The 72089-nt window shown below is 41.0% G+C and overlaps 1 protein-coding gene, 1 long non-coding RNA gene and 1 pseudogene across 2 annotated transcripts; 1 reads left to right on the top strand and 2 right to left on the bottom strand.

The window, feature by feature from the left end:
* Positions 1-3377: 3377 nt before the first annotated feature.
* On the top strand, positions 3378-11514 carry LOC125417648 (uncharacterized). The gene is made up of 3 exons (XR_007237198.3): positions 3378-3574; positions 4044-4166; positions 10740-11514. It is a non-coding gene; the product is annotated as an uncharacterized LOC125417648 (long non-coding RNA).
* Positions 11515-47367: 35853 nt separating this feature from the next.
* Hacd1 (3-hydroxyacyl-CoA dehydratase 1) lies at positions 47368-70561 on the bottom strand. Its single transcript, XM_085699059.2, has 7 exons — positions 70223-70561; positions 59343-59460; positions 59164-59182; positions 58999-59087; positions 55006-55127; positions 50200-50378; positions 47368-47541 (listed from the first exon to the last, which is right to left on the bottom strand). Exons 1-7 carry the CDS (start codon positions 70357-70359, stop codon positions 47459-47461), a joined length of 747 nt encoding a protein of 248 aa, XP_085555185.1. The 5' UTR covers positions 70360-70561; the 3' UTR covers positions 47368-47458.
* On the bottom strand, positions 53768-53842 carry LOC146891919 (small nucleolar RNA U3; annotated as a pseudogene).
* Positions 70562-72089: the final 1528 nt, after the last annotated feature.

The following is a 72089-nucleotide window of genomic DNA, read 5'->3' as shown; positions in this document are numbered from 1 at the left end:
TCAAGTCTTTGCTACTTTAATAGGTGTAAGTTTCCCCAGTAAATGCCTCTTCATAACTGCTCGAGAAGTCTCATACTTGCTGTAAAATAAGACTCTTCACTCTGTCATCTCATTGTATTTGGCTATGCACTCACCCAGTGAACCCACTGTGCTCAGTTACATCGTCCATTAATAAGAAACACTTTAATCATCATGTACATAATGGTGGACAAGTTCCTTGGCTCTCAGGGAGGTTTATTTCTTATGAGAAAGATAAAATGAAAGACAAAATAATATTTATTGAACATTCATTAACTGTCAGTTAATAAGATTCAGGGTTTGTATGTATTACTTCAAATTCATCCTTAATTATTAGCATATTTACATGTAACTATTATTTTATATATACTCTTTATATATTATTTCATTCTTAAATAATTGAGTACTATTACTAATTCAGTGTGAACTGAAGTTGCCAGAAAAATAGCTGCACCTCTGTCAAACTTCCCCAAGGCTGGTTGACTGATCAGAATGCCTGCAATTGCTGAAATGTTGCAGGTCCAGAGCCAAATTTTCTTGGGCTATCTTTAGTTCCCATAAGCCATTCACGGCCCACAGTGACCTAACATCCATCCTTGAGACTATTAGATAAATCCTCTGGAATGCAAAAACAAATCCCTTAGCTTGCAGCAACCCCAAGGTTTAGATGTCACCATATAACATCTGAGGATTATAACAGAGACTTTCCCACTTTGCTGCAACTTGGCTATCTGATGTTTCCACAAACGTAATTTTAAAACACCACGATTTATGACTTGCTTTCTTCTATCACTGTGAAAAATTCATTAGCAGTTCATTACCCAAATACATTGGCCCATCTCTTTGGATAGCTTCATTCTGTGCTCTGGGCTGTGGTCTCTTATACAGCTCCAGTATAAATAATCTCTTATTCCTTTTGGAGTGAGAGCTGTGTGTCTGTGTTAGCACTTTCAGGTGCCTGAATGTGGAGCTGCAAGGACGATCCACGTCTTCCGGAGGACTCACCTGGGTTGGCACCAACGCCCATTGTACCCAAGCCTCCAGCGTTGCCTCCTGGGGTTGAAGTTGGTGAGTTTTTTTCTGGGGCTCAGACCCCCGTGATTTGGTTGAGTGTTCCTTGGTTCAGCCTGAGGACACTTGATTTTAAAGTTTTAAGAAATCATGTCACTTCCTTTTCCTAACTTCAGAACATGTGGTCTCAAAGCATTTGGTTTCTTTTCGGTTTTGTTTGCTTTCAGAACCTTCAGTTTGTTAATTTTCTATCATTCAACCATTTTCTCCTGCTGCTCCTCCAATATATCAAGGAATGATATAAATGTAAAAGAGAAAAATTGTCATTTGCTAATCCATCCATCTGGTTTTGTTTTTGATAATTATGCTAATTCCACTTGTAAGTATTTGGGGGTGGGGATGAGAAAAATCTAACTACAGATTAAGTTGACTTTATGCCTGTCTTGACTGAAAACATTTGGTACTAAATCGGTTCCTTTTTTCCAGGCACACACTACACTAGGGCTCCTAGGCAATAAAATTAAAGATCATTGTGCCAGTTGACTTTTTTCCAGCTTGATACAAACTTAGGTCATCTGGGAAGAGGAAACCTCAATTGCAAAAACGTCCCAGTCAGATTGGCCTGTGGGCAAGTCTATGGAGTATCTTCTTGACTGATGGCTGATGTAGGGGAGCCAAGGGCACTGTGGGTGGTGCCATCCTGGGTAGACAGTCCTACATTTTATAAACTGTTAGCCGAGTGAGCCACGGAGAGCAAGCCAGTAAGTGCCCTCCACGACCTTTGCTTCAGATCCTGCCTCCAGGTTCCTGCTTTGCTTGTGCCCTGGCTTCCCTTCATGATGGACGGTGATTAGGGTGTGGCATAATGTGAGAGGCAAAGTCACGTTTTAAATGTTAATTACTGTGACCAGGAGTTCCATGAAGCAAAAATGCCTCTGATCTGCAAGCCCCTGCCCAAGGAAAGATAGTTCCTGAAATGCTGAAGGTTGCCATTTATGGGAGGTAACACACCACATGTTTTCACTCCCCTAAACAAGTTTTTTTGACCCAGCTACACCAGATGTGCTTGATCACATGTGAGCAGGAGGTTCACAGGCAGGAAACAGGTCAGAGTGAAGGCTTGTCCCTAATTGGATGTAGGCCAGAGGTATATAGGCAGGAAACACTTCAAGATGTATGTTTGACCCTGGTTGAACCTGATGGGAAATACTTAAGCCCCTGCAAGGTCTGACTCAGGGCTATTTCCTGGGAACCTGGGTATGGACCTGGCCAAAGTCCAGGATTTAATTAAAACTTGCTTCAAATTTGACTTTAAACTGTAGTAATGATCTTATTCTCAATTAGTGGGATTAACATTTTCTGGAGTCCCCCGGGGAGATTTAGACCACCCACCCAACTTCTAAAGCTGAACTTTCACTCTGGAACTCCAGCACTGAGGGGTGGCAACAGGAGGCACGTCCCTTGAGACTTTCCAAGACTCTGAGACTTCCTTCAGTTATTGGATAACAGGTGAACAGCCATGCTGAGAAATGCAGCAATCATCTACAGAGACTTCCTGGGGAGTCATAGTCTGGATCTGTCTTGTGGGATCCCTCTCTGGGTCATGAAGGGGGCTCAACAGCACCCCAATATTCTCCCATCCAGGGCATATAACAAGGCATCACCTGCCCACCTGGTTCTGATTGGTTGGAAAGTTTTGTCTGTTTCCCGTTGGAAAGTTTTGTTTGTCTGTGTTTTCTGGTGTGTCTGAAAGTTTTGTTGGAAGCATGAAGCTGAGACAGAAATGGGTCAGATATTTTTACTGTCTCTGCTGCCATCAGCAACCAGTGATCACCGTTGTCATGGCTGCTGAGGCTGGAGCTCAGAATTTATCTCTGAGTTCTCTGGTCACTAAAAAATCTCCTCTGTGTTCTGTGTCGGTTGATCCACCTGGCACTGTATAGGGAAAAGAAAGCAAAACAGTTGTAGAACCTACTCACTCGTAGGTGGTTATTAGGAGTAAAGTATAGAATAACCAACCACAAGCCAAAGCCCCAGAGAGGTTAGATAACAAGGAGGGCCCAAAGAGGAAGGCATGGATTTCCCTGGGAAGGTGAAGTAGAAAAACTCTCCTGGGTAGACTGGGGGCCAGCGATTGGGGAGATGGAGGACTGGGAATTGGAAGGAACAAGAGGTAGGTTTGAGGGGGATAGAAACAAAAGAGATGTCTTGATGGAGGGAGCATTTTGGGGTTAGAGAGAAACCTGATGCCAGGGAAACACCCAGGAACCCACAAGTGTGACCCCCAACTAAGACTCCTACAATGATAGAGAGGGTGCTGTAGGCAGACTGGGACTACTCTAATTGTCACAGAGGTACTCTATCCAGTAACTAACTAATGGAAGCAGCGGCAGAGATCCACAGACAAGCACTGAGCTGAGCTTCATAGCGATTGTGCCAGCCAGGAGGTTAAGATGGGGGAAACCACAGAGACAGCTGACCTGAGCTCATGGACACTGGATCAACAATCAGGAAGCCTGCATGGGACTGTCCTGACCCTCTGCATGTATGTGACAACATGGGGAACTGGGTGGAAGGGTTGAAGCTTTGGGAAGGTTGAGAATCATTGCCTTCCTGGGCCCTGACAACAAAATCCTAGTTTCAGCTGAAAGTAGTTACATAACAAAGTACTTTGTCCCTTGGCCCCCCAACAGGCTGGAATGTTAGATCCAAAGGAAACTCCCTAGCATATGGGACAAAAAATAGCTACCTATAGTGCCTATTACCATACCAGGAAAGGTACCTGTTAAAACCAAATAGACCCAGATTCATCAACAGGTAGATCCATCAACCAAAATAGTTCTACCTACTCTATGTAAAACAGAAGTGGTTGTATAACTTTAAGAGAAAATTGTTGTTTCTATACAAATCACTCAGAAATCATTAGAAATAATCTGACTGTACTAAAAAGAAAATCATTGAAAAAAGGGGGTCCTGAGATGAAATAAATGACTAGTCTCCATTCCCATTTCCAGGTTCCTTCTAGATTGTAACTCTAATATCAGCCATCATGGGGCATTTGGCCCTTCTGCTTCTTCTAATTGCTGCTGATTCTTGAATCCATTAAGCTGATGGCTACTAGATTCCAATATAAAAAGGTAAGGATTTAACTCAGAATACAACTCGAGGGTCAAAGTTATATTTTGTTTTAATTACTATGCCTAAGAGATCCATAAAACAAAAATGCCTCCGATCCTAGGACCCTTGCCCAAGGAAAGATAGATCCTGAAGTGTTGGAGGCTATTGTTTATAGGAGATAACAAGCCACGTGTTTTACTACCCTAAACATATTTATTTGACCCAATTAAACCAAATGTGCTTAATGACAAGTGGAAGGGAGGTTCATAAGCAGGAAATGCCTCAGGATATATGCTTGCTCCAGTTTGAACCTTATGGACAATATTTAAGCCCTTGTAAGACATGACTGGGGTCATTTTCTGGGAACCTGGGTATGGAACTGGTCAATATTAATGTTTGCTTCAATTTTGACTTAAACTGTAGTAGAAGTCTTATTCTTGACCCATGGGACAAACAATTGCTCTGTTTATTGTATGAAGCCAGGTAGGGAATGGTTCCCAGGTTTTCTCTGCCAACTGGTTTCTTTCATATGTTAATCTTGATGTGATTTCTCCAGTCCCCAATCTCCTGCCACATTTTTGAGTTAACAATGAATTCAAATCCTGTTTCCTGCAGAAGTATGTTAATTAAGTAGGCCATCAGTTAGAGAATCACAAGCTAACTATGGGCCAAAAAGTTAAATACATGCTTCATTATTGTGTGTGTTTTCTTGTGCAAAGTATGGGATTCCAGTAGGGTGAAATTCTGGATTGATAAAATACTGACTAAAACAACTGGGGGGAGAAAGAGTTTATTAGTATTATTAATCCCACCAGTTAAAAATATGACCACTACTATAGTTTAAAGTCAAATTTAAAGCAAGCTTTAATTAAATACTGACCAGGTAGGTGAATTCTGGCCAGGTCCATATCTGGGTTCCCAGGAAATGACCCCAAGTCTCGTTTTGCAGGTGTTTAAGTATTTCCCATAAGATCTATTCAGGATATTTCCTGCCTATGTACATCCAATTAGGGACAAGCATACATCCTGATGTATTTCCGGGCTGTGAACCTCCCACCCACATGTTATGAAGCACATCTAGTGCAGTTGGGTCAAACAAACATGTTTGTGGGGGTGAAAACATGTGACTTGTTATCTCCCATAAACAATAACCTCCAATGATGTAGGAACTCAATGTCCTTGGGCAAGGAACTTACATATCAGGAGCATTTTTGTTTCATGGATCTCTTTGGCATAGCAATTAAAATTTAAAATGTAACTTTGGCTTCCCATTATTTTCCTCCCCAAATCCTGGGATTTACAAACATGGGAGAGTCAGGAGCTGTGTGAATGACTAGTAACAGATGATGAATCTTGTAGTCCACCACTTTTGGGTGATGCTTTTCTCTGAGCTCACTTGCCCATTCTCATTCTCAGAAGTACTTTCTCTCTCTTAATAAACTATCTCTAGTTCTCTTTCCAAACATGTGACCCAGGTCCAATTCTTTGTCTTTGAAGACAACAACCTGTAAAGTCCCAGCAGGTGCCCCCAAGATCCAATTCTATGCCTCTAGCAATAAGAATATGCAGTATACTATTCATAAAAAACAGGAAATGGCTATTCTCATATCCTACTAATAAAATACCCCAGCCATTTCACTAGAAAATATCATTATTAAATGTTCCCTGGTAGACATTTAGTGAGAGGCTGTTCTTTAAATAGATGGCTGGCTTATACTTGTATGTGTTATTGGCCTTTCCTAACAAGAGCATAAGATGGTGGATTAGAGAGGAAAAGAGCATTATTTTTGTAGGATGCACTTCTTTTGTAGAAGACAAAGGATAACTCTTAAAAGTGTAATTTTCAGCAAAGGAGCTGGATACAAAACTAATTCACAAAAATCAGTAGCCCTCCTAAACAAAAAAGACAAATGGCCTAAGAAAGAAATCAGGGAAACAACACCTTTCACAATAACCTCAAATAATATAAAATATCTTGATGCATCTCTAGCCAAGCAAGTAAAATACTTGTATGATTTAAAAAAAAAAACTTCAAGCAGTTGAAGACAGAAATAGAAGAAGATATCAAAAACTGGAAAGATGTGCCATGCTCATGGATCAGTAGGATTAACAAAGGAAAAAATGACCATCCTACCAAAGGCAATCTACAGATCCAAAGCAATCCCCATTAAAATTCCAAGACAATTCTTCACAGATCTTGATAAGACAATTTTCAGCTTTGTATGGAAACAAAAAGAAAATCTAGACTAGCTAAAACAAGCTGAATAATAAAAGACCGGAAGGGGTATTACCATCCTGAACTTCAAGCTGTACTACAAAGCTATAGCAACACCATGGTATTGACCCAAAAATAGACATATTGATCAATGGAATCGAATTGAAGACCCAGACACAAGTTCACACCCTATGGAGATGTGATTTTTTTAAAAAAAAAATAAAGATTACAGTAATACACACTGGAAAAAAAAAAGACAGAATCCTCAACCAACGGTGCTGGTCAAACTGGATGGCTACATGGAGAAGAATGCAAATAGATCCATATTCATCACCCTGCAAAAAAAATGATTCCAAATGGATGAAAGACCTCAACATAAAAATCAGACACACTAAAACTGATAAAAGAGAAAGTGAGGAATAGCCTTGAATGAATTGGTACAGGAAAAGACTTTCTGAACAGAACACAGTTAGCACAGGTATTAAAATCAACGATTAATAAATGGGATCTCATGAAACTTGTTGTAGACTATTATTTCAAGGTGTATTACTTTTATTTATGTTGCATTTGTGTAACTCTGTGAATCTGTGCTACTGTGCCTATCTAAAACACCTGATGATCTAATAAAGAGCTGAATGGCCAATAGCAAGGCAGGAGAAAGAAATGAACAAGGCTGGCAGACATAAAGGAGAAATATAAAGAGGAATCTGGCAGTGAAGGGATCTGGGGACAAGGGAGGAAAGAGGAGGACTTTAGAAGCCAGCCACCCAAGCACCCAGCTACACGGCCAGATATAGAGTAATAAGGAAAGAAAAGGTATACAATAATGGAGAAAGATAAAAGTACCAAGGCCAAAGATAAATGGGATAATTTAAGAAAAGCTGACAAGAAACAAGACAAGCTGAGGCCAGGCACTCATAACTAAGAATAAGTCTCCATGTGTGATTAATTTGGGAGCTAGATTAGTGGACCCCCTCAAAAAGCCGAAAGATCCCAAAAAAACAAAAGAGTAAGAGCAAAAATAACCAACAACATTATGGCACCCAACGTGGGGCTAGAGTGAAAAAACACTGACAACAACATTTTGATGCCCAACGTGGGACGCGTATTTTCATGTAGAGCCTGAGAAAGCTGAATAAAAGTATATGGCTTCTTCAAGAGTTTCTGCTTGCTGGTGAGCCCTGGAGCAGCTAGTACTTTAAGTCGGAACAAAAAGGTAAACAACCAATGTAAAAATGCCTGCCACATTGCTAGTGTCAGCATTCTAGAGCTTTAGGAAGGTTGAATGCAGTTTCTGGTGAGGCGAACCTCTGACCAGGATGCAATCTTTAGGTTTGGCTCTCACGAATCTCATGAATTGAGAAGCAGGCAGAGCTAGCCAAAAGAGCTACATGGAGGATCCAGGTGTAGCTTAACAGTCTAACATTTATTTGTGCAGTCAAAAAAAGATTAAAAGTTATACAATGAAAGCGGTGTGGATGGAAAAATCCTCTAAATAGTTTCCAGTGTGTTTCTCAGTGTGCATGGACTTAAGAAAGGAAGAAAATGAGTATAGGAAGTTATAGAAAGAAAGAAATAGTTTTAAAAAGTAATCTTTAAAGAGACAGTAAAAGTAATATAAAATAAAAAAAAAGTCACATAAAGATGGGAAATACATAGGAAGTCTGGATCCTGCATGCTATTGTGTTAATTTTGAATTTTTTAATTGCTGAAAAGTAAAGGACAGCTGCTAAGAAACCTGGAATTGAAAGAGGAACTGTTGAAATAAACTGGCCTAGATATTTTAATAAGCCTTAACTTAAGAAGTCAAAAATGTATTTGCCAAATAGATATCAAAAATGCTTTGGAGAAGTGGTTTTATTTTTGTTTCCATAGGAAACAAGAGACTGTGGATTTGTTCCAGGTAGTTATGAATCTGACTTGATCCAAGACCTCCTGAATTTTGACAGGTAATATCAATCATCAAAGATTATAACTGGTCTTCCCAGGACTTGGTCATTATCTCAAATTTTTCCTCAGGGACCCCTGGGGATATCTTTGTCCACAGCCAGCAGGAAGCAATATGGAGAGTACTACAGCCACATTCCCAAGTTTTGGGTGATATGGGTAGTCTTTGGTTATTTTGTGGGCTATGGATCTTTGTTATCATTTGGGGGAATATAGGAATGCTAAGATAAAAAGTTAGATTATTGAATCTACTTTAATCTAATAAACAACTATTAATCTCAGAAATTTTGTATTGTTATGGACTTTTGTATAGTGATATAAATGTGAGAAATCTGGAAGAGAAGGAATCTGGGTGCAAGAGAGGAAGGAAGAGGACTTCAGGGGTCAGTCACCCAGTACACAGCCAGACACTGAGTAAGAAGGAAAAAAAAAGGTATACAGGAATAGAAAAAGACAAAAACATAGAGGCCAAAAATAGATGGGATAATTCAGGAAAAGCTGGAAAGAAACAAGCCAAGCTAAAGCTAGACATCCATAACTAAAAATACGCCCCTCAAAAAGCTATAAGAGACCCAAAGAGTAAAAAAGTAAGAGCAAAAACAGCCAACAACAGAAATGGAGAAGCTTCTGCATGACAAAGACTCATCATTCAGACAAAGCAACAACCTACAGAGTTCGAAAAGATTTTTACCAACCCCATATATGATATAGGACTAATACCCAATATATATGAACTCAAGAAAATGGATATCATTAAAACAAATATATCATTTAAAAATTGGGATCTAGATCTAAACAGAACATTTTTCAATAGAGGAACCTCAAATGGTAGAGAAACACTTAAAGAAACGTTCAACATCCTTAGTGTAAAGCAAAACTACTGGGGGATTTCATCTTATAGCAGTCAGAATGGCTAAGATCAATAACACAAATGACAGCTCATGCTGGCTAGGATGTGGAACAAGAGGAACACACCTCCGTTGCTAGTAAGAGTGTAAGCTCATACAACCACTATAGAAAGCAATGTGATGTTCCTTAGAAAGAAGGAAGTTGATCCACCTCAAGATCCAACTATACCACTCTTGGACATGGTCTTAGTTAGTATTTCTCTTGCTATAGAAGAAAACACTATGACTACAGCAACTCTTATCTAGAAAACATTTCATTGGAATGCCTCACTTAAAGCTTCATGGGTTCAGTCCATTATTATCATGGCAGGAAGTAAGGCAGCAAACAGGCAGATATGATGGTTGAGGGGTAACTTAGTGTCCCACATCTATCTATCGTAAAAATAGATGATAGATAGATAGATAGATAGATAGATAGATAGATAGATAGATAGATAGATAGATAGATAGATGATAAAATGACTTCTAATGATAATCTGTTATATTCACAGATCAGTGATTTGCTCAGCTATCATCAGAGAAGTTCCTTTTGCAGCAGACAGGAACATATATAGAGACTCACAGTCAGACATTACACTGAGAGTGAGCGACCTTAGAACATCCCACCCTAAATAAAATGTCTCCATCAAATTCCTCCCCTCAGAGCTCAGGAAATCCTTGGAAGAAGAAGCAGAAAAGAGTGTAGGAACCAAAGGGGAAGGAAGACACCAGGAAAACAAGGTCCTCTAAATCAACATGAGCAAATCTCTAATGAATTCACAGAGACTGAAACAGCATGCATAGGACCCACACAGGTCTGTGTCAGGTCCTCTGCAACTATATTATGACTTACAGTTTAGTGTTTTTATGGGACTCCTGTGTGTGCCATTGAGTGTGTCTCTGATTTTTGTGACTTCTCTTTGACTCTTTTCCTTCTGTCAGTTTGCCTTGTCCAACTCTGAAGTGATAGTTTTTGCTTTATCTAATTATTTTTTTATTTTGCTATATTTAAAAAATAAGTGAATGAATGAAAACCTAGCCATTAGGTTAAAGGTTAACAACTGAACTGTCACTTGTACCTGTTGGGAGAGGGAAAATCAACTTTCTCCAAAGGAGTGATAATGGATATATCAACCACTAACATATAATGGATTCCACAGTTTCTTCGTTTGTTTGTTTTGGGGTTTTGTTTTTTTTGTGTGTGTGTGTGTGTGTGTGTGTGTGTGTGTGTGTGTGTGTGTGAGAGAGAGAGAGAGAGAGAGAGAGAGAGAGAGAGAGAGAGAGAGAGAGAGAGAGAGCTTTTATTTGGTTATACTTTGGTGGATTTGGGGGTCGTATTTGTTTTCTTGGTTGGGGAGTTGTATTGAGTTTCTGTTTGTTTTTTTAGAAAGAACTTAAATTTATGTGGGTTGGGAGGGAAGAGGATATGTAAAGACTTGGGGAAAAAGAATAAAATCAAAATATGTTTAAATTTAAAAATGTTTTGAATAACAAAAATGTAATTTAGAAAAAAGTTACATCAAGGGAACTTCTCTTTGCAACAGGTAGAAATCAGTACAGAAAACAACAATCAAGCAAAATGAAGAGTTGAGGAATCCAGTTCCAGTGACTCAGGGAACATTGTGGAAGAAGGGGCAGTAAGGTTGTAAAATCTGGGGGAGTTAGCTGTGAGAGTGTGTCTCCTAGTGATGTCATAAACTATACCCATGCAGTCTCACCAACATGACTGCCAAAATGAGTGTTGAAGAAGGACTACACCACATGACAAAATAGAAAGAGAAAAGTTCATGAGGCCTTAACCCTACACAAGCAATGATAGGCAACTGCGGAGAACTGAGAGTGAGAAGGGCAGGCTTGCCAGGGAAGAGCAGACGAGTCAGTCATCCAGTGCCCATCAGTCAGACCTGAAAACATCCATAAAGGTAACATGATATGGACCAAGCTGATTAGATTCTGGAATGTATATGTATGTACATATACAGATGCATATACCTAGCCATGGATATCATATACATATGTTCATGTAACAACAATGAATGGAAGAGGCCATGAATTTGAAGGAGAGTGAGGATGGCTATATGGGAAGGTTTAGATAGAGAAAAAGGAAATGTTGTAATTATGTTGTAATCTCAAAAAAATCTTATTTTGTGATCTAACCAGACTCTCCGAATTTGGCCGGACTCTCTGACTGTGGCTGACTCGAAGTCTTTCTGAAAAGCCATTGACTATGACACTGGGACCTGTTTCCTCTACATATAATGGATTTTGGGGATCCAGTCTGTTTGGACACTCACCTTCCTGGACCTGGAGGGAGGGGGAAGGAACTGGAACTTCCCACAGGGCAGGAAACCCTGACTGCCCTGGGGGACGAAGAGGGAGGAGGAGGGGGAGTAGGGGGAGTGGGAGGGTGTTGGGAGGGGGGGTGGAAATGGAAACTTTTATAATTTAATAAAATTTACTAAAAAAAAAAAATAAATAAATAAATAAATAAAAAAATAAATAAAGATAACTGCAAATATTTTCAAAAGAACATTAGGTTTATAGTTATATGAACAAAGAGGCTAACTCAAATCTCAGCACCTGTTCTACATGAAGAGAAAATATTAGCATGAAAAGGCTGAGCAGAGAGTGCACAGACCATCAGCAACCATCACCACGCCTATCTTCGTCACCACCGCTACTTCTTTTCACTCGAGTTGGCTTCCTGTAAGTTACGGTTTGGGGACTAAGAGCAGAAGATAATATGGGAGCTGCATACTTGCTTCAGTGACTTTTATTACAGGAAAATGAAGAGTGTGCATCAGAGAAATTGAAGCTAATGCCACCAGCTTCAGGCTGGCCACAAATGCACATAAAAGTCTCCACACGAGTGTCCAGTAATTTGGAAACTTGTCAAAGATTGTACAGTGTGGGTGCTATGCTGAACCGACAGGCAGTTAAGCAAATCAGTGACTATGACCAACCCAGAGAGTGAAATTTTAACCACCATAAAAGTGGGGATTCTCATAAAGAGAAGACAAGAAGGGGACAGGCAGCGGCTCTCTTGGGACAGTTGGCTCTCTCTTGGCAATTATAGACGGAATCACCTTTGTCCTCCCACTTACTCATCTCCACAACAATACCACAAAGACATTCTCTTCTTCTCCCTAACAGACAGACTCCCAGTGTTTCAATAACAGGGGTTTAGAGATAGCACTAGGAAAATACAGTCTCATCCTAGTAATTACTAATGATGACCACACAGAATATAGATTTCAGCCCTGAGAACAGAATTTGAGGTGTTTCTTTTTTAATGGAACAGTGTCAAGGCAAGTAAAAGTGAGGCACAAAGTGTCCATAAATCATACACAAAAGAATATTCAAAAGATATTGAACCTGGAAGAATAGATTCACTGTCTTCCACCATTTGTTGAAGAATTAGATGTCAAAAAGCAATTTCTCGGAATACACAAGGATGACCCCAGCTAAGACCCTAAACAATAGTGAGGAGGGTGCCCAAACTATTCTTGCCCTGTAGTAAGAATGATGACTACCTTAAATGTCACCATGGAATCTTCATCCAGCAACTGATGGAAGCAGAGGCAGAGATCCACAGCGGAACACTGAGCTGATCTCCCAAGGTCCAGTTGAAAAGTGGGAGGAGTAAGAATGTGAGCAGAGGTCAAGACCATGATGGGGACACCCATTAAAAAAGCTGAGCTAATGGGAGCTTACCAACTCTGGCTTGACAGGGAAGGAACCAGCATAGGAGTAAAGTAGGCCCTCAGAATGTGAGTGACAGTTGTATTGTTGGGGCAGACTGAGGGGCCACTGGCAGTGAGACCAGGATTTATCCCACTGCTTGTACTGGCTTTTTGGATCCCATTCTCTTTGGAGGGATACCTGGCTCAGTCTAGATAAAGTGGGGAAGGCATTGGTCCTTCCTCAAAGCAATGTATTAGACGTTGTTGACTCCCCATGGGAAACCTTACCCTCTCTGAGGAGTAGATAGTGGGGGAGTGGGGAGGAAGGTGGAGGGAACAGGGGGATGGAGAGGGAGGGAGAACTGGGATTGGTTTGTAAAATGAGAAAAGATAGATTTTTTTTTAAAAAAAATAAAGAGCAGTACAAGGTCTTCAGCACCTGTGTATCCCACTTTGGAGCATTTGCTATTTTCTACATCCCTATGGTTTTTTGTTTTATTTGTTTGGTTGGTTTTTTGAGACAGGGTTTCTATGTAGCTTTGGAGCCTGTCCCAGAACTAGCTCTTGTATGTCAGGCTGGCCCTCAAACTCACAGATCCTCTTGCCTCCCAAGTCCTGGGATTAAAGGCGTGCACAACCACCACCCAGCTGACATCCCTATGTGTCCCTGGTGCATCGCTATGGTCAGTCAGCCCCCAAAGTAGTCCATTCGATGACGGCCAATGTTTACCTTCTTTGACCACCCATGCTTAACCCCATCATCTATAGTGTAAAAAGAAAACTAATCTGAAAGGTTATCCTTAGTTTGCTCCTTGCAAAATAAGCAGAGATTACTCTTAACTCCCACAAAACCTGGTGTGGTTTTCTTGCTGCAAAAGCAACTGTGGTTGGAGAATCCCCATTAGATGTGGCAGTTTTCAAGGTTTTAACTGATTTAGCAATGTTTGATGAATGTTTAGATGCTTTATGTTTAGAATACAAGTATACTATGCTTTCCCAGGAGTTTTACAATCTAACCAGGGAAATGTAAATAAAAATAGTGAAGAAATAAAACTCTTATTCAAAGTAACTGAAAAAGAAAGAAAACAAAGAGTCAATGTGTGAAAGACAGAAAGACACAAAGTTTATTTTAATAATAAGGATGAAGAAATTTCAGGGTTCAAAAGCACCCAAAAGGTGCCTGCGAAGCTTAGATGAACGTATTTTATGCTGATGCTGTAGAGGGCATATTTGCTATAGATGGCGCGGGGATGGGTCCTTCAAAATGAACACATGTGCAGACCCTGAATATTAAGCCACCAGGCTGCCACGTAGGGAGACCCAGCACTGGAACGAATTGTCCCAACTATTTTCACACCTTAGGTCTCTTCCCACATCTAGGATTTATAGTTCATGGTTTCTTATATCATCCAAATTCTATCTTGGTTTCTGTTTGCTAATTTTCATGAACGTCAGTGTTGTTCCTCCATTTAGTAGAAGGTATCCGTGAAGAATATCTTCTGTGTATTTAGTGAGGAATGATAATACACACACATGAAAATTACATAACTCGTTCACAAGTTTGTTACTGTTCCTTTGATATCATGAGCAATATTTAAGACTCTCTGGTCCTATTCTTCTCGTGTTTAAACATTACTTCTTCCAGATGATCATCCTGAACTTTTGAATATGTTCATTGATTCATTGATAGGGAGTTCATTGCCACAACATTTGAGGTGCAACTTTACCAGAAATTTCTGTTAGTTATCTGTGGCTGAGTAACAAATCACATCCCAAATGAAAGTCTAGTTACAATGAATTTTATTTCTAGGGATTGGCTAAGCAATTCTTCTGCCTGGAAACGATGATGCAATTGTATGAACTAGGAGATTGTCTGGGCAAGAAGGCGGAAGCTGGCCTGATGCACCTGATGCAGGTGATGTTGGTTGTTGGCTAGAGCACTCTGGCGCCCTGCACTGGTCTGACTGTGTCACTTGTTTTAGGACAATGTCCCAGAATGGTAATGACACGGCTGCTGGTTCTCCTGACACATAAGCTCCAGGACTCGCACAACATTAATCATTCTTGTTTATGCTTTTGGTAAAAAAATTACAGTGGTGGCTCAGATACCAGTGGATAAAGAAAATTTCTCCACTTTTTAAAAGGAAGAATGGCCAACCATACTAGAATGGGTAGATTTTATGTGATCTACAGTATTTAAAGAAATTGTCTGGGTTCCAACATTGTGTCCTTAACCTTTGATGAAGAGCCATACAAAGCTGGATGTAGTGGAGTGTTGTGGAATATTATTTTAATTAAGCAAAGATGCACTTCATTTCTTTATTCTGCATTTGTTTAACTATGCAAATATGTATTACATTTGTTTATGCTGCATGTGTTTAACAATGTGTTGCTTTGACTGCCTAAGGCATCTAAAGTCTGGTAAAAAGCTGAATGGTCAATAGCTAAGCAGTAGAGGGATAGGTAGGGCTGACAGACAGAAGGAATAAGCAGGAGGAAGAACCTAGACTTGCAACAACAAAGAGAAAGAGAGAGGATGAGAGAGAAAGAGAGGAAGAGGTCCAGAACCAGTAAGCCGGCCAACCAACTGGCAGACAGATAGACACAGAGTAGGACATACAGAATAAAAGAAAGGTAAAAAAAGTCCCAAGGCAAAACATACAGGTTAAATTAAGTTACAAGAGCTAGCGGGGCAAGCATAAGATCAGGGTGAGCATTCATAATTAGTAATAACTCCCTGTGTCATGATTTGGGAGCTGGTTGGTGACCTGAAAGAAAGCCGGTTACAGTGGGGCATGTCCATAATGCCAATACTTCAGATACTGAGGCAGGAGGGTTGCTACAAGTTCCATGTCAGTGTGATCTCTTCGCAAGTTGCAGGCCAATTTGGCCACAGAGTAATTCCCGGTCTCAGTGGGGAGTGGGTGGAGAGGGGTGTGTATAAGACACTTTCTGTCAATCCTGATGAGCTGAGTTTGATCTCGGGAACCTACATGGTGTAAGGAGAGAACCAGCTCCAGAAAGTTGTCCTCTGACCTTCACATATGTGGCATTCTTGATCTCACACATGTGAACACACAGTAAGTAAGTAAAGAAATAAATGCAAGTTTTAGAAAAAAGGGCTGACAATATGGCTCAGTCAGTAAAGTGCTTGCCATGCAAGCCTAAGGACCCGAGTTCAGATCTCCAGCACCCAACTTTTTGAAAAGCCAACATGGCAGCACATGCCTGTAATCCTAACCCTGGGAAGTCAGAGACGCAGGATCACGGGTTTAATGGTCAGTTAGTCTACCTAATTGATATACTCCAGGTTCAGTGAGAGACCTCGTCTCGGAAAGTAAGGTAGAGAGTAATTTTTAAAAAGGCACCCAGTGTCATCCTTTGGTTTTTGCATGCATTTACACACATGTGCATACACACATGCATGTACATATATGCAAAAAAAGAAGAAAAGGAGGAATAAAATATTCAAAGTGGAAATCCACCCCATCTAGTGAAGCTTTGGGGATTCTAGGAAATGTTTTTCCCCCTGTGCCTAGTTTTTGTTTTTCAATTTTATTTATTATTGTTTTGGTTTATTGATTGATTGATTGATTGATTGATTTTAGGTATGAGCTGTCTGTCTGCATGCATACCTGAATGCCAGAAAAGGGCATCAGATCCCATTATAGATGGCTATGAGCCACCATGTGGTTGCTGGGAATTGAACTCAGGACCTCTAGAAGAGCAGTCAGTGCTTTTAACCACTGTGCCCTCTCTCTAGCCCTTCTTTTTTTAGAAAAAAAATATTTTATTTTATGTGCATTGGTATTTTTCAGCATGTATGTCTGTATGAGGGTGTCAGTCAGGTCTTGGAGTTACAAGCAGTTCTTAGCTGCCATGTAGGCGCTGGGAATTGAACCCAGGTTCTCTGGAAAAGCAGTTGGTTCTCTTAACTGCTGAGCCATCCCGCCAGCCCCTGTGCCTAGTTTTGAAACACTAAAGAATCAAGGTCGGAAGCTTGACTTACTTAGACTAACTGAGGAGTCTGACACAGTGTGCGCCCACAATGTAAGGCTTGTGAATGCAACGACCCTCGCACAGCCCTGAAGGTGGAAGACTGGATCAGGTGCTTGAGGCGAGCCACTCCTGAACCCTATCCTGCCTTCAGAATTTCCACCAGCAAATTGGGCAACTGACCTTCATGATTAGCCCAAGACTATAAAATTTCCCAGGAGGAAAGATTGAGAATCACGACATCCTTACATTTTATCATTAAGAATTGCATGTGAGAGGCTGGGTGCATGGCTTAGTGATTAAGAACATTTGCTGCTCATCCAGGGGACTGGGATTCGGGTCTCAACACTCATGTGGAAGCTTACAACTCCAGTTCTGTAGCATCTTTCAGCCTCTCCCAGCCTTCACGGTAACCAATCACACACGCATGCAAAATTCATATCCATAAAAAGGAAATAAATAAATCTTAATAAAAAGATCACATGCAAACTGTCACTTCAGGACAGCCTGCTGCCCTTAGATGTTCATTTTCTTTTGTTTCATCCCAGCCTTTACGAATATGATGCATTATAAACAAGCAATCGATTTTCTATTTTCTATTGCAAACGTGTTACATGGCTTTGAGACAGACTAACCTATATATTCATCTAAACCCATCTATCAAAATGATGAGTGGGTAGGAATATATTTAAATCATACCATCAACAAATAGTCTCCTGGGAAAATTGTACATATGTGTTCTCTAGGGAGTAATAAACTAAGAATGAACAAAATTAATACTCATTGCTTTGATTTGCATAATGTCTCATAAAAAGTCCTTTCATAATGCATGAAGTAATGTTTATGAGTTAGGTGGAGACAGGGAATGCTGCATACATTTATTAAATTAAGGGTTAAGAGCTATCACTCCAATATTTTTGTTATTTATATGACTTTATCTATGTCGCCTACACATCTACATCTTTAGATGTTAAACAGAAATACTATTTATGACATATTGAATTTGTTCATCATAAAGAGAAAACTAAGACAGTGTACTATAAATCATGAGATAGCTACAAACTGCTAGCTGGCATTAGCCTGTGCCTTCAGTGGCTTGTCAGCTGAGGTTTATGACACTACCCTCTAGAAGGCTTTTGGTACTTGAGGGAGAAAGCAACGTAAGTCAAAAGTGTAATGTTGCAAGCAGTGTGGCTTCCAGAGCATGATCTTAACACAGAAGCCGTCATCTGCCCCTTCCAGTGGCACAGCCGACGCCTGTGATCAGACTGCGGCTGCTCATTTGGCCTATGGCTCCTTAATTTCCAACAGAGCCAAAGAAACCATAGTTCATTAAAATCCATTTCTTCATTCAAACGACTGCCAGCCACACAAGCTGTCCCTGTCATTAAGGAAATCGTAATGTAATCCTCTATCAAGAGGAATGAAGTCAAGTCAGAAGCAAGGCCAGCAAATCATTTTCTCTATACAGCTTCCCAGAAAAGCTTTGGCAGGAGGCAAGACCTGACCATGCACTGCAATAAATAGATGAAGATTTGTTTGTGCCTGGCGTCTATATATTCACTACATGGAAGACCTTCCTTCCCTGGGTTGTACTAGACTCTGGACACTGTCCAGCTTCTGTACACTGTCAATAACTTTTATATGATCAAGGAATTTGATGAGGCTTAGGAATGACCACACTGGGCACATCAAAGCTACCCACTTAACTTCTGAATTACCTTCATTAGGAATTCAAACAAGCCTCGGGCAGCTGTACTACCTTTTAGTGCATTCTCATAGCTGAACTGTGTTCCTTGCTCTTGAAGTGTTTTTTTGTCTTTTGGTGTGAGAAAATATGAATTCTTTCTGTAATTACTTTAGCATTACTTGAAAAATAATTTTCTTATGTCTTTCTGAAAAACAAAGCCAACTTATTAAAGACAATACCACCACCCACTTGGTGGTGTTTTACACCTTCTTAGCTTTGAGTCCTTTCTTGGCAGCTTGCTTGATTCTTTCTAGGGACAATAAAATCCAAGAATCTGAATTTAGTTCCTTGTCAATAATGACTCATTTTGCAATCTTGCTTGAAGCAATGTTAATAAGCAAAGACAGAGTTATCTATCAAGACTATCAGTTTAGAACTTTCGAATTCATGAATTCAACGGATGTGTGGAATCATTTGGTCAATCTAGGGGAGGCCAGTGCTTTGCCTTGAGCTCGTATCCTAGATTTCTCAAAGACCAGACTAAAACCAGAACTGACCAAAACAATCAAAGTAAACTTGAACATGAACCAGTTCTCCAAATCATGGGAGATTCACAGGGACTTATTATGGTCTCATTCAACCTTGTGATGAGGAAGTCTGCTCTGCTGAAGCTATATTTATTTATTTATTTATGTATTATTGCTCTAGGCTTCTATTTCCTCAACCATTCTCTCTAAAGTCAATGAACTCTGCCCAGCCATAGATGAAATTGTGCCCTACTCATTATTTACTCTGATTTACCAGCTCATCAGTTCTATCCCAATCCCCCACAATTTCTCACTATTTTCTTCTCTTCATCTTTATCTATTTTGATTCCATACAGACACACAGGCACATGCTTGCCTTTTCTTAGAGAGACTCCAATTATCGGAGTAAGAAAACTGGGTTCAGAAGATTGACTGGCTGCCTTCTCCTTTCATCTTCCTCTCGTGTCTGGAATGTGTTCCTACCTATCTGCCATGGAAACGGATGCAAATGCCAGGAGGGGGAAGTGCAAAGCCACACATGGATCCTATGACTGATGGATTTCTATGTTTTCAAATTACAGGGGAAATAGTACAACAAAAAATGTAGACAGTGTGTGTCCGCCAAAACTCCTGTGTCTGAGAGGGAGGGGGTCTGAAAGGCCCTGTGCTTAGGAAATAAGAGCAAGGAAGATAAATTACAGCCAACACAATAGACAAATGATCAATTCCTTTATCAGGTAAACAATTCTTTCAAGAGATATAAGAAAAACACCAGGGACACAAATAATGAAAACAGATGTTCATTTTAGTAATCAGGTTAAGGCAACTCTAAGAATCATTTTGCACTTAACAAAATAACTGAAGGAAATATAATGATGCTGAGACTTGGGTGAAAGAGTAAATTTAATACCAGCAGAAATTCCTATAAGCTTCCAGATAAAAAAGTATATGAGAGATTGTTAAAATATTCATACTATTGAATACAGTAATATAATTGGTCAATATCAAGTCTAAGGAGATAATTTAATAGGAAAAAACTATCTACTAAAATGCACTTGCTTAGGAATTATTTATACAAAAATTCCAAAGTGTAACCATAAGAAACCAACTTAATAGAGTAAAAACTATCTCAGAAGTTTCTCCCTGAAGTACCTCACAGATATAGGACAAAAATATCTGAAGTTAAATTAGTACAAAAGTCAAACTCTATATATAGTGGTATTGTTACTATGGACCGTGGTACATCTATTTCAAATAATTTTAACTACTATGTAGATATTTGAAAATGTTGTCAGTTTTCACATATGTATGTGTGTGGTGTGCATGTTTGCATGTGTAGTGACACACATTTGTTCAGATGTGTGTGCTGAGGCCCAGGGGTCTTCCCTTGACCCATCTCTAATTTATCTATTGAGGAAAGGTCTCTTGCTATATCTTGAGCACACTGATTCCGGGTCGGCTAACTATGCCAGCTTGCCAAAGGCATCCTTTGTCTCCAACTCCTAAGGAATAGGATGACAGGTGGCCACTACATCCACACAGATCTGGTGTGGGTTCTGAGAATCTGAACTCAGGTCCTTTTGCTTGCTCAGCAAGTACTTTATCCAATTAGTACTAAGTCATCTACCCAGCCTCATGCCACATTGGTTTTGTTTGTTTGTTTTGTATTATATTTCTTAAGTAAAAGATTATTTTTCACAAACATAAAATTATAGAATGCAATTATGCTTTTTTATTCAAGTTCTAATTTTTTTAGCATTTCACTTAAAATAAAAAATAATGGACACTTTTATAAGGTGCTAACAGAGCACAGGCTCGAAACAGACATGGCCCAGCCAAAGTAAATCAGTATTATGTCTAGTGTTCCTAGGAAGGTTCCCTCTGGACATCTGCATCCTTTCTATCTGTTTTGCCTCTGTTACTAAGTTGTTTTTTTTTTTTTTTTCGTGGAACACCTTTAAATGCTATTTCCACCCTGGGCCCATAAAAACTTTCCACATGCAGATTTGTATGTCTCTTCTGATGTTGTAGTTTGATATAAACAGGCACACGAGCTATTCTTATTTTATTTGCTGTCACAAACATTCCTGAATCAACTTTAGGCAGACAAGGTTGATTTGGGCCCAGAGTTTCAAAGGTTTAACAGATTTTAATCCGTTCTGGTAGAGAGGCTGTGGTGTGGTTTCTGGAGCAACTCACATCATAGCAAGCAGGAAACAAAAACAGCAAATCTCTTCCCTGGCTGACTCTCTCCTTTTTCTACTTATAATCGAGTGCTTCTCAGAGCATGACATGATGCTGTACACATTCGGCGTACATTAATTAGTTAATGTTCTCCGTAAATGTCATAGGTGGGCTTTACCATTTGAGGTGCTTCTCAGTCCAATCCGGTTGTCAATGAAGATCAAACATCATAGCTATAGCATTCCACCTCAGTCCCCAAAAGGTTCACAAGCATCTCACAATGCAAATTCATCCAGTCCCTTTCCGAGACGCTCTGTAATATTAATAATTCCAACATTGTTCCAATATGCAAGTTCAAAGCCTGCTCTGGTACCCAGGACAAACTCTTATTTCAACAAAGGAAAGATGGGGCCATAGAACTGAGAAACGGGACCAAAACAAAACCAAAACTTAGTAAGGCATGTATGTTAAATCCCAGAGATCCATGACTAGAGTCATGGGCAAGATGTGACAAGATGTGAGATCCTAAGGGCTTAAGTAGCCCCACTCGGTTCACATGCCTCTTCTGGGCTGCTACCATTTGTTGCCTGAAACTTTCCAAAGCAGATACTCCATGTTACTGACCTTCCTGCTCTTATGGGGTCTCCATTGCATCTTTAGCTTCTGCCTCGCAACTTTATGTCTCGCCCTCTGAAGAACTTCCTTCAGAAGTTCCGACCCTGACACATATTTTCTGGCCTCATAGGCCCTCCTTTGAAATCTGTATGGAAGTCTCCACAACACTGTGATTCTTGCATTCTGTATACCTGTAAGGTCAGCATTTTGGTGTTTGAATGGGAAGATGCCCAATGTTCCAGTGTTTGTTTTATTGTTAGTTTGAGATAAAGTCTCACTGTATATCCATAGCAGGTATGAAACTTGTTATGTAGACCAGGCTGACCTCATAGCTCTGCCTCCCACTGTCTTCAGAGTACTGGGATTAAAAGTGTACGCAGCCCTCTCCAGATTTATTGGCTTCTTTTTAATGAGCCAAATCTCTTCAATCAGATACACTTTGTGGATGGAAACTTTATATGCACTTCTTTTTTAGGCAAACTACATTTTTAAAAATCTTTTTCAATTCTGATTTCTTGTCATAATTCTCACTGTGAACTTGGCTAATAACAACGAGCAATAACCGAAACACAGTCTGAATGTTGGGCTGCCTTTTAACCTTTCACTGCTACTTAGTTTGTTGACTTTAAACTCCATCCTCCATGATTTTAGAGCATGGACAAAAAGTACACAAGTTATTTGCAACAGTTCAACACAAATGACCTCTAATCCAATTTCTGATCAATCTTTATTCCCATCTGACACCGAGAGAGATAATCAATACTGTCTACATTGCTACAGACATCTTGCTCTTAAGATCACAGAACTAGATTAAATTCTCTTTGAAGCATTATAGTTTTCTCTAATCTACATTTCCAGATGGTTTCAATTTCCTCCCACCATTCAGTTCAAAGGCTTCCGAACCACACGGTTGGGTCCTCACAATCACAACTCCACCTCACTGCTACTAATTTTCTGGTAGTTTTTCATCACTATGACAAAGTACAAGAGCAAAACAGCATGAGTGTGGCAAGACTCATCTTTGCTCACAATTCAGAAGTTTCTGTCCATAGTGATGGGGAAGATAGGAGACTTGGCAGAACAAAACAGAACAACTCACACCATGGGTCCAATAAGCAAAGAGAGAATGCCTGTTCAATATCCTTTCTCTTTTTTTTTCCTTTTGTTTTTGCTCCATCCAGGGCCCCAACCTATGAGATGCTATGACTTGCTTTTATAGTGGACTTCTCTCCTTAGTTCATGTTCTCTGGTAGTGCTATCACAGTTATACTAAGTGTGTCTGCTAATCCCCTGTGTCCTTGTCAATAAAGTCAAAGTAGCCATCAATTGCCACGCTGTCCTTGGAAGTCAAATGTTAAAGATGGCACATTCGTAAGGCAGAAGGAAACTTAGATTCCTGAATCTGTTTGGAGTTGAATAACACACCCAATCATTTTAACTTTATGTTCACTGATAAGCTTCTGGGTGTATTGCTTAGATAAACCCTCATTGTCTACCATCGCATGATAAATTATTGAGGCTTTCTAATCATCTTTAACAAGGAATTAGAAGGCAACAAGGTAGAAAGTTATTGGAATTTTTCCAAATTTTCATGTTTCTATGCAGATAACCCAGACTATGGTATTTCTTTCAAAGTTTAAAGTCTTATGACTGCTTATCTGTCCTCTCCTTATTTATACTTGGATTTTACATAGATAGATAGACAGACAGACAGACAGATATGTTTTTAAGACAGGGTTTCTCTGTGTAACAACTTTGGCTGTCCTGGAACTTGCTTTGTAGAGCAGGCTGGCCTTGAATAAATTTTATATTTTATCTAAAAAAAATCATAATTTTTTTTTATTTTGTAATACCAATATAAGCACTTAGAAATGTCCTACCTCTTACTACAGAAAAGGAGAATTATTGATCGACTACAGCCAATCATGTCAAGTGGATGTCTGGAAGGCGTATGTGAGTTTCTCTATGGCTCAAAGACCAAGCCAAGAAAGGGGAAGTTAGAGACCTGAGGGCTCAGAGAAGCACTCATATGCCACGATTTATTTTGTTTTGTGCAGAACAGCCAGGAACTCAAAAAAAAAAAAAAGGTGGAGAACAAAAATTCACCCAGAAGATCCTTGAAGTTCACACATTTCAGAGAAACAAACAAGAAGAGTTGTCAGATTTCTTGCCACGGCTGCAAGAGTGAGTTGTCAGAACATATGGTCAGCAGGGGTGTTTTAGAGAGAGGATACATATCAAGACTGCTTTTCTGATGGCCACACAGGAAATCACTGACAATCAAGGCTATGTTTCAGGCTGATCCTGAGTACTCCACACAGCTTTTTAGCAGTCAAGGCCCATGATTAGATGAGATGATGTTCTCTAGATGTTCTGTGGCTGTAAATGCAAGGCTTCTTGCTCGTCCGTATGGAGAGCTCTCTGGAACTGACACAGTGATTTAATTAAATCCGAGATAAGTGGTCTATAAGCTAAATTCTTTTGTGTATGTATGTGTGTGGCAGTGGATGCACATATGTAGGAAGTGTGAGTGCATGGATGTGTGCATATATGTGAAGGCCAGAGGATGATCCTGGGTACCATTCCTCAGGCACTGTGTATCAGTTTTTGTATATTTGTTTGTTTTGGTTTGGTTTGGTTTTGTGAGATAGAGTCTTTCATTGGTCTGAAACTCAACTAGTCAAGGCTGGCTGGCCGGGGCTCTGCCTGTTTTCCAGTCCCCAGCACTGGCCTTACAAATCTTTTCCCACTAAGCCAAAACTCATGCTTGCATGCAGGCACTGTACCAAACGAGTTATCTTCCTAGCCCTGCGGAAATATGAATCTTTGAACAAAAAAAAATTTTTTTTAGATAGAATCTCACTTATATCCCAGACTGACCTGGATTTTATGAGCCTTCTTCACTGTGATTACAGGTGTGTAGCATCATTCCTGGCTCAGAAAAATAATTTTTAAACTCTTCAAAGATCACAAATCACGAATTTGCCACAAATAAAACAGAAACACTGATTTCAGCCTATAATTAACTCACGAATCTAATGAACTTAATGAAAATTGATGTGTGATCATAGGAAAAGTTTGTTTTTAAATTGAACTCACAAGTCTTTAGAGCCTTTTTAAAAAAACCGTTGAACTTCTCCTGAAGTGAATTTAACTTTAAATGGCAGCATATGCACATTGTTCGTCTCTCTGATCAGAACGGGTTGCGTTTGGCCACGGCGCCTCTTCTCAAAGTGGCTGCTCACTGTCTCCGGTCTCTAACTGTTCTTTCTCATATTTCCACTCTCATCGCTTGAGAGAAAACTCCATGGGTCTCACCTTACGGTCTCAGTCATTCCTGCTGTTATCGCAAAATGCCTTCGACTGATAATTTATGGACAACAGTATTTATTTGCTACAGTCATGTAGATCGGGAAGTCCGGTCGAAGATGCTGGCAGACCGAGTTCATGGTGAAGGCTTGTGCTTTGTTTCCAAGAGAGATCCATCCTGGAGCATCTCCATACACAGAAGAGCTGAAGAAGGCCACGAGGACAGCTTTGTGCCTCATGCTCTTCCTTTTCCTATTTTTCTATTAATTAAATTTTTCATTTATTTTATAGCCTGACTGCAGTGTCCCCTCATTCCTTTCCTCCTGTTCCCTTTCCCCACTTCCCCTCTGCCCTCCCCCACTCCTCCTCTGTTTATATTCAGAAAGAGGCAGTCCTCCCATGGGTGTCCACAAAGCATGGCATATCAAGTTGAGATAGGACTAAGCTCCTCTCTTTGTATTAAGGCTGGGCACAGCAAACCAGTATGGAGACTAGGTTCCCAAAAGACAACTCAAGCATTAGGGACAGGCCCTGATCCCGCTGCTAGGAGTCCCATAAATAGATCAAGTCACACAACTGTCACACATGCAGTGGGCCTAGGTCGGTCCCATGCAGGCTCCCTAGCTGTTGGTCCAGACTCTGTGAGCTGCTATGAGCCCAGGTTAGTCTTTTCTTTGGGTCTTTATACAGACATTACTCCCATACCTGCGGGCAGAGTTCTTCCAGTTTTAACACCTACCAAAGGTTCCAAAAGTCTAAAGAGGGCTCTCTAGTTTCTAGAATAAAAATTTTGAAGGGACTCATATATTAAAACCACTGTATTTTTCTACATCACACACCTGCAGAACTGTCAGATTTGTTCAGACTACAGTTTGCCAGAACACCCAACAGCTAGGTAAGAGCCCCATAATCCTTCAAGACTCAGTTCCAACCTGGTCTTCTCTACAGGCTCCTTCCTGGGTTAGAGTCCCCTTCTTATGTTCCAACAGGAGACAGAATCAATTTTGATCCCCCCCGTCTCTTGTGTGTGTACAGATCTCCATGTGTATATATTCATGTACATAAGTATGTGCGCACATACATGTATAGGTCAGAGGTCCATGTCATGTTTTTTCTTCTACTGCTTTCCACCTTATTTTTTTTAGACAGGATCTTTCACTGAACCTGAATTATAGATTTCACCCGACCAGCTGTACAGCAAGTCCCAGGATCTTCTTATCTCTGCTTTTCTGGTTCTAGGATTATAGCTATATACTGACACTTACAATTTTTTTCTTTGATGCAGGGGATACAAGGACTTCAAGTCTATGTGACAAACAATTTACTGATTTAATGGTTTCCAAAGTTTTCTTCCTTGCTGCTTGCTTCCTTCCTTTTTTCTTCTACCATAGACTAGAAGCTTTGTGTGTATAGAAACAGTCTTGCATGTTGGCACACTCCTGCACAGAGTGGCATCTGTGGTTAATACAGTGATTATGCAGTTATTTAAGTGAATTCTGCAGTTTAAGCTCATGTTTTAAAAATATAATATCCTGATCATTTTCTTACCTAACACCTCAAAGTTTGAGAACAAGGCCAAGGGCGATGTCACTAGAGTACCGCAGCAGCTGGGCTTTGGGGTTCTTTATTTTAGTTGCTTGGTTTTGTTTGTTTGTTTTTGCCAGTTAAGATTTATAAATGATTTTCTGGAAATTCATAGTAATCAGTCCATTCTATATATCAAAGGCTGTCAACAAGCATGAACAAGGGGAGCTTCTGGCACACACTTTCAGAATGCAATCTTCTGCTGAGCGAACCTATGCACTCCAAGCTGGGGACATGGGACAGTGATAAGAGCATTTGCTTAGGATGTGAATGGCTCTGGGTTCAATCCCCAGAAACCACATCAAAATCAAAGTGTGAGGACTCATTTATTTGTGTACTGTGCATGTCTCAATATTTACTATATTCCTAGATATTCTTGATAGTTAAGTAATGCATGAAACAATCCCACACCAGTTTGGAATTATAAAGGGGTTATTTATTTACAGAACACCGTCTACACGACCAGGAAAGGAACCTATTCTCTGGAACCGGAGTCCAAAGCAAGAGAACGAGAGGAGGGCTGCTGCTGCTTTTTAAAGCTAAAGAGACCACACCCCAGTGGGCTGGTATCTCAAGGGCTATTGGCTAAAGGAGTGGAAAAAGCTCTCACAGCAGTTATGATGGGACAATCAACGAAAAATGCAAAGATCAATAGGTTTGCCCTCCTTTGGTGTGTACTCCATATTAGGGTCCAAGAGAAGCCTCCCAAAGAAAGATCAACAGCCACATATGCAATAACAAGAATGCTTTATTAATTCCAATGTAGGGTGGCACTTGTCAACTCCCAAAGAAAGTCACCAGCTCCTTTTAAGCAAAGTTAGGAAAATTCCAGAGAGGAGGGATTAATCTGGAGCTGATTGGTGGATGAAAGATCAGTCTGGGGGCTGATTGGTGGGAGGTTCACTGCCCTGTGAGAAGTTCAAGGTCCTCCCCACTCCATCCAGGTCTAGGAAGGTGAGCATCCAGACTAGGCTCCCACAAAGCCTGTCCATGCAGTAGAATCAAAACCCAGTGCCATTGTCCTTGGCTTCTCAGTCAGTCTTCATTGCCAGTCACATTCAGAGAGTCGGGTTGGATCACATGCTCCATCAGTCCCAGTCTGCAACCTCTCCAGCATAGGCTATCATTGGTGTTTTTGATTTTAACCATTCTGACAGGTGTAAGATGGTATCTCAAAGTTGTTTTGATTCGCATTTCCCTGATCACTAAGGAGGTTGAGCATGACCTTAAGTGTCTTTTGGCCATTTAAACTTTTTCTGTTGAGAATTCTCTGTTCAGTTCAGTACCCCATGGCAACTCTTATAGAGGAAAAACATTTCATTGGAGTGGCTTCTGTTTTCACAAGTTTAGTCCATAGTCACCATGGTATGGCATGGTGGCATGCAGGCAGACAATGTGCTGGAAAAGTAGCCCAGTGTCCTACAATTTGACTTGCAGGCAAGGGGAAATAGTCTGAAACACTGGGAGGTATCTTGAGCGTATATGACAAGACATCAAAGACCACCTCCACAGAGACATACTTCCTCCAGCAAGATCACATCTGCTCCAGTAAGGCCACACTTTCCTAATAGTGTCACTCTCTTTGAGCACTAGTTTCTTTCAAATCACCACAGAAGAGTCACAAACAAGCACAAGGGTCCCAATCAGAATCATGATTGACATTTCCCGGGAATAATGAGATACAGAAACATGATTGACATTTCCTGGGAACAGTGAGTAGGTGCCAACATAGCCGGGGCACAGTGGTAAATAGAAATGAGGTGGAAGGAGTTTGTGAATGTGATTGAAGAAGAGGCAGCTTATTGGGGAGGTCCCAGCAGGCCACCTCTTTGGAACTCTGTGCCATGGAGAATTACTGCAAGGTTTTGAGAGGAAAGAAGAGACTACATGGTAACTCTGTTGTGGAAGAACAGACCCTAAAGATGGAGACATTGACAGTGATATAAGAAAAAAGAAAATGATGGCCTATGAACTGGCTGTTGGAAGCCCGTTCCCTGTGGAGAGATATGTTGTTCAGCCTAAATACAGGGAGGAGGCCTTGGCCCTGTCTCAATGGGCCTGCCTCAATGTGATGTGACAGACTTTGTTGACTTCCCATGGAAGGCCTCATCCTCTCTGAGGAGTGGATAGAGAGTGGGATAGGGGTAGTGGGAGGAGCAGAGGGAGAGGGAACTGGGATTAATATGTAAATACAACAATATTGTTTTTAAAAAAGAAAAGAATGCCCTAGTGATGACTCAGTCCAGAATGTTTTCTGCTGAGGAGACATGTTTCGGCTAGTATGCTAGTCATCTAGTTCTATGGATTCTGTCTCCGCCCCCGAGCATGCTAGGATTGAAGGCATACCACTGCACTCAGAGTTTATATGGGTTTAGGAGAAGTGAACCTTGGCCCTTACATTTGCAAGGCAAGCACTTTACCCACCAAGCCATGTCCCCATCACTCATTCCCATTTTCTATCAGATGATAGAGTGTTATTGAAAATCTATAAACTAGAAGATTATTTCAAGGTATCCTATTTCCTCTGCCTTTTTCCCAATTACCAAACCCAGAAGCTTTCCTCAGTGCTGACTTCCATATCTCATCCATCTTTATATTCTTCACTCATGTTGTCCCCAATTGGGCCCTAAATCAGCAAAGCATACTCCTAACTCGCCTCCTAATTGGTCATCCTTTGGTCTTTGATGTCTGTGGTCTCTGTCACAATAAGGCACAGATGGAATTCTCACATGTTCAAAGATCTGGTATGGTTTTGGTCTGTTTACCATGTCTCTCTGAGAGACAAGAATCCATATATTCTTTTTTAGGTGCTGTGTGCTATTTCCTCTGACTTCTTCATGACCATTTGCAATATAAGACATACTGATTGGCAAATCATTATGTGCTGTTTGTGCTTGATAATTCTGAGAACAAGAGAGACACCCTTGTCTCAGATTTGAGCACGTTTATTTGAACCTCCTTGCCCCAAGACAGGCTGGTCCGCCAACCCTGTAACAGGGAAGGAGAACAGAAAGCAGTAACGTGCATTAAAAATACTGCACCCTTGAGAACAGCGAGGAGATAAACCAGCTCCAACTGAGGCTATTGTTCTTTATTTCATGATTTAAATGTGCCTATAATGGAAACAGAAGTTGGAAGCTTGTCTGTGCAGAAACCTCTCCGCCGCTCAGAAATCTCTCTATTTGGAACTCGGGCAGATTGCTTCAACAGGCCTCCCCTAACTGTTACTGCAGGATGTTCTAAGTGCCTGATTTGATGATGTTTCGCTATCATCTGCTCCTAGTTCTCTGTCCTTTTACTTTTGCTAGCTACATACTGAATAAATTCACTCATTCAAAATCAAAAGCACAGCTATCGTAGATCATTCTCCAGAAAGATCACCATCGTCATCCTGAAATCAGGGGAGGTGTGCTCGCCGACAAGTGACCCTCATGAGGTCGGTGCTATTAACATCCCCTTGTGGAGGCTCGTGAGTCTTCTGAAGATGCTCACAAGGCCCCCTCTCCTGCTAAGGTGATGTAGGAGGAAGGTTGACAGGGGGATGGGACTCACAGGAAGCCTAGCTGCCAATGTTGCCCAGGTGGCCTCTTCAGTGGAATAGCTTTTGATGAGTCATTCATGCTGCAGACTGTCATAATTTCCCCAGAGACTCCCAAATGGCAGAGCTGCATTTGACTCAGTTGTGCTCTGATGAGTAACCCCAGTGAATTCATCTATTCACCAAGCTGCACACAGAATCCTTCGTTTCGTCTGTTGACGCTCTCACTCTCTGAGGCGAGTAAACGCTTACATTTTCCCCGTAAAAGTCGTAGGACACTAGCTTTGTTCTTGCTATGGATGGATCTTAAACGTGCCCTGCAAAGGCCATGTGGCATTACTGAGAGGGCGGGAGTTTCAGGAGATGGTCTCTACGCATTGGAACTCTAGCTCTGTCATCTTCAGGCACCAGGAGGCGGGCAGCTTTGCTCTACCATGCCCTCTGCCACAACATTCTGCCTAGCCACAGGTTCCAAACCAACAAATCAACCAAACATGTGTCAAAACCCCTGAAGCCACGACTGAAAATAAATCTTCCTTTTTACTGGATAATCTTGGGCACTCAGCCACAGTGACAGGAACCTAACACAACTCTCAGTCCATGGCCCACTACGTGCCCTTTGTGTCCTACATGCTCTGATTCTTTGTTTCGATTGGTTGCATAATCGGCTCCTCCCAAAAGCTCCTCCTCTCCCCAGCCTCAAGCTCACTTCTCACTGTGCATGTCAAAAATTACCCAACCCTTTAATATCCAAATTCCCTCTCCTTGATGAAGCCCTTCTGCATCGCCCAGGAAAAAATTAATCTTTCCCTCCTTTGCAAGCCCACAACCCTTTGGGCCTCTACTTAACACATTTTTAGTGTTATTTATTAACAGTTCTCCATATTGAGTCTTTATGCATATGAATCCACATACTCTTTGAGGCAATGACTTACTATATAAGAACAGAGGATTTGTCTTACAAGCCTGCTCTTCCACAGTGTTCTGCAGAGTGCTTCTTGTAAGAGGTCCTCAATAAATATTCACACTGGGTCTTAACAGCAAATTGCTGCTGCAATGAGAACAGCCTTAATATTGAAGAAAGAGCTGCAAGATATGTGGCTAGTCCACACACTTAAGCATTTGAACCCCTTACATTATTTTTTCCAAATGCATTTTCTTTTATGGTGTATTATTATTATCACGGACTGCTTAGAACAAAACTACCCATGTATTTTAAAGGTCATATTCAGATACTATCCATAAACATAAGCTTCTCTGGAGAAATATTTAGAAAACATTGCAAAATAAATTAGATGCTTTGTTCCTCTGAGGCCAAGTATGTTTTCATTTTCTTGCACAAATAAAAATATATTGATTTTTCTTTTTCATTTCTGGGCTAAGAAAAAAACACAGCTCCTTAAAGCATACTAGCAAACAGCTTATGCATTGCAAAGGCCAGTTGTCTAAGGACAATGAAATAGAAAAATTAGCTCTATATCTCATAACTTAAGGACATCTTAAGGGAAACATGATGAATGTTGATTTGAAGCTGGAGGCTAGCTAGTTCGATACTGTTTAATATCAGTAACGCCTCCGGTCCCCACTTCACTGCTGTATATTACTGTTATTGGTATAAATGTATTTTACTCACTAGATTATTGCCTCCAAAGCCTCACCTCACTTCTGCGTACTAACTTATGGATAGAAGGCTGGGGCTGTAGCACTATGGCAGAGCAAGAATTTAGTATGCACAGGGACCTGAGTTCAGCCTCAGTACAAAAGATAATAATGTATAATTAACAATTACATAAGTGCATTTTCACTAGAGTCTAAATTCCTTAACTGCTATTGTCCCTAAGTCCTCATGCATTATTACAAATGCATTTTTTTCTGTTGGTGTAAGTTCCTTGAGGTGGGGGAGGGTCAAGAACTGTCTGCTCTTTATAGTTCCCATACTTCTTATCATAAAACATTGCACACAGCGTCCACTCACAAAATCTTAGCCTCATATCACCTTTTGCTGATCACTCCTGTCAATAACAGTTGCCTCTGGTTGAGGCCCTCGTGTTACTCATCACAGAGATTCAAATTACCTCCCTGTGGACGTTTCCCAAGACTTGTTCCTGCAATATGTCCTATGTGCCCAGGTAGCTCATGGGTGCTGCATGTGGTTGTGCAGGCTGTGGCATTGCGGTTCCATGCACACTGGTCTGTGGGAATGGTGTCTGCTGTTCTAATATAGTATCCACCTGCACTGCTTCCTGAAGGCACAGGCTATACTTGATGATCCCATTGCTCCGCTCTTTCCAGGACATTCCAAGTTCTATCCTATCCCAGTGGGATTGCCATCACCACTCTATCACAAATCTGGTCACGTGGGGCTACAGAGATGGCTCAGTAGTTGAAGCACTGGCTCTTGTTGAGGACCCAAATCCAATTCCCAGCACTCATATGGTGGTGTGCAACCATCTGTAATTTCCTTTCCAGAAAATCTGATACACTTTTTTGGCTTCCATAGGCTGCAGGCACCCATGTAGTTCACAGACATGCATGCAGGTCAAGCATCCATACACATAACACAAAAATAAACCTTAGAGAAAAAAAACTGGTCCTAAGGAATTGCTTCACTTACATCCCACCAGCGAGGGTATCATGATGCAGCCATGTATAGCTATCAAGAACACTTTGGCTTTATTCTCAATGACAAGCTAAAACTGAAGGGTTCCATAGATTAGTGCCTCATTCTACCCTCATCAGAGAAGCTTCTTATAGCAAATAGGAATTAACATGGAAAATCGCAACTGGACAATGTGCAGAGAGTGAGAGAATCTGGAGCGCTCAGTTCTAAATGGGAGGCCTTCAGACCCTTCCTCTCAAGGCTCAGGGAGCTATGCAGAAGAGGAAACTGAAAGGCTGTCACAGGCAGAAGTGACAGATGACTCCAAGGAAGCAGAGTCATCCAGACGTGACACACTAGTGCACATAGGAAGTCAGAGAGTCTGCGGCGGCACACATGAGACCTGCACAGGTTCAAGTCAGGTGGGGTCCCAGCACTGGGAGGGAGAAGTGAACGAAGGGAGCCAGCCCTCACCCAGAAGCTATCCGCCGATGGCATCTGCTGGCAAGGGGAAAAATCAGTTCTCTCCAATGCAGTCTCACTGAGTATATTAACCATACTCCAGGGCAGGCCTGAACTCCAGTGCCTCAGCTCCAGCCCATGGCTGATTCTGTGAGGCTGGTCCTAAGATGTCTTTCTTCCTACTGCCTCTTCCATGTCCTTCCCTTTGGATTTCCTTTGATTTCCTTGATGTTGCTTGCACACATTCTGTATCTCCTGCCTCAGCATTTTTCAGATCACTCACCTTGTCATGATTGCCTTCCTGCTTCTAGCTGTCTGTCACCATTATAACTGGGTTTAAGTGCAACTTCAAGAGTAAACCCCCTGTAGCGACTTAATCCCTCGTCAGTTTTATTTCTCTTACATACCCACATAGTAATTTTCACTTAACTTTATGTATATATGCATGCGTGTGGCATGTTCTGGTGGGTGCAGGTGGATGTACCAAAAGATAATCAAGTGTTCATTGCTTTCTACCTTATTTTTTGAGACACAGTGAACCCAATGCTCATTGATTTCGTTAGACTGGCTGACCTAAGGGATTCTCCTGTCTCTGCTGTCACTAGAATTATGAGTAAACACACCCACATCTGGCTCCTGAGTGCTAGGAGATCCAAACTCAGATCCTCATGCTTGTGTGGCAAGCATTTTACCACCTGCTCCATATCTCCAGCCCCGACTTAACTCTTTATTGAAATACAGTACACAAATGGTGAGCTGTGCTTACTTAAGGATCAAGTAGAATAAATTTTTACACTTGTATATGCCTGCAAGCCTGATACAAGTGTCCTTCCAAAAATTAAAGGACTTAGTCCCCAAGTTGTGGGTCCAATCATTGAGAGGTAATAAGACGAGGAAGACCGTGATGAAATGAGTATAATTCACTGCTGGTTGAGTCTGAGCATTGTCAGGGTGACGATGGAAACCTTCAGTGATGGGGGCTAGGTGGAGGAGCAGGTCCACTTAGAGCATGTCTTTGGAGATGCATGTTGTCCCAGGCCCTTCTCTGTGTCTCTGTTAACTGGCAGCTGTGAAGTAAGCAGCTCTGCCTCACTAGACCCTGCCGTGCACCGCCTCACAGCAGGCCCAGAAACAATGTAATCAAACTACTACCAACTGACCCTTCTGATACAGTGAGCTAAAGTGAATCTTTGTTCCCAAAAGAAGCTAACACAAATAAACAAATATACAAATATAGGCCCACATGATGTTTACCTCCTGCTGTCTTGTGGGTATGAGAAGAATTTGATGTACCACAGCTGTTTTGAAGATAGGCGGGGCCATGTGAGGAATATCCATTGAGGGACTGAGACCAGACCGGAATGATAGTTAGGAAGAAACGGGGGACCTCAGTCCCAAAATCCTCCGTAACCTTCTCCTCAACAAAAGTCACCGTTAGAATTTCAACATAGTAGCTGAGTTTGCATATTTCAAGCTCTAAGTGGATTCACATTGAACCGTACGCATTTTTTATTGACTTCCTTCATGCAACATTATGTCTATATGATTCATCCTTATTAGTGCACACAGCAGTGGGTAATTTTTAGTTAATGATGGATAACACCTCATTAATGGTTTTATTCATCATTCTTGAAGGACAATTGTGTCTAATTCGCTTTGGGGTTATAATGAAGAATGCTGTCATTAAGTATTCTTGCATGCATCTTTTAATAGATATATGCACATTTTCTCCTAAGTATATTACCTTTAAAAAAAGTCCTGGCTTTGAGCATATATGTATACATAACATAAAGTCACACATATGTGTTTTATGTATACTGTATACATATTACACACATACACACATGCGCATGCATGCACATACATTGCCCGATTTTCAAATTCACCCTTCCATCATAGTATTTGTGACTTCCTGGTGCTCCCAACTTTACAATGAATTTTCATTTTAGCCATTTTTATGTGCCACACCTCACAGCTTTATATTCTTCTGTGATAACTGACCATGGGCGATGAATATTTGGATATGTTTTGAAGTCTTCAGTCTTTTTCTCATTTTTGGAAAGTTTTTCATTTTTAAAGGCTTATGTGACTAGTATAGTACCCACAGATCCCACTATAATTTTTATGTATGATTTTTGGTTGTACTTAGTATATAGACCATATGACCCACTTTGGGTATTGACCTTGTATTTGGCAAACTTGATAGATTTCCTAGTAAATGTTATCTTAAGAGTTACTTATTTGTACTTTCTCAATATCACCTTGAGTGATGAGCTTTGTTATTTTTGTCCTCATTTTATGCACCCTTCTTGACTAATCAAACTTTCCACAAGGTTGAACTGGCAGCAGGGGAATGTCTGTGGCTACGAGGAAAACATTCATCATGTACTCATCAGTGTGATGCCCACTGCAGGCTTCCTGCAGAATATCCTCTCATTGTTAATCTGCAAAGCAGCGAATCTGCAAGTCTGTGACCTTCAGGATGACCCTTCTACCCACTCAAGATACTTGGGAGATCTGACAACCCTTGGCTCTGTTCTGCGTCCTACAAACTCATGCATTCAGTCCTCAGAGTGTAGGTTTAATTATCTCCATCAGTGACTACTATTCATGAATCGGTTTTGTTTATAAGAGGCTTTAGATTTACAAGGACAATAGACTAAGCTTTAAAATATATATACATATAAATGTATGTATGTATATATATTTCTATGAATTAACAGTGTGCAAAATATAGCTACTGTATAAAAATACTACCAAGGCAGGGAATGTGTGAGTTCATGCAGCTCATAATCCACATCATCATTAAATTCACATAAAAATTTTTAAATCTAATATGTTGTAGGTTTAGTATTGACTGCAAGAAATAATAGTATCAATTATTCACAGACCATAGGAATTTCCTAGCACTAGGATTTGAAAACAACAGAGAAGCTTCTTTAGTGCACTCCTGACTATCACATAGGTCATGGAAAGGGCCTTCCCAGGATGCTGAAGCACAGCGGGAAGTTGCTGGTGACTGCTTTCTTTGTTTCCCTTTGGTAAGCAGAGAGCATAATTTCAAAGTAGAACTGTCCAAGCTCCCAAATATTTTTGCTAGGTATTCTGTACTAATGATGGTCTTCTTCAATGCATCAGGAATATGGGAAGGGACATTTGTTTCCAGGAATGATCTTAACTTCTTCAAATACATTTTTAAGTCTCTAGCTAGAGTTGTTTTTTTTTTCTAGTGAGTTGTTCAGTAGACACTACTTATATTTAATTTCCAGTAGATTTCCTCAATTCTTGTGATGGACTGAAGACAGTCACAAATTGCTACACACTCTCCGTATGCAGAAGTAGCTTAATTTTCTTCAAATCTGGTTGGCCCTGGGTCTGCCTAACTCACAGAATGTGGCTCAAGTAACTTACAGCCAGTTCTAGGGGTAGCATTCATGAGGACAATACCCCCTTCTTTCTTTGGTATCCAGCTCCTCAGAACACAAACACTTTGGAGAAGCCTAAGCCAGAGAGAAACATCATATACAAATATTCCAACTGAGATGCCAGCCAGCATCAGATGTCAGCCACATGTGGAGTCATTATGGATGATCCAGGTCCACTGAGTCCTAAAAACTAGAGCCTCCCTTGAAATCACAGAGAGAAAACGCAAGTCTATCCGCTAGCCAGTTCTATTAGGCAAGATGGTAGGAGATGGTGATCGTTTAACTGGTGTTTTAAACCACCAAGTTTGGAGTTTAGGCTTGTTTGTTAACTTGGAGATATATATATACATATGTATGTATGTGTGTATGCATGTATATATATGTTTGTGTATATGTGTATGTATGCATATATATGTTTATATACATGCATACACACATACATACATATATATGTACATAAACACAATTCACAGTAGCTTTCCCTTTTGGTAGAAGACCTATACAATGAATGCTAGAATACTATGACAAAAGTACAAAATGAAGTCAAATTTCTATAAATATCCAAAAATCTCAAGAGACAGTTACACACACTATAAAGAATACAATAAAATATACATACAAAGTTGAGATGATTAGACTTCCTTAAGTAAAACTCAAAGGAAGGGCTAAAGGATTGTATACCCCTAAATTTAAATATCACATAAAACAAAAGTCATTATGAACAAAGCTGACCATAGGCACCGGACACAAACATGAAAAAATGCACCAAATACACTCACATACATTATATATGAACTTATAAAAGATTTTTTTAAATAAAAGAGCATACCTGCAAGAGACTAGAAGGCCAGCAATATGGAAAGGCAATCCCAGGAAAATACAAATAGCTAACACACATGGAAATCTGTGCAGTTTTATTAATTAGGTAATACGGTTGGGGGCAGTGTGAAGATTTAGACCTGTCAGGACATGGACATGAAGCTGACCCTGTGCCTTAATGTTGGGAATAAGGCTGTACAGATGTTTCTAGAGTGCAATTAGCAGCATCTACCAGAGTTTAAATGTGCTCCCCTCCACCAAATAATATTCCATTTTGGAATCTGTCTTGGGTGTCCATGACCATGCATGGACCCGATCTCTAACCGTCGACTGATTGTCATTGCTAACATGATTTTTAAAACAGGGTCTATTTGCTGAGTGAAGTGGCACACTCCTTTAGTCCTGGCACTTGGGAGGCAGAGAGAACTCTGAGTTTAAGGCCAGCTTGGTCTTCAAAGCAAATTCCAGGACAGCCAGGGCTACACATAGAAACCCTGTTTTGAAAAACAACAACCACAATAGGGTCTACTAGAAATGGAGAGGTGGCTCTGTTGTTAAGAGCTACACAAACATACATGCAGGAAAACACACAGACAAAATATTTTTAATTAAATTGGGGTATACCTTCTTTTTAGTGAGATAAACAATATCTGGCCTAGTTTCAATGAATGGATGAATAACACATACTATTAATGCCCCTATTTCACTATATGTGGTTATTTTGTGCATCTATATATAATAAATCATAAATAGAATTGTCCAGCACTGACAGATATATGTACAGGAAACAGCATCTATTTATCACCCTATATATGCACACTTTTCTACAACATTGAGTGAACAAAAATAGTGAAATCATAAAGTATGCATTTATCATATTAGAGAAAGTCAAAGAATAAACACTGTCTCCTCAAGTTGTTGGTCCAGGATGCAATGGAGACCCCCCCCAAAACAATACAGGCTATTGCCATTGTTCTTGGTCACCCACCCAGATTTGATAATAAGACTGTATTGCTGAAGGCACCATGCACAATGATCACAGAACATGCAGAAACCAAGCTGGTACTAAGCAGGAAAGTTCTGTCATGCTAGCTAGCTTTATAGTCCTGGAAAGTGCTACATCGGCTGCTGGGGGGAAATGGTACCAACAGTCTTACCCAGCTAAGACTGTAAACTACAATAATGGCTTGTATGCCAACATCTGTCAATGGGTACAAAAATGGCATAAATGCTTTGGGGGTAACCAACCACTTTATGATTTGATTTAAGGCCTGCTACATAGAAACACATTGGTTACTATTTATCTGACCAAGGACTATGTCTGTGAAGCTCACAGGCCCCAAAATTGAATCTATTACTATCATTCTGCCACTGGGACTTAGTATCAAACTGCCTTCTAAATATGTGTCCCCTCTACTCATAAATTGGTGCAGCTCTGAGACCGTAGTAGAAAACTCTCTGTCCAGTGGATGACAGTTTATGCAGAAATTCACAACTGGTCAAAGTGCAGGGAATAAGTGTCAGTGGAATTGACACAGCCACAAATGGAGCATCTATAGCACACCCTCCCTGAGAAGGCTCAGGGACCAGTGCAGAACAGGGGACAGAAAGACTGAAAACACCCGAGGTCAGGAAGAACCAGAGCAAAGCAGCGTTTTCTGGACAATGACTGCGGCACTTATAAGCTCACAGCTGCTGTGGTTGCCTGCACACAATCACATGGTCACATCATCAGCATTCTAGCACAGAAGGAGAAGGGGTTCACAAGTCCCCAAATCTTGGTGAGAAGCTATGGGCCGCTGATGGCTTCTCGAGGAGGGAAAGTGAGGTCCCCAAAAGGTCAAGCACACTGCAATGCACTTCTGTGGGTGGCCCCACAGGAAGAAGGGTGTAGGAAGCACAACTTGGGTTATTAAAGATTATTAGACTCGATGGGCTATTTAAAAAAAGGACACAGAGTAAGAAGTGAGGGTGGGAGGAGAGGTGAATACAATAAAAATATAGTACATGAAATTCTCAAGGAATTCATATGATATTTAAAAATAAAAATATCATTGTTTCATAAGAGACTAAGAAGACATGGAACTGCCATCAACACGTCGAGTGTTGACATGAAGGGAAGAGCTGAAGAGGAACTCAGACTTGCTTTCCTGTGTCCTTCATTGTTTAATTCTATCCTTTCTAAACAGCCAATAAAGCTCCATGATCTCATTACAGCCAGCAAACTCTATGCATCCAACCACAACCACTGGACCATTTGGCTTTAGTCATTTTGAACCAATCTACTTAACCAGCTTTTCGGGTTGGAAATAATGGGAGATGTTTTATGAACTACATTTTGCATAGCACTTAGAATTAAAGCGATTTGCATTTATTCTTTAATGGGGATGTAGACAATAAGCTGGTTTCTTTTTTTAAAAAAAGAAAATCATCTTATTGCTGGCAATGACAGATTAATGAAGCAGTTTGGCCAAAATTATTTTAGCAGATTCTGATTAAGGAACTCCTCACTTGAAAAACCTTTAAAATCATTTTAATCTTCAATTAATGGCAGGCATACGAATTATTAACAATACGAGCACTGTACTGACAGCACAGAATTTTCTAAAAGGATTCATAGGATAATCGTCCATGAGGTTCCTGCCAGTGGGTCAAAGTCCCTTCTGACTTTCCTGGAAACACCGCTGTGGGCGGAGGATGGGATGGCTAGGAAGCCCTTGCCACACAGCTGCCTACTCAGGTTTCACAGCCCCAGCACACATCATCACATCTCTCCTATGTGGCTGATGAGTTTGTAAAAACATGCCACAGGAATCCACTAACACCCTAAGATGCTCTCTGTAACTTTTAAATTTTGTTAATATTTAAGACGTACATCTAAGCCTGGTGGTGCTGGGAATGCTGTTAATCCCAGCACTCGGGAGGCAGGCGGATCTCTGTGAGTTCGAGGTCAGCATGGTCTAAGAGTAGTTCTAGGACAGAGATACCCAGAGAAGCCTTGTCTTGGAAAACAAAACGACAAGAACAAAAAGTAAACCTATGTATTTGGGGAGTGGTGCAGGTGGCTCTGTGTTGAACCTAGGCCCTTGTACACACTAAGCATGTGTTATACTACTGAGCCACAACCCCAGCCAAAACATGTACTTCATCCCTAATTATTTGTAACTTTAAATGAGTCCATTTCATTCACTTTAAGATTAGAAGTAGGTGTGCAGAGGAAAGGTAGAGAGACAGCTCAGGGGTTAAATATTTACTGTTCTTTCAGAGGACCTAGGTTTGACTTCCAGAACCCACATCTCACAATCACCCAAGCTCACAATCATCCAGACCTCCAGTTCCAAGGGAATCAGATACCCTTTTCTGGCTCTTTAGATACCAGGCACACATGAGGTGCACATGCATACATGAGGCAAAAACACACATTAAAAGAGCAATACATCTTAATGCTATGTAATTATTTTGTAAAACGTCTGGCGTATGTTAGTGTCAGAAAAATAAAAAGGAATTCCAGGCTTCAGAGACAATGTTATGCAGTCAAGTTTCAAATAAAGTTGCAATTTTGTATAAAGTTGCTATCTGATGTCCCTCCAAAACCACATTCTCCTAGCTGAAATCTGTTTTGAGTTTTGTTTTGGGGTTTGTTGTTGCTGTTTTGTTTCACTTTCCAGCTCACTTACTGTAAATTAATCTATCGGTTTCTTTAGTTCTTAAGGTTGGTTTCTGTTGTGTTTCAGCAAAGTTCAGTTAAAGTTTGGCTCAACAGAAACAGGTTCTGAGCACTTTAATGAAGGCACAGGTCTATTCTATTCTGGTACTATTCAGTTCTGGTTCTCTGGTCCTATTTAGTTAACAGTACCACCGTGTAAAGAGTCTTTTAATTAATGCTTGTTATTTCATACCATTGAATGTAATACAAAAAAGGACTTGATTTCACGATTGTTGTTTGTCTTTAAAACCATACACAAAATGTCTTACTGCTTCATGGTGTGAAAATCCTGTTTTCTAAACTTAAAACAATGATGTTCATTTTGACAAGAAACAATGAAAAATGGCTATAAAAATGCTGATCTTTCACTCTGTTGGGTTCATAGACTACAGCATTTGTAAATCATCTTTCCCTGCCCCTGCCCTGATGGTTTTTCACTGCCACACTTCTTCCTTTTCATTCTTGGTTTTGCTTATTATGGTGTGTGTGTGTGTGTGCCTGTGTGTGCTGGGCAAGCACTCTATCTTTCTTTCTTTCTTTCTTTCTTTCTTTCTTTCTTTTTTTTTTTTTTGAAACAGAATCTCACAGTTACCTAGGTTGGCCTTGAACTCACTTCACTGTCCAGGCAGGCTTTGAACTCAGTGTTCTTCTGTCTCCTCCTCCCTAAGTGGCTGTTATATCATAGGCCAGGCTTCTGTGGTGTTCCATAAGGGCTGGTGGAATGACTTCATGGTCTGCACCACAAGCCTCACCTAACACCTGGGAAGAGCACACATTTCTGGCCTCAGAGTCACCGATGCTTTCTCCAAGGGCAGGACTCCAAGGTGCTCAAGCTAATCCTTCACTTACAAAGTATGGGTCGGAAGCAGCGCTACTGCCACTGTCCTCGAAGCTAAACCAAAAAGTGGCTTTGAGACCATTTTAAAAATTTAACCTTTGGTGGTGGTGCACACCTTTAATCCCAGCACTCGGGAGGCAGAGGCGGGTGGATCTTTGTGAGTTTGAGGTCAGCCTGGTCTACAAGAGCTAGTTCCAGGACAGACACCAAAGCTACAGAAGAACCCTGTCTCGAAAAACCAAAAAAAAAAAAAAGAAAAGAAAAGAAAAGAAAAGAAAAAGAAAGAAAGAAAAATTTAACCTTTACTGCATTTGAAAATGAGGGGAGAGGACACCATAATAAAAGATGAAAGAAAACATTTTACAGTCATCTCAACCTTAAATTACACAAAACAGCGCAGTGCTGATAAGGCAGACTGTAGTAATGTAGAAGTAATGCAGTAATGTAGAAGAGTATGGTGTAGTCAAGAACACTCAAGCAAAACCAGAATGCATTAATTATGGAATTTTGCAGAGTATAATCTAGTGGCATAAAAGTCAATAAAAATATTGCATTAAAAATTTGCCAGGAAATTATATATATGTAAAGAAGTGGGCGCTTTTTCATCACTTAGACATTAATGCTCATGCACTGTACCCCTGGCACATAAATCTGGTTTTAAAAAAAAAGATTCAATGCCTTATTCCACAAATTCACAAGAATCAGAACAAAAGATTTTCTACAGAACTGGGAGTGAAGGCACACACTGTAATTCCAGCCCCTGGGAACTGAAGCAGGAGGATTGCTGAAAGTTTGAGGTCAGCCTGGGCCACACAGCAACACCCTCTCTCAAAAACAAGACAATGACCTTCTCTCACTAAAATCATTATAGGAAATAGTCTGGAACACTCTGGAACAAAAACCTTAACACATCAAAGCTAGGAACACTGAAAAAGAGGAAAAGAAATGTTCCTACCAAAAGTCACATAAACTAATCAAGGAGAAACTCTGTGCAACTCCCCAAATGAAGAACTTTCTATAAATAACTGTCTTACACTACTGAAAAACATCTAAGTTATGAGGAGCCAGTGACATGTCCCTAGAGATAAAGTTATTTTTCATACAGGGCTGACAATCTGAGTTGTGTCCCTGGAACCCACATAGAGGCGGGAGGAATTGGGTCTGCAAAATTGTCCTCTGACCTCCATACGCATACTGTGGCATATGTGCCCACCTCTCTCTCTCTCTCTCTCTCTCTCTCTCTCTCTCTCTCTCTCTCTCTTTCTCTCTCATGTGTGTGTCCACCTCTCTCTCTCTCTCTCTCTCTCTCTTTCTCTCTCATGTGTGTCCACCTCTCTCTCTCTCTCTCTCTCTCTCTCTCTCTCTCTCTCTCTCTCTCTGTCTTTCTCTGTCTCTATCTACACACACACACAAAATCTAAGTCATGAAAGCTGAAGACAAAGTGAGGAACTTCTGTAGAGTATAAGAGGTGGCAACTACATGCAGTCCTTGAACTTGCCTCAGAAATTGAGCCAAAATGCACACACGTGCCTGCACACCAAGATCAGAAACAGTGGTAGATTACACAAACATATGGCATTGGCATTGGTTGCCTAACTGTGACCACTAACTGGGAAAATGTAAGAAGCATTCCTAGAAAATATACAATAAGGAAATTGGGCACTGACGTTTTCAACTTACTATAAAATATGGAGAACACTGTGGTAAGTGAAAAGGAGTCGCCGATGGAGAATTCCGTAAAGACTTTAAAGGGCTCACTATGCTGTCCTTGCAGCCTGCCTGTAAGTTTGAAATGATTTTAAAGCAAAAAAAAACAAGCAAACTATTCTATAAGCTGACACGAGAATACTGAACATCTAAAACCTTTATGATATTTAAGCTTCATTTCTGAAGGAACCGTTTTGTCTTTGTATTTTATACAATTGTACCAAAACATGAACAAAACTAAATTTCCGTCTATGAAATACCTTCCTCCCTCCTCTATTGAGCTGTTGCGGGGGGATATGTATTTGTATACTTTCATTTGTATACTTTATTAGGGGGGTGGCATATGTATGCTACTGCAGATGTGTGGAGGTCAGAGGACAACTCTGAGGCAGAGTCTATCTCATTTCTACCATGCTGTGTGCTCCAGGTTCATGGCCTGAGAGCTGGCCTGAGAGATGCTCCGTTCCTGTTTCCCATCTAGCCACAGGGAAAGCTGTAGTGACAGATGCATGCCACTCCCTGAGGAATTTTGTTTCCAGGGATCCAGCTCAAATGTTCAGGCTTACACTGGTGGCATGCTAGCCCATGGTGGCATGCTAACCCACTGAGCTTCACGGCTACCGTCTTCTTCATTTCGTCAGTTCTATGTATAATCCAGACCTGCAAGTGTGAGTCGGGAAAATATTTCGACAGCCCAGGTACCAGCCTGAAAACACTTAAACTGTTGTTCTTTTCGCTTATCCTTTCCTTCCACGGCCCCTTAATGGTTTATTTTCTCAGCCTTCGAACTGCTTTTCAGTTTGTTCTAAAGTAGCTCAAATACAGGATGGTGGCTAGACACACAGAACCAAAACCCTGCCACACCATCATACTCGGAACACACTGTATTTTGCTAAAGTATATATAATATTCTACAATGTGACTTAATAATTCTACCAAAGGGCTTCTCTGCAGGACAGGGAAAAACAAGAGAGGGCTAGTTGCTCTCCACAGTACTGGGCAAGTATGAGGCTCAAAATAATATTTGGTTATTATTAATAATAATCTATAATTAAGGATCTATACTCAGGCAGTGGTAGTGCATGCCTTTAATTTCAGCATTTGAGAGGCAGAGTCAGGACAGTCAAGAATACAGCGAAACCATGTCTTGAAAAACTAAAAAAAGGAAAAGAAAAGAAAAGAAAAGAAAAGAAAAGAAAAGAAAGGAAGGAAGGAAGAAAAATATGAGTTTTTTCCCTGAAACCCATATAAGGCAGGAGGAATCAGAGCTGCAAAACTGTCCCCTGAAATCGTTTCTAGAAGGTTGCTCAAACTATGTGGTAGCAGCATAATAAACAGATGCACAGAAATCTCGATATGCAAAAACACCTCTGAACGTGAACAGATCTCAGGCAACAAAGGCTTTCAGTGAAGATGTGACCATATTTATTTTCCCATTAGTAAGTTGCAACTATCAGGGCTCTTTGCTGATACTAAATCAGCATTAATACATTGAAAAATCTTTCAATTTGCATATTATATAATTTATCAAGCTATCAAACTTACATAAAGAACTATCAGAATTTTAGTGACTGTTACCAAATGTAATCAAATGTTGCTAGTATCAAAAGTTCTCAGTGTATATTTTTCAAATGCTTATAGAATTCAAATTCTATTTGAGTCAAGCCTTGGTTCACAGGTGAGGGTGATTTCAGGAGAAATTCACAGATTCAGTCACAGCACAGTGAATTTCAAATAGTTTCTTTTTTCTCCTAAAATCAAAACACCATTTAGCACTTAATACAGAGTGTCATTTTAAAATTGCTTGACTCTAGGGGACAACAAACTAAATCTAAAGCTTACACATTTTAAGTATATTAATGTAAGTCACCAAATAGTTTAAGAATTCATGTTTTATTAAAGTTGGTTATAATTCCTACTTCAGGATAGTCTATAACTGGAAGTAGGGAAGTATTACAGCTTCTTTGGAGCGAGTGCCGATTAAATGAATGTACACTTTAGGAATATAATTGAAGATATTTTCATAAGACAGGTATTTAATAAATGTGAATGTCTCACACAAAGTGGGGAAGTTCCCAAAAATTTCTTCATCATATAACTCAAGATGAAAACTGACCGGGCAGTGTCAGAGCAGAACGGGGAGAAGAATCCGTGACCTAGTTCACAGTGCTCATTCAAAGTCAGCAGCAGAGGAAACAAAGTGCAATCCAACAAAAATAGCACCTTTGAAAAGAATCAAGTCATTGACAACAAACCTGAAAACCTGTTCTGAACGCCAAAGCACTGCGGGAACTTTCTGTGGGCGCTGGCTGGTTCCACACAGACAAGCCACTCTGGGCGGAGTGAGCTAGATGTTGACAGCAAATACACACGAGACAGAACATCGCAGCCACAACACATCTGTGCAGCTACCGTGGGCAAAGTTTCTCTTCCTATCACATCTGCAGCAGCTCTAACGTCAACCAATACATTTTACCATAGGAGGGAAATCTTTCAGGACCACATTTAATTAAAGCAGAAGTAAAATATGCTCCACACGTCTTTCTGTTAAACATGGGGTTGGGGGTTTTATCATGGGACTTTTGCTCCTCAGTGTAATTCAGGAGAAAATGAATGTTTCAGATGATAGAAAGAAATACTTAGTTATAAAGTACCACAGAGGTTCACCATACCATGGTTTTATATGATAATCCTAGGTCAGAGCAGTTTTTTCAACCAAAACCCCGGAAACAATTAATATGATTATATACGCCTGTTAAACAGTAGGCAAAATAAACGTGCAGTTTTTCCAACCTCTTCAAATCCTGACAATTGAGAAAGCCGTCCTTGAGTGACTAATGAAAATAAACGTTAGTCTGCTCAGTAAATCATGCCAGAGGTCTAGGAAAATCTTCCAAGAATGTTTGCCTGGAGCTGAGGATGCCACTGGGTGACAAAGCACTTGCCTGGTGTGCACAAGAGCCTTGGCTGTGTCTCCAGCAGCCATAACGCTCCCCCGGAGACAAAGAAATGTTTGCCATCTGTGGCATTTACTATGATATTTTTATGTTTCTATTTTACATCAAAAACTTACCATAGAAAATCATGTCTACACTTCCAGATATTGCCATCAATCTGAAATGTTGACCCACAATTTGAACCATGAACTGAGGGTTCTCATACATTATTAATCACTTGTTACAATTTTGTGTTGGCTTTCATTTATAAGTGAAATATAAATGTCATTAGTAGGTATCACATTAAATGAAACCAATTTCTACCTATTGATTTTAGAAGCCTTGAGTATATGTTGTAAAATAAAGTAGTAAGGTTAACAAAAAGTTCTTTTCCTCAGGTAACATATTCAGTTATTTTCTAGATGATTCGCCCTCACCCCTCAACCACCAGTTTCAATTTGCCGTTGTTACCAAAACTAGGCGCAGCACAGCACGAAGACAAAGACCGGCAAACACCACATTTTTCCTTATATTTCAAGAAACAATGCGATCCATGGTATTCACGAAGTTGTTTATTCTTGTTATTAAAACTTGGACTCAAGTAATCCGGTTGTTCGGAAGAAGCACCTTGTCTGTAGGGATCGGCTAATCGTCCTTCTCCACAATCACCTCGCCATGAAGCACCTTTCTTCTTTGACGTAGCATATGAAAATAGAGCTGCGGGAACACTTCAGTGGAGAAAGAAAACAGACAAGGATAAGCTACTGCTTTAAACTATGCCTGAAACGTGCAGAATGTGAGAGCTCCGCACGTTATGTAGGACAACAACACATACAACCACCCCAGTGCCCACGGAGCTCGCGCTAAGGGCAAAAATAAAGGTCACATGCTGTGTAATACATAAACTGCTGGAGGTCTTTCTGCCCTAGCAAGTTCACATACCTTGATAAATATATTTTCCATAAGAACTTAAATGATCATGTTTATTTTTAGGAATCAGTAACGCTGAACTATATCAGAACCAAGGACAGCAGGCCCCACACTCCGCTTTTCTCTGTCTGTATCTGGCTCTTCTGTTAACTGTATCTGGCTCCATGAGGGCCTACATGCACACACATGTAAATGTCCCAGCATGCATCTCACCTCCATCCAAACCCACTATGAACAGCTGCCCCCCACTCTCAGGACAACATACATTAGTGACACGGTTAACCTTTGGTTTAAGGAAGAGACTGGCCCCGGGCTGTGGTCTCAGATGTGGTGTCTAAGAAAGACTCATAACAGGTTCCTGATCAGACACTCCACAGCTGGCCCTAGGGGCTTCTGTCACACACACACACACACACACACACAGAGAGAGAGAGAGACAGACAGACAGACAGACAGATAGACAGACAGACAGACGTGTGCACAGATCATACCAGTTGGGTACATGATCATCTGTGCAGCAAATTTGAGGAAAATTTTGAGCCAGTATGAATCAAGATTTTTTTGTTTTTTCAAAACAGGGTTTCATTGTGTAGTCCTGGCTATCCTGGAACTCAGTCTGTAGAGCAGGCTGGTTTTGAACTCACAGAGATCTGCCTGTCTCTCCCTCCTAAGTGCCGGGATTAAAGGTGTGCACCACCACACCCAGCCGAATCAAGACTTTCAATCAGAACATAGAGCATAAAGGCTGGTGGCTGAACAAATACACACCAGCTGTAAACTCCAAATATAAATGTAAAAATAACCAAGCCAAGGAAACTGATCACAAAACTTTCAGTCTTCAGGAAACTTTGAGGGGAAAAAAGAAAGAAAGAAAAAAAAGCAAAAAGTCAAATACTATAAGAATGTGAAATGGGTATATTTTTTATTTATAAACTACTTCCTATCTTGATAAATGCAGCGATAGTAATATCCAGAGGCCTAAACATTCAGATGATGTATATTTAAAGCAAACGGAGCAATTATGATGAATTCTTCTATAAAATCCTGAGTAGTTTAATAAAAGGCACTGTATCCTGGGTATTTTTTAAATGGTTCACCGAAACTCTCCCATCAGGAATGCCCTCTCAGTACTAAACGCATTCTCAGTACTAAAATAAATACCCAAATGCTACTTTTAATTATCAAAGTAAAATCAGTTGATATCTGTAGTCATATCAGTAAGTTTCTGACGGACTGATCTCGGGCATGTGGGACCTCAGTGAGCACAGGTACAGTGAATGAGCTAGGAGGCTGCTGCAGGCAGAGGTCAGACTTACGTCTCCCAGGACGCCTGAAAAGCAGGCATTCGCAAGTTAGAGGTTTGAAACTTCAAATTACCTTGTCTAAGGATCTTGGTTTCTATGGGATAACCTCAGAGGTGATAAGAGAGGTGGCCACAGGAGAGGTCGCCCCTGTGGCCACAAATATCCCACGCGACCGCTGATTCTGCAGGCGGCAAATTGTCCCCACCAAGACTCTTACAAAGCCAGGGGTGTGACAAACAGTGGCTGATCATCTCCCTTAGCTCACCAGCACCGGCTAGGTGGTAAATCAGGCAGAAGGAAAAGACAAGGAGGAGGCATCCTCTGAACTCTTGTCTATTTGGGTTTCAGAAAAGCACCAAAGATGGAGTCTCATGCATGGGCTGGCTAAATCATGTGCACATCCCCATGAGATAAACGGCCTCTCAGCCAGGCCACCTAGAGCTCAGAATCTGTAAATTCTCACTTTACTTCCCACTGGCACCCACCTCAATTTCACTGAGAGGATGAATGTGTCTTCTTTTCCTCTTTTATTTGCTGCTACTGATTAAATAAAAAATTGACTTAAAAATGAATCACTATTAGTACCTAAAAGAAGAGAACGGAGTCTCATCGACTCGTTGGAGTTGTGGAAGGATGGTGAGAAATTAGTGGAGAGGCTGAATTTATTCAAAACATTTTAAGAAAAGCAGCTTTCTTCCTGTCAAGTATATGGAACAACACAAACAAGAACAAAAAACGCACTTGTAATAAATCTCCAGGTAGCCAAATGGATAAAAATGATCTCAAGTTTTCTTGATGGAATGCTTATGATGCATTCACAGAAATCTAAACGCCTGTCAACAGTTCTAGAGATGTATGCTCTTGGAATGATTTAGTTTTTTTCTTAACTATACCAGGCATATTTATATGCTTCTGAGAAAGTGATCACTTGGATATTAATTAACTTACCTTTTCACATAATTAGCTAAAAAAACAAAGAAAGAAAGAAAAAACTCTGACTCATTTTCCCTGAGTTATTCTAAAGATAGACGTGTCAATGAATTTGTGAGCAACTATTCCCACTTCCCCCTGCTTTTTAAATTAGCTTAGCATGGTATTCCAAACACATGTATATCATACATTAAATCAAAGTACTAATAAGCCTATACTTACACGGTATATACGAGGCCATGGTTATGAGAAGAAAGTAGTAGTAGTCAAAAGAGACATTGTATTTGTTAGGAAGTCTTACTGAAAACATTCCTGACTTCTTCACATAAGGCAAGGCAGCATATATTGTGAGAAGTTCCCCAGCAACTCCAACAGGATATAAGATGATAAAAAAATTATATCTGGAGAAAGAAAAGACAGATGGTTGTTTTTCTAGACCACTTTCTGTATTTTATAGCATGCCTCTTCCATTGCTATTGTACTCAAACTTAGAAATCTTTCTGTATGCATTTACAATATCACACACAGGCTGTTGATTTTCATATGCTTGCCAACTACCATCCTTTTCCTAATAGTAACTCCCATTCTACATCACAGCACAGTAACACAATAAACCAGTTTACTCTATATAGTATTAAAGTATTTTTATAATTTATTTTAAAGTATATATGCAAATTTTGTTGATTTGTTTTGAGATGTGAGAGTGTTGTATTGGCCAGGTTGGTCTTGAACTTCCCCTGGCCTCAAGTGATCTCCTGCTTCAATCTCCAAGTGATTGACATCACAGATGGGGTCACCATACCTAACTACGCAGCTTCTTGTTTCATTTAAATGTTTAAAAAAATGCTTCTTTGGAGTATACAGTTGTAACTGCTCCTTTTTCCCAATAGCTGGTCATTTACTGATGAATGCTGAGCCTAAGAAGGAGCAGTTAGGACCTAGTTTGATAGTTTCTGTGGAACATTGTGATTGCTCATTAAACGTACTTACTACTGAAGGAAACTGACAATATGACTTCAATCACCAGCCACTAGTAATTAACACACTGGGTACAACAAAATTTGTTTTTGTTTTTTTACAGAAAAACCACCTGCATTTTATTTACTCCCCAAGTTGACATGAAAAAATAATCTATAAAGAAGAATGATATAACTCAGCTGGTCGAATGTTTACCAAGCATGCATGAGGCTCTGAGTTTGATCCCTAGCACTACAAAAACCAGACATGATAAAGCACACTTGTAATGCCAGTGCTTTGGAGATAGAGACAGGAGGAGGAGAGGTTCAGTGTCACCTTCTACACACTGAGTTCAAGACCAGCCTAGGAAGCACAACCTGGGTATATGTGTGTCAGGAGGGGTGTGTTGAGAGACAGAGAAAGAAAAGGAGATAAAGACAATAGATAGATAGATAGATAGATAGATAGATAGATAGATAGATAGATGATAGAGAGATGCTTAGATAGATAGATAGATAGATAGATAGATAGATAGATAGATAGATAGATGATAAATGGTAGACATATGGTAGAAAGACAGATAAATGCATGGATAGATGGAAAGATGGAAAGATGGATGGATGGATGGATGAATGGATGGATGGATGGATGGATGGTTGGATAGATGCATAGATAGATAGACAGACAGATAGATAGATAGATAGATGATAGATAGATAGATAGATAGATAGATAGATAGATCGATAGATCACCTGATTCCCATTACTACAGACATATGAAGTAATGCTATAGAGTAAAAAAGGGAAAAGAGCACTTTGCTGTTGCTACTTATTCTGCCCTTGCTAGGTTATGTTCTCATGCTCTTTCCAGTCTTGTATAATTTTTGCTTATTATTTAAATAAATACTTTCTCACTTTTAAAATCCTATAACCAAACATTTATAATCCCTTTTTAAACAAAATATCTAATCTAATTTATTTTCTTAACCTCATGAAACTCTCCAGTATTTTTTTTAATAGTATTCTTCAGGCTGATAAGATGGTTCGGTGGGTAAAGGTACTTGCTGCAAAGCCTACTGTGACAACCTGAGTTCAATCCCCAGGAGCCACATAGTGAAAGGAGAATGCTAACTCACTGCAAGTTGTCTTCTGACCTTCATAGGAGCATTTGGAACGTGCAAGCACACAAACACACATACACTCAATAAAATGTAATTACTTTTTTTGGTAAATTATCACTCTTTTTTGATTGTTTGTTTTGTTTTTTGTTTGTTTGTTTGTTTTAAGACAGGGTTTCTCTGTGGAGCCTGGATTGTCCTGGAACTCTGATCTGTAGACCAGGCTGGCCTCAAACTCAGAGATCTGCCTGCCTCTTTCTCCTCCTCCTAAGTGCTGGGATTAAAGGTGTGCATCACTGCCACCTGACCATCACTCTTAAATAAATAAATTTTAAAAATAGTTGAAACCCTTAAGGTCAGTGAAAATTCATGAAATGGGACTAAACTGTGCAATTTATTTTACCTTACTTGCACTATGTGATACCTTGCTATCCCCAAAGTTCCCAATTGCTATCTAAAGTTTCTTAGAGAAAATGTATGTCAGAAATTAAAATATAAATCAGTATGAAATCACAACCCAACACAAAATTATTCGGGAACACTTTCAACTCATAAATAGAATCAAGGTAGTCATTCACGATAGTAGGTCAATCTATAAATAAAAAGCCATTTCTAAAGTGAAGTTTTATTTGAGGATAAGAACTTCCACATTTGAACTGAAATTGAATATTATTTTAGGCTGCTTAATAAAGTTGCAAAATATATTTAGATAGTTGTAATTTTCAAGAGTGTTTAGACATGAAACATAACTATCACTGATTATTGGTTGGTGTATATACCTTTAATCCCAGCAATTCAGGAGGCAAAGGCAGGCAGATCTCTATAAATTCAAGGCTAGCCTGGTCTACATAGTAAACTCTAAACCAGCCAGGGAGTCACAATGACACTCTGTCTTAACAAATATTATTGATGATTATAACGAATTGATACATATATGAGGACACATATTTCAATGTTAAACGGTTTCATGTAAAACCTTTTGTTGTTGCTATTGTTCTAAATGGCCTCCCATAATGTAGTCTCAACTTTGAACTCACTATGTAGTAGAGGCTGGCCCTGAACATCTAATCTTCCTGCTCTTCTTCGCAAGAGCTGGGACTATAGGTATACACTGCCATGATCAGATGATACTAAACCCTTAACAGTAATGAAATGACAGATGTTTCCAACACAGCAAGTTGAAACATGAATTAGAAGAGTTCTGTATTTTTCTAGAAATTCATAACATGCAAATACAATCCAAACAAGAGACTTTGGACACTAAACACTAACAGTCCTTACCTATGCAAACATGCGGTGTACACTTACCTTCTTTGAGCAAACTCTGCAAACACAACTCATGAACAGGGACAAGGTGCTGAGTTAGTAGGTTTAGAAGAGCCAGAGGTTCCAAAGACTACCATGGAAATGGTACTGACATGCATTCTAAGATTATGTCCAACTGCACGCAAAGCTGCAAACCTCTTCAAAGGCCTAATCCTTACATGTGAATATATTTTCACGTAGAACAAGAATAAAATGAACCTAACGTATAATGCTGGAACCTTCTTAAAACAAATGATGAATAAAGATAGAATTTTAGAGCATTTTATTGTATGTAAAATGAGAAGGCACAAATGAAAGGAGTCGGAAGAATATTTTAAAAGTCTAAGAGTCTCAAAAAAAAAAACAATCAACCGTGGCACTCCTGTGTGATGGGATTATGAAATTTTTTTAAATTTTATTTTTCTTTGGCATTTATTTATATATTCTAGAAATGCACTATAGAAATGACCCCGAAAGTATAGTCTTTATATATTCTAACTTATTATCATTAAGTATGAATATTACATGAGTTTTATTTTTTTTTAATGTGCATTGGTGGTTTGTCTGTATGCATGTATGTCTGTGTAAGGGTGTCAGATCTCAGAGTTACAGACAGTTATGAGTTGCCAGTGGGTGTTGGGAATTGAATCTGGGTCCTCTGGTAGAGCAGTCAATGCTCTGAAGCACTGAATCATCTCTCCAGCCCCAATACATGAGATTTGTTTTTAAAGTAATAATCTAAGAAAATGTTAGGCTATAATGCACGGGGACCTAGAGCAAGTATGGAAGCAGCTAGCTACTATGCATGCATTAACACAAACGTCAGAGGTTGTTTTGTTTTGAAGACAGGTAGTGCTGGCAGGCTGGGGACTCCCTGGTTGATCAGGATGGCTTTGAACTCTTAGAACCCTACCTGCCTCCACTTCCCAAGTACTAGGATAAAAGGCATGTGTCACCACCTGGGCTTCAATATCAGCTCTTTAAAAATCCGAAATAAGAGATATGGTATTGTCTCTAATATCTTGTGGCATTACTTATCAGAGCCGGGAAGGGTCTGAAGCCTATCAGTAGCGATGTCCTGCTGTTCAGTCACCGTGGAACACTGTGTGGCAGTACTGGGTACTGGAGGTGAAGTGTTAGACTGACCCTCACTCACGCTGATTGAAAAATGTGCAAAGGTGCTTGCTGCCCTTGAAGAGGACCAGAGTTTGGTGCCCAGCACCTACATCAGGGGGCTCACAAACACCTGTAACTACAGCTCCAGGGGAACCTGACACCTCTGGCCTCTGACGGCACCTGCCGTCACAGATACACAAGTACGTATGTAATTACAAATAAAAAATACATCTTCACGTAATAATACTTTGGAGCAGTTAGCTACATTTTGAGTAAATTTTATTTAATGTAATTCCCAACATGGATATGATACTTTTCAAAACAACAAATGACCAACTGAGACTACTTGAGGATATGATTAGTTGGGAGGTGTTTTTACATAAAATATATTATGGTATTATTTGCCAATGACCATCACGGCAGCATTCTGGCATCACGGAGTTGTGACGCAAACAGTAGCTCTCCAGTGTTAGCGCAGCAACACCAAGGCAGCATGCATGGGGCATGGGGAATGCAAGGCAAGACGCTGCCACCTGGCCCATTTAATGAAGTGCGGCAAGTGGTCGAGAAGACTGAATGTGTAGAAGGAATAGCGAGTGATCTCAGTCACAGTCCAGGAGACCAGAAAAAGCACCACGCTCTCCTCATTCTGGATCTGCGGGTTAGAGAAAGCCACAGCGCTGTTGGACCTTGGGCTTTTGTTCAGTGAGATTAGCATTTTCTTTCTATTATTTGCTGTCTTTTATTACAACGGAACACAGGACACAATGCGGTCATCAATAAGTAATTGGTTCCAAATATGAGCCTTAACTGTGTCCTATGGTTGGAGAGGCTGATGACTTAGTGACATTTTTCCTCCCTCATTCCTCAGCACAGTCAGTAAGTGTAACACCCCAGGACATCATGGCCTTGAAAGCTGAATGACAACAATCAACCCTTCCAATTTCCTATCAATCATTAAATCAGACCAATGCTACTGTCCGTGATACCGTGGGGGTCTGAGTGAGAATGGCCCCCATAGGCTCATATATTTAAAGCTTGGACCCCAAAGGGTGGGATTGTTTGGGAAGGGGTACAAAGTGTGCCCTTGTTGGAGTAGGTGTGATCTTGTTAGAAGAGGTGTGTCACGGGGGGGTAGGCTTTGAAGTTTCAAAAGTCCATGCCAGGCCCAATGTCTGTCTGTCTTCTGTCTGCTGCCTAGGAATCAGGATATAAAGCTCTCAGCTCCAGCCCAGTCTGTCTGCTTCCCACCATGATGATAATGGACCAGTCCTCTGAAACTGTAAGCAAGCTTATAGTTTTATTAAGTGCTTTCTTCTGTAAGAGTTGCCTTGGTGTGGTATTCCTTCACAGCGGTAGAACAGTGACTAAGACAGATAGCAGCTCGCTAATCTGGCCATTCGTCTTGGTCCTGAACATTCATATTTCACTTCGGACCTTATAATGTTTCGGCTGACTATTACAACCATTTCCTAAGTGACTTCTCTTTCCTTTAGTCTCCTCTCAGATGAAAGTTTTCTCAAAAATAAAACAAATAATAATAATTAAATCAGATTAAGTCATATGATTTGAAACTTAACCTTGATCTCTCATTGTTTACCAGGCTAGCAAGGTACATTCGAACACCTGAACACGACATAAAAGTCCTTACAGGCTGCGCTCTGCAGTGAGCAACTCGGCCCTCTCGCTGTCTCACTGTGCTGATGCTCTATTTCCAGACTGCGCCTTGGAGGTCCCATGTCTTTATGCACGCTGATCCCTCTAATTAGAATTATTATTTCCTACACAAAACCTTTCTCATGTCTTAAGACCCAGCTGGAAGATCACAGTTCCTGCAGACTTTTTCATTATAGGTTAAATTGGAAATGTCCCGCATAGGTTCATTTGTTGAACATGCCCAGTGGTGAAACTACTGGGGGTGGCAATGGAACCTAGCAGGTGGGACCCATCTGGTGAACATAGGTCTCTGGGGCTGGACCTCTTAAGGTTATTGATGCGGGATGTCCTTTTGTATATGTGTTGCTTTTACTGGTTGATCAATAAAGTTGTTTCAGCCAATGGCTTAGCAAAGTAAAGCCAGGCTGGAAGGGGGAGAGAGAAAGAGAGAGAGAGAGAGAGAGAGAGAGAGAGAGAGAAAGTAGGTGGAGTCAGACGTCATATAGCTGCCAAAGGAGACAGACACTGGATCCTTACCAGTAAGCCACAGCCTCATGGTGATTAACAGAAATGGGTTAATTCAAGATATAAGAGTTATCTAGAAATATGCCTGAGTCACTGGTTGAACAGTGTTGTAATTAATATAGTTTCTGTGTGATTATTTGGATCTGAGCACTCGGGAAACGAATGAGTAGTCTCCGTCTACAAAACACTTGATTCCTGGCCCCTTACTCTCTCTGCCGCTTGTCTACTGTGAGCTGAGTGACTTGTACCATGTTCCTGCTGCCAAGAGGCTCTCCCTCCTCAGGGCCCACAATCAGTGGAGCCAAGGACCAGATGCTGAACCCTCTAAAACCACGAGCAAAACTGAATCTCTTCGCTGTGCAGTTCAAGCATACTACCCCAGTGACGCAGTCCTAACCTATGTCCAACCTGTCTCATGTCTGCTCAGCTCCTTGGTCACCTTCCCATTCTGATGTTACTTTTGGGATTTAAAACTCATCAATCTGAACCAAATCTTACACACCAGTCGGTGCTCAGCTTACATAAACCTTGCCTATGGAAGCCTTCGATCACTTCCTAGAAGAGACTAAACTCTAGGTGCATAATGTAATGCATGCTGTGCTCTTATCTCAAAACACGTAAATGCAATTAAGTCAGCATTTGCATAACTGTACTTAGTTATTCTCCCGTCACAGGCTCCAGAGAGTAGGAACCACGCTGGCACCACTGACAGCCACCTCCTCAGCACAGCATCAGGCACAGAGTGGCTGCACAGCTGCCACCTCCTGCATGACCACTGGGTCCCAACATCCAGCACAGTGACAGCTGTAGCTGCCTTATTTATTTTTGGAAGTCCAGGAATTAGCACTTCCAGATGTACAGAATATGCTCAATAAATGTTGGTCGACATAATTACAGGGTTGTTGATAAATGTCAATTGGAAGCTACTGTTGGAGAAAATCAAATAGTAAAATCAAGGCATAGAGTCCATGGGGGAATGAGAGGACCAGGAGGTTCTTTTTCTCCTTGGGAGCTCCCCGTCTCTAGCTTCTCTTTAGTAATTCCCCTCTAGGCGGTGCTGCCTACCCGACTCTGTCTTCTCCCTTCTTCAGATTCCCTGGAGTTCTGGCTCAATATTATACGCATTTCCTTACTGGGATCACCTTTCTGCTGCTCCGTCAGTGTGGTAGTCCTGTGTTTAAACTAGTAAGCAACGTTAGTGAAACCATGGTCTGTGTGTACGGCAGTCCTGGTTAGGGACAGGTGGCTCAAGTCAGCTGAATGAACGATCCCAGTCAAGAGGGCTGAAGTGCAGCGCACTGAGAGGGCACAAGGTCAGCGATCTGTCCCCACCCAGACAGGAGGCCAGTGGGGCTCAGAGGAAACGGGAAGGAGGTTAGGTGTCAGTCCCAAAGCACAGAGGAGACAGGAAAGGAATCTGCAGGATGGAAAGGGGGCCAGAGATCTGTCCTCAAGTGGACAGGAGATACGGACGCTGTCAAGGTCGGGAGGGTTGAGCTGAGAAGTGTTTCTGACATGGGCTTAAAAGGCCCAACATCCTCAGACAGACTTGCACAGTGTCTGTTTTGTCTACATGGCTGAGAGCACTAATTTGACTCAGTAATTAGGTCTGTCTCCTGTCATGCCTCCAGAAATAATGTGTCTTTTTTCCCTGAGTTCCTCAACTTTAACTTTCAAATTTTATTTTAATTGGCAAATTAAAACTGCACATATTTATGGTACATAACACGCTGCTCTGAAATATGTATGCATTTCAGAATGGCTAAATAAAGCTAATTACTTGCACTTTACCTTGGCATAGTTCTTCTTTATTTGGGTAAACACTTAAACTCCCCTGTCAACAATTTCCAAGTAGACATTGTCAGCATCTGTAGTCACCATGTACAACAGCTCCCTTAAATTTAGTCTTTCTGTCTGAGACTTTTGTATCTTTGGGTTTAAAAATTACAACTTTTAATTCAGGTCTTTTACACTTGTTCAGGTGTGAGGAACCACATTTACTTTTTGCCTATTCCTATAATGCCTTGTGCTAAACAAATGAGTCGTTTATACCGACAACTTCAAAAATAAAATAATGACTTGATTAAGAAGAAATGTCATAGATTAGCAAATATTCAGTTGGATGGAAATGAGTGTTCACCTTAACATACAAAAACACAGGAAGAAGAGATGCTATGAACAGAAGATGATAGAACTGCCCATTCTATGTCAGTGGAGAATGATATTTAAAGCCCACCTCCTCTGTGCCCAATCATTCTGCCCCCCAAAACATGGCAGTATCAGTACTTTAGGCTTCTAAGAACGAAAAGCTCTCCTCAAGTAGACAAAATGTCTGCATCACTTACAGGTTTTACACTGTGAGTAACGAGCCATACCATGAAGATTCTTGAACTCACTTGGACCCCTGTCACAAGCACAGAAGTGGGTACAATTCCTAGAAGAGAAATCAAGTTAATGATTGCCTCAAAGGCAACTTATCACAATAGTATAAAATTAAAACAAAAACTCACCAATCAGACAGTGGACTACCTGTAGGGAAATTGAGAAATCACAAGTCAATAATAAACATTAAACACCCATCAGCAGTGGTAGTAAACAGCCCACAGGTGTTAGTAACTAGCAAATTAGAATTTGCACTGTTCAACTGAATAAACACCATAGCAGACAAACAACATATTGAAAAACTTACCTCGAGCAAAGCAAATGTTTGGAAAAATTTAAGTGTCTTCTGAATGCTTTTATATAAACCTCTGTGTGTTCCTTTTTCCATATAAAAGCGTACCATAGCAATAGCTAGAACCAACCACCTAGAGGAAATAAAAGTATTTTACAAAGGTCTAACAAAACTAATATTTTTGATAATGTGCATGCAATTATAGCAACATTATTTACTATTAGCAATAGTTAAAAGGGGGAAGCAACCGAGTTATCAATCAGTGACTGCACAGATACTTTGCTTATGTTTCAAAGTCATTCTTCTACAACACTAAGTCAATCTACAATGATATCTAAATTCAAGCCCACCTTCCCCCCCACACACACTCATTTAGATTCCTATCCATGTGAAGCTTTCCTTTAGGCCCAGAATATTATTTTGTCTTTAAAAAGAAGGGACTTCAATACATGCTATGACATAGAGGGACCCCGAAGACATTGTACTAAGAGAAATGAGGCAATCACAAAAGAGCAAATACTGTACTTCATTTGCACAAGGCACCAAGAGTTATCAGTCATCGGCATGGAAAGACTGGCGGTTGCCAGGAGCTGGGAGGAACGGGTGATTGGGAGTTTAAAGGGTACAGAGTGTTTCGTGGGATGGAGTTAGGGATAGGATGACAGCTACACAAACTGTGGATGCACTTAATGTCACAGGACTATGTATGTTTCAGAGTTTAAGATGGCCCATATCATGTGTAAACATACAATTGTAAACACCCCAACTGTAAAAACTCACTAACCCTCTTGAAAAGAAATGCCAAAAACTGTACAATAATATTGGTGTTTTATCATTCTTAGTCATTATGCTTTTTAAAAAAAAAAAGTGGCCCAGAGGGGGAAGATAACAAATAGTATTCTATAAAATATACAAATTGCCAACTACTCACAGAACAATGGCTAGGATTTTTTGCTTTCAGCAATTAAACTGACAGACCAATGGAAGTAGCTAGGTACTGAAGTGAGATTATCAAAGCATTTTTAATTATACACTGCTGTGGCCCCAGATTCCTTTTATTTCTGTGATAAAACATTCTGATCAAAAGTAGCTTGGGGAGGAAGGGTTTGATTCAGCTTATATTTCCAGATCATGGAGGGAAATCTGGGCAGGAACTAAACCAAAAACCATGGAGAAATAGCTTACTGGCTTGCTTCCCTGCTCATGCTCAGCTAGTTCCTTTTTTCTTTATAGAGCACAGACCCACTGGCCTAAGGACAGTAATGCCCACAGTGGGCTAAGCACTCCCCCATCAATCATCAAGTCCCACAGACAAGCCCACAGACAGGTCCACAGGCTAATCTGACCTAGTCAATTCCTCCGTAGACTCTCCCTCTGCCCAGGTGGCAGGCAAGCTGACAGTAAGTAAACTAACCAATACAAGTCTCAAAATGAAGATCTGTCGAAAGCTGTATTCATATAAAAATATAGTATATAATTTACATAGGCACACATAGAAATCTTTCATCAGAAACATTTATTAATTTTCACTGCACAGAATGAATGGCTATGATATAGAAGAGAGCCACAGAGACCAGGGGTAAGCCTGCTTCCAAAGAGTTGCTGTTGTTGGGAACAGGGTCTTAACATGCAGGCCGCCTGTCCTAGACCTCAAGATGCAGACTAGGCCGGCCTATGTCTACCTCTGTCTTCCATACGCAACAGTTAAGGATACATGTCACCGCACCCAGCCAAAAGTTGATATTGTTAAAAGAGAAAAGAAAAGAACATATATTGGCCTTTGTCAGTTTAAAGATGCATGTCAAATATGCACTCCCCTCCATGAACCTAACAGCTACACTGTGGACAGCAGCTTTCCAGAACACGCAGCTCGCTCTTCCTGTAGTCCCTGGCAAGGGCTAACTTCTTCCTGGTTTCCCTCTTCAGTCCTAAACTATGCTGAAGTTTAAGAAAGTTTCCTTACCAGTAGCTTTTCAAAGCCTGGAACACTCAATCCATGGACATGAGTAGCTATGGTAGGCTTTAAGACAGGGAGGGATCAAAGTGTATGGTCCAGTGGATTTCTGAACTATACTATTATTATAGTTTAACTTTTTTACTAAATGGCTTAAATGGAGTTCTACAAAGACAGGAGAGACTAAGTGAGACTTGACAGAACGGAAGGACAGAGTGACACACACAGGATCGCTCTCTGTTCCCCTGCTCTTTATAGAGCGCACTGAACAAAACGACACAAAGCAAATGTCTAAAACCATCAGACTTCTGAGATGCAGAACTATCAATGATTACAGCAGAGGCAGTGAGTGGATCTTCAGATCTACGTTTCAGATGTGACTACATAACCCATGCTGGGTGCTTCTGGAGGATTATTCTCCTTTCCTGCTGAGGAAGCAGACACAGAGGGGCACACAGCTCAGTCAGCTGAGACCTAAAGCCCCCACGAAGCCCAGCCTGCCCTTGAACCACTGCGATGTCATAGACCGGCTCCAATCACGATGATCACAGAACAATTCATGTTTACCTTACATCGTAAAAGTCATAGAAAGATACTGTGCTCAAATGTTTTGATTTCAAAAAAGTCTGCAGGCCACTCTCTCAGAGTCAAGATGTTAATTTACTCAAGCTTAGTACTGAGGATGTAGTCCAGTGGTAGACTATGAAACCCGAGACTCAATCCTTGGCACTTCAAAAAGAAAAAGGTGCTGAACTTGGAGTGAGATAATGGGAGGGACTGGAAGGGATCCCCGGAAGTCCCCAACCTCTGTCCTACACACAGTTTTACTTGATTCTGCTCATGATCCTGTCTTCTGCAGGGTTATTTCTGGAAGCAGCACTGAGCTGATCCTAAAACAGTGGTTTGACGGTGGGTTTGTGTTCTAGGTACCTTCCCAGCTCAAACTGTAAAGACTTTATTCAGCTCCATTCTAAGTCCCCATGGCTCTATAAAACCAAGAGGTGGGTGAAAACATATTCATTCACATTTTCCACACACCTGTCTTTTGGAGACAGAGACAACTTAGACACCTATAGAATTCAAATTTGACAGGCAGTTACTAAGTTAACAAAAAAGTCACCAAAGCGTTAAGTGTATGGCACATTTTAAGCATTTATTTTTGTGAGCCACCATGTAGTTTGCTGGGATGAACTCAGGACCTCTGGAAGGGCGGTCAGTGCTCTTAACCACTGAGTCATATAGACTGTTAGCTTCAGAGTTTATGATCTAATAGGAAAATCTACTTATAATCTATTTATAATTACAGTCCTTTCCTATGGTTAACAGACATGCCATCCATGAATCATAAGGGAATTTTCTCCTTGGTCTTTTATTTTTTTAAGAAAGTAACTTTGGGTTGGAGCTCTGTATTGGTATCAGTCTCCAGTGGAGGGAAAGAGCAGAAAATAGGATGTTCCAAAGTGTGGGACATATCAGAACCCCATGAAATAGAGAGGAATCATTAATACATATCTAACTGAAAATGGAAAATTTTGTGGTTTGGTAAAATGGTAAAACATGCAATTGTGAGTTAATTGCTGAGAGGCACACACAACTCATAACCATGAGCTAACGCTGTTCTGTTCACATCAAATCTTTGTATTTCAAGTCAGAAAGCATTGAGACATGACCAGCTATACGGTCTAGTCAGTGAGCAAAGGGCTCACAGGTCATCTTGGCATACTAATTAGTATCTACCTACTTCCATTTAAAAAGAGAAGAAAAATTCTAGAAGCCTTTTGTGACTGAAACAGTACTATCAAAGAGAAACTTTAATAGTTATGGTTAGATTATGTCCACCTGGATAAACTTCAAAATACAGGCTTAGTTTGTCTGTACACATTTTGCAAATTGGGGAGGAAGTATTTTTATCAGATTACATAAAATGGAAAAAAAGACTATCTAGCAAAAATACCTCTGAAAATCATTTGTTTTACTCCTGAGAAAAATATTTTGAAATTTTAAAAATTACCTCCCTTCCACATCCTAATAACCTTCCTTCAAAGTTGCTTATAGTTAGAAATTAAAGAAACCACATTTTATATTATTGGTGTTGATGGAATATTTGATATATTCCTCATGTGACACTCCTAACACTAAAGTATCTGTTATTTTACACTATATTGGTTTTTGTGGTTCAAAACAAGTATATGCCATATTAAAATAAATAATCCTCATGTTGTAAATTTATCATGTAATACAAATGAAAATCATTATTTAATGACTTATGATCTAACCATATCTAATTTCAATATGGTTATATGTATGTCTGTAAAGCAAAATTAAAAATATGTAACCATATATGCAATCATATATTCCTGTTTAGACCATGAATGCACTGATTTTTTCCTTAATCTCTGTCTACAGGTGATATTGTACGTCACTGTATAGCATCTGAGATTTTGATGTGTTTAAAGTACAATCCTCCAGTTATTGAACTGTCAACGCTTTGGCTTTGCTTCCTGTGATTCCCGATGGTTCTTCGCACCTTGAGACTTGCTTCTGTGCTCTATCATAATTTTAAACAATGTAAGAGTCTCTTGTATAAACAAAAACAATTCAGACTCAGTCCACTGACTGATTAGGTCCTGTGTAAAGACACATCGAATCAAAGACTCCACTGTGGCATAAGGTTCCCTATTTCCAAAGCTGCTACCACCTACCTCTCTCTTGCTCTTCCCCTATAAAATGCCAAGCAAAATTCAACCTTGAAGTGGAAAACTGGAATTGATTACTAATGTTGACATTTTAAACCTGATAATAAACCTTCTAACTCAAAAAAGAAAACAAACAAAAACCAAAACATTTAAACAATAAACAGCATTGATCTTTTTTCAAGTCTTATACTTAATCCCATAGGTGGCAGTATTGTACCAGCTACACACTACACAGTGCAAAACAAAGGGAGGTAAGGCCATGGAAAGGACCACCAGGGCATTTATTCTGACTCCATCTGCTTTTCAATATATATGACCAAGACCTTAATCAACTAATCAGAGCTCATTTCCCAAGGATACTGTCACAAAGAACGTCCAAACTTTTAGTAATGAAAGAAAGAAAGAAAGAAAGAAAGAAAGAAAGAAAGAAAGAAAGAAAGAAAAATTTCAGAGAATTTTTTGCTTGTTTGATTTCGTGCATTCATTCATTAATTCATCTTTCAACAAGTATTATTAAGACAGGTAAGTGTTAAGCTACATGTTTGGAACTAAAGATAAATAGAACATGACTTCTTTTGCCCTGAGCACCAAATTAGCAAGTGAAGATACAGGGGCAGCGCTGTAACAAGAAGCATAAGCCAGACCTTTTCTACCACTCTGGCTACAATGTCCTTGAAAGCTACCAATTTCTTCTAGCTATCTTCTAGCGTTTCCTTTTCTTCGAGGTTTCTTAGACACGCAACACCTGTTTGAAACACTTGGATATCTACATTCATATCTCCTTTGGAAGACTTCCATTACAATTTCAACATAAGCAGCTTCAAACTAACAGAAAGTTACGGAGAATGATAAACGATGTCACCAAGTGCTTACTGCCCGGCCTCAAGGATTACCACCGTGGTCAATCTTGTTTCACCCAAGCCTCTACTCCTTATGCCCCTCTGAGGAATTTGAATCAGAGTCATGATACTCTCTAAAATGGTCCACAACTCTTCATTGTATGTCTCTAAAATCATTTTCTTTATAAGCAAAATTAGAAGCCGAGTACCCTACATAAAAATAATCGCTTCTGGTTGTCACAGAACATTGAGGGGCTACAAAGATGGCTAAAAAGGTGCCTACCACTAAACCTGGTGACCTGAGTTTGATCCCTGAGAACGGACTCCTGAACATTGTCCTCTGACCACATGAGAGCGCGCACAACACATACACACACACACACACACACACACACACACGGGGGGGGGGAGGCTATTAAATGTTATTTTAATTAAAAAGAAAACACTGAACTAAGGTAAAAATTTCCTTAACTATCTCATTTTTTTTAAAATCATGATTGAAACAGAATTCATATACTAATTATTTGATGTGTCTCTCGTTACTCTCGAATCTACAGGTCTTCTTCCCTTCTCCTTCCCTTCATCCCCCTCTTTCAAGTTGAACCCTGGGTGGCTGGGCCTGCAGAGTGTCCCACTGTCTAAATCTTGCTAATTGGATACCTCGGGTCATTTACTGTGTTCTGCCTCCTACAGTCCTGCAAATTGGCAGTTCGTTCTAGGGGCTCCATCAGACTCTGGCGAGGGTACTTAACAAGTTGTCGGGTGTATTTCTAAAGGAGCAAGCCACTTCTGGCTGTCCTTTCTTTGTGACGCTAGTAAGCTGTGGATGCTCACTGCCCAGATCCACCATTTCAACCACTGTTGAAAAATGACAGGCTAATTTGAAATTTCTTCTTTGGACCTCCTTTAAGTTAACAATTAGGCCTGCAGGAGAGATAGCCTCCAAGTCTCACACAGCTGTGCTTTCATATACAACCCATTAACACCTCTTGATTGCATTTCCTAGACTAATTAATACTTCCTTTTGCAGTCAACACTTAGTTTCACAGACTGCAACTAAGCACTCTTGCCGACAGAGTTAAACCGAAAGGTTCAGGGAAACTCGACCTAGGACCAGCTGCTCTTTGAGAGGCACTGTTAGAAGATGAAAGACAGTTGCAAGCAGGAGAAGATATTTGCAGATCACATACCTGGCAAAGGGCTACTTAAAGAATTCTTAAAAGTTAATATTAGGAAACCAAACAACTCATCAAAGGAAAATAATTGGCAAAAGATGTGAACAAACATTAAACCCAAGAAGACATACAAGCTTGCCGGTGTGTAAGCCATGATAACATATCCAGTATCACTGGCCATAAAAACGAAAATAAATTCACAATGAGAATATGCAGAATATACTTACAGGGTGTGGTGGCTCACTTTAGGTGACACAGGTTAGAGTCATTTAAAAGATGGGAACCTCAATTGAGAAAATGCTCCCATAAGATCAGGCAAGCCTATAGAGCATTTCCTTAAGTAGTAACTGATGGGGAACATGTGACTACTTTATGATGGATCCACTGCACTTGTAGATATTTATTCCAAAAAAAAAAAATGAAAGCATAAATCCACACACCGACCTGTACTGAAATGTTCACAGCTTTATTTACAGTAGGCCCAAACTGGAAACACCCAAGAACAAAAATGGATAAACCAACTGTGGTACATCCATTCACTCCATCTGCCATCCTTAGCAATCAAACTGTGGTATATCCATTCACTCCATCTACCGTCCTCAGCAATCAAACTATGGTATATCCATTCACTCCATCTACCTCCTCAGCAATCAAACTGTGGTATATCCATTCACTCCATCTACCGTCCTCAGCAATCAAATGTTATCTAAACGATAGGACTATTACTAAACATTTTTGTAAATGAAATTGGAATTATTGTTCTGTCAAAGCAATTCAATATAACAGTGAAAAAACACTCAAATAGTTTCTCTTGTAATTCCAGATTAACCACTAGGGGTTGAAATTAGTATCCCGAAGTGTCCTCCGTCCACCAAACACTTCTGCTAAGAACTTCATATCTATTACCTCTTTACCCCTTGCCATAAACTTGCAAAATGATAGTTTTACAAATAGTGTTGTTCCAGTTTTACAGATTGGAAAACTAAGTGTCAGAGGTCAAATAACTTAGCCAACTTTACTTCCCTACAGAATAACACACAGAACCTTTAATGAACCATTTTGTCGTGTTTACAAAATAAAAAGCATACATCAGCAAGGCATCTGAGGCCTTGCAGTGGATGGGCCAAGCTGCCTGTCCGTCTGTCCTTCAGGCCCACTGTTGTTGCTTAACCGAAGTCCCCCACCTCACATCTCTATCCTAACACATGGCCGTGTCCTCATCCACGTCCGGGAAGTCTCACCCTTCAAAGACCCACTCAACTGCTTTCCTCTCCTTCGCAATGGTCTCTCTCAGTCTCGCCCTCCTCCTTGGTCCTCTTATCCTACTCGATCTCTACTGCAGTTATCATATGTGTATAAATGCCCAGGCTGTACTTCCTCAAGGATGAGCCTGGAATATTTGCTTTACATGCCCCACAGGACCTAAGACAATGCACTAGCGTCTATAGGCTCCAAAGTGTTTGTTGAAAAGCAAAGCACAGGTGCTCACGACTCTAGTCAAGACCTATTATGAGTAAACCATATATATATATATATATATATATACCATAAAAATTCTTCCATCCTTCAAAGGGGCTCCCAACTCTCAATTTACCTAATGCCACTAATTCCACAGGGTCAGAGTAAAGGAAGTTTAATGTCCTAGGGCCTGACTTAATCTGTAATTGTACATTACTTCTATACGGTCTTATGTAATAATAAGAAGTATAACTATGAAAATCCGGACGACTTAATTAAATATTAAATGAAAATAGGAGCTTACACAGTAGGCATTCATCACCAATGCTTTACAAGACACGCATCGGCTCATTCAGTAGGTATTTATTACTTCCTGGAGCGTGCAATGGAGATTTAATACAATACATGGTATTGTTCAATGACAGTAAGTGGGACAGAGAAAAAACAAGCAGTCACGGTGTGCTAAGACATCCATGAAGGTGGCCAAGTCAAGTCTCCTGAGGATGGAGATTCGAGCATAGACTTCAAGGAAACCAGACACTCAAACGACAGTAAGGAAACATAAAAGGCTCTCTATAGGAGGCTTATAGAATTACATGGATTACTGCCTTGATGAAAAGAACACTGGACCCTCTCCGTACAAGCAGACAGACACATTTAGGGTCAGCGCCGGCTTGCTGGAAAGGCAGAAAAGGAGTGTGTGAGAACGCAAAGCACGAGTCATCTTAGTCTGTCTCCCACGAGGCCGGGGGAACCACAGTGCAAACAAACCGACTCCGGCACCAGAACAAGGATGACATTAAATCCCTGGAAGTTTGTCTCCCACGAGGCCGGGGGAACCATAGTTCAAACAAACCGACTCCGGCACCAGAACAAGGATGACATTAAATCCCTGGAAGAGTGAACAACCTATGCAAAGATGGAGAGTTGTGAAATGCACGCTGAAAAGTGGCGAGTTGGGGATTTCAAATGCAAGAAAACTGGGAAGACAAATTGGGGAGTATGTTGAAAATGGTCTTCAATGGCGGCAGCCCTGAGTTCCTGAGAGGACAGGCTAGGGTCACCGTGGACATTTAAAACTTTTCATTCGGGATTTTAAACTGGAATTATGAGGTGAGTTTTCACTTTCCAAACAGTAGCATGGCCTTAAAAATGGAGAGAGGACTGGAAAGGGAAGGGGCAGCCAATCAATTAACATGGGACGGGTATTCCAAAAAACATTTACTAACTGGATGAGACTGTCTCAGAGGAGAAGTGATTCTCTCCACCCCCTGCTGCATTTTAAGGCAGCAGAGCATGGTGGGCACTGAACTGTCTGCCAACTGTTTCAAGCCTGTTAGTTTTCTGAACTATCAAATGTGATGGAATCCAGGGCAGCAGGAAGATGAAGCTGCACAGTGCTGGAATCAATCTCGGTGAAAACGTATGCTCGACACTTTTTGACTGTGGTCTCCAGTGAGTGACTCAAGGTCTCTCCTTGCCTTGCTATAAAATATTGTTCTGTACCCCTCATAGGATTGCAGAGAACTAAGAATGAGATGATATAGCCAAAAGTAACAGCACAGTCCCTAGCACATAGTAACCCCAATAAGTACATATTTATGAACTTTATTTGTTGTTTAGTATCATAAATGTATAACATTATCAGCGGGAACAATTGTTAAATAGGACAATCGCATTTTTCTTCAACTGACCAAGAGGTCAATTCAAACACACTTTTTTCTATAAATCCCAGAGACGGTTTAAAATACTAAGAGTTTCCTTGCATTCATGTAAGTTAAAACTTCTGAGGATTTTGAGAAAGTAGCTCTTTCTAAAGGCAAGATACCAGAGGGCATTTTCATAATGGTTTGAGTCACGGTAGATACAGAAGTCATTTGACATCTTTTTGAAGATTGATTTTCTATAAATCCTAACTTTCTAGTCACACTAAGCCTGGGTAATTTTTAAAAGGTCGGGAATTTGTGGAAAGGATAAAGCCGTAAAGATGCTGACACCTGACCTGTCCCAATCACGTTAGGTGTTCTAACCAAGTCCCAAGTAAGCATTCCTAAGTGCCATGCTTAAAGAGAAATAGTAGGTGAAGACACTGCCCCGCGACTGCAGCACCAGGAACCACACGCCCGGGGTCCAGCGTGCACTGGCCGCGGACAGCTCCCGGCATGGGTGAACAGATCCCAGCTTTTCTTCAACAGCAGCGGGAGGCGACAGGGGCAGTCGGGCCAAAGTCGCCTCCCCCGGGTCAGCCCCGCATTCCTGCCCGGGTCTATACTTAACCTCCGGCCCGCGCCCCGCGCCGCCGCGCCACGCCGTGCACCGTATTAGGCAATGCCCAGCGAGCCGCGGCCGGCTGCCCCGCCCCGTTCCATTCAACCCTGCCGCGCCCTTCCCCCACCGCCCCGCGCGCCCCCGCCGCACCGAGACCCCCCAGGGGCCCAGCACGCGCGCTCTCGCTCTATGCGCTCCGGACGCGCGCCCAGAATGCTCCGGGTCGTGCACCTGTGCTCTCGCTCCATGTGCGCCCTCTGCACTGCGACCCCCTAACAGCCCAACACGCACGCTGTCGCTCCATAAGCCCCCGCCCCGCGCCTCCGCCTCGACCCCCGCAGTACTTTCCCCCTGCGCGCTCCCGTTCCACCCCAAGCGCGCACCATCGCCGCGGCTCGACCCCCGGCAGCCTCGCGAGCGCGCGCTCCCCGCGTCCCCGAGCCCGGATCGCGGAGCGACGGCACAACTGCGCGCGGAGCGTGGAAGGACCTTCGCGCGCACGTACCCGGCGGTCATGGCGATATTGTAGAAGGTGAGCCAGGCGGTGGCCAGGAAGCCTAGGCGTCTCCGCTTGCGGGTGACTTCCTTCTCGTCGCCGGCCTCGGAGGCGCCGTTGGTGCCGTCCTCCTCACTGGACGCCATGGTGACCGTGCACGCTGGCCTGGAGGAGTAGCACACAGGAGCGGGAGGGGCCGGCTGTGCGAGCCACTGAAACGCCGCTGCCCGTTGCCGACGCCGCCTCGGCCCAGCGCTCCATGTGCTACGCGCGGGGGGTCGGCGCCGCCAGCCCGGCCGCCCGCGAGGGGGAGGAGCGCGCCCCCGGCCGCGCGCCCCGCCCCGGCGCCTCCTCTCGGGAGCGCGCACTCGGGGCCCGGTACCCGGGGTGGGCCAGCCGGGGTCACAGCTTCGAGGCGGTGCTGCGCAGCGCGCTCCCACAGAAGAGCTGTCCGCTCTGGCTGCGACCTCTTCCTAGAGAGACGCGGGCGACGCGCGTCCTGGCAGTGGGTGCTCGACTGGTACGCCTTGTCGAGGCAGAGCGAGCGCACCTCGGGTGCGGGGCTTCTGCACCAGAGTCCCCACCAGAGTTTCAGTCTTCGGAGCTCCGGGAGAAGCAGCACCTGTCTCGCCTTGTCGGATGTTAACTGCTAGGCCAGACGGGTGTGTAGGGTTGTAGGGAGTCGGCTCTAAAGTTGCAAAGAGAAGCTGGAGGAAAGGACGTAGCGAAGCCAGGATAGATGTTAGGGTTCATACAGGAAACCCAGACACAGAGTTATCAAGTGTTTTGAAGAAATGCCCCACTGCTCTCCACACGTGATCTCTCATTTTTCTGTCGTTCAAAAACCACGCTCCGTTCCTTTCATAGCACGTGGATAAGAAAGCAGGCTCCGGAGTCATCTTACGGAAATTCTACCCCCCAAATTCCTGCCTCGACCTGTCTGTGAATTGGTAGCTTATGTATGACTAAGTTTTCTCAAATGAAAATAAAATGACGTGCCTCATAGAAATGTAGGGTTAAGTAAAATATCTATCAAAAGCAGGTACTGGCATGCCACAGTTTGTCACCTCAAATATGCGTGCGTATTGGTATTTTTTCTGGCGACCTTTCTTATAATCCAGAGAAAGAAATTTTGCAAAGGGCAACAGTTCCAGCATTGGAGTCTAGACACCAGCACAGGGGACCAATGACTCTACAGGCCAACCCATGAGCTTTTCTCGATGTGCACATCATCTTGGGCATGGAATAGGAGAGCTCATCATGGCCAGGAGCGTTACCCGCCCCGGGGGGGGGGGGGTGTCAGGTAAAACCTTCCAACAGGAAAGTGTCATAGAGCTACGTTACTAGGCCTGTGCACTGAACAGTAAATCTCTGCCACAAGATAAGCCTCGAGATCTCAATGTGTCAGAACATCAGTTCTCTCCAAATGCCAGTGGATTTTATTTGACAAGCTAAAATCTAAAAATCCATGAGAGTGTATATGTATGTACATTGTCTATTTTAAACCTGACCATGAAGCTACAATCTTCGGCATTTCACAATAAACAAAAGAGAGGTGTGAACCAGTGTGACTGCAGAGTCCAAATACACTAGAAGCTGAGATAATTCATTCGGGAACTGTCATCTTCAGTAAGGGGAACAGCTAACTGGACAACCACATGAAAATGAATCTTACACCACAGTCACGTGTTGACTTCAAAGTCATAGAATTAAATACACAAGCAAGCACTATACAACTTCTGAAAAAGACAAAAAACAACAGAATCTGTGAACTTAGGAACGGCTAATAATTCTTAGGTGTGACTACCAAAAACAAACAAACAAACAAACAAATTACAGGAAATCCAGCTGCAAGGCTAACAAACTCCTGTCCCAT

Source organism: Myodes glareolus, chromosome 14 (assembly GCF_982192425.1).
Source record: "Myodes glareolus chromosome 14, mMyoGla1.1, whole genome shotgun sequence".
NCBI lineage: Eukaryota > Metazoa > Chordata > Mammalia > Rodentia > Cricetidae > Myodes > Myodes glareolus.
Note: the sequence above shows the minus strand (reverse complement) of the source record. Positions and strands in the feature narration are given on the sequence as shown.

Bases quoted from the DNA above. Each gene is read 5' to 3' on its own strand.
- Hacd1 (XM_085699059.2), bottom strand. From the start codon at position 70,359: ATGGCGTCCAGTGAGGAGGACGGCACCAACGGCGCCTCCGAGGCCGGC. The intron at 59,461-70,222 runs GTACGTGCGCGC...TATTTCCTCTAG, and splicing joins AATATCGCCATGACCGCCGG to GTGGTTGGTTCTAGCTATTG. The intron at 47,542-50,199 runs GTAAGTATAGGC...TCTCCACTGAAG, and splicing joins CATGGCCTCGTATATACCGT to TGTTCCCGCAGCTCTATTTT.